This window comes from Prionailurus bengalensis, chromosome A1 (assembly GCF_016509475.1).
Source record: "Prionailurus bengalensis isolate Pbe53 chromosome A1, Fcat_Pben_1.1_paternal_pri, whole genome shotgun sequence".
Classification (NCBI taxonomy): Eukaryota; Metazoa; Chordata; class Mammalia; order Carnivora; family Felidae; genus Prionailurus; species Prionailurus bengalensis.
The window spans coordinates 87,452,862-87,513,809 of NC_057343.1; the positions used below are offsets into that span (position 1 = coordinate 87,452,862).

At 36.3% G+C, this 60,948-nt stretch overlaps 2 protein-coding genes across 2 annotated transcripts; both read right to left on the reverse strand.

Annotated features, from left to right (window-relative positions):
* Positions 1-4,902: 4,902 nt before the first annotated feature.
* LOC122470803 (olfactory receptor 2G2-like) lies at positions 4,903-5,847 on the reverse strand. Its single transcript, XM_043559025.1, is given in 1 exon segment — positions 4,903-5,847. A coding segment is annotated over 1 exon segment (945 nt).
* A 32,123-nt stretch (positions 5,848-37,970) lies between these two features.
* Positions 37,971-38,956, reverse strand: LOC122479137 (olfactory receptor 2G3-like). The gene is given in 2 exon segments (XM_043573190.1): positions 37,971-38,314; positions 38,317-38,956. Coding segments are annotated over 2 exon segments (984 nt in total).
* Between the last annotated feature and the right edge of the window lie 21,992 nt (positions 38,957-60,948).

The following is a 60,948-nucleotide window of genomic DNA, read 5'->3' on the forward strand; positions in this document are numbered from 1 at the left end:
TGCAAAAATATGTGGGTGGGATAATTTTTTTTTTCATTTTAAAGAATATAGAAAGCTCAGAAATGAAAAATTTAAACCCAGTCTTTGCTGCCTTTAAGCAGAGGGGATATTGGGCATCAAAAAGACAGAGAGAGACAGAGAGAGAGAGACAGAAACACAGACAGAGACCAAGACAATTTTATGAGATGTTTTCGGCTTGGTTTTGAAGTAGTCAAAGACAACATGAAAAGACTAGTCTGAAATCCATAGACTTCACAGTTCTGAGTTGCTTTAATTTCACAGTTTGCTCTACATGCAGTAAAACATACAACTTGCCTATAAATGTAAATGTACCTACTTCAGGCCAAGAACATGCATTCTGGCCACAGGAGTTACTTTCTTGTCCACAGTATCTTCAGCTGCCTCTTTCTTTAAAGGAAATAAATAGGTATTCCCAGAGTAAGGTCCCAGAGCCACAGGAGTTGTTCAAGAAAGGACAAGCTAGGAACCAAATGTGAGATTCTGAGAAAAGGAGGCATCCAAGTCATTGTAGAGGCCACCCAAACCAGATGTGAGTATGCCCAAAAAGATGATGTCTAATCTCTCTCCTCTACCTAGAAAAGTATGTAATGATGTTGAAAACACCTTTCAAAGTCTGGTGCACAGGTTAAGTTTGACCCTCAGTCACAATTAACTAGTATCACAATGACTAGAAAGATTTTCCTCTGGGGACTGAATCTCTCTGCAACAGCTCAAAAAATTGGTGCTCCTGGGGTGCCTGGGTGGCTCAGTCGGTTGAGCGTCCGACTTCAGCTCAGGTCATGATCTCACAGTTTGTGAGTTTGAGCCCCGCGTTGGGCTCTGTGCTGACAGCTCAGAGCATGGAGCCTGCTTCGGATTCTGTTCTCCCTCTCTCTCTGTCCCTCCCCTGCTCATGCTCTGTCTCTCTCTGTCTCAAAAATAAATAAAAACATTGTTAAAAATTAAAAAAAAAATGGTGCTCCTGGTCCATGCAGTACAACATAGAAATTCTCATTCCAAATAAGAGGAAAAAATTAAATGGTGTACACTAGGTGTTGGGGCATGCTTGGCAAAGTGTCAGGAGAAAGTGAGCTATCCTCAGTGACTACATTTCTAAGAAATAACTTGGAAGTGAGAAACACCAATGACTTACCTTTGTGATGAGGAAATAGCTTAAGGTAGGAAAGAAAAATAAATGGCCCTGTTGATGTGGCCTAATCACATCCCCAGAGGGTAAGAGAATTAGGATCTTCCCCCTATGGAAAATATGTAACCCATTAAAATGTCCATAACAGAGGATCCTGGGATATGGTCACGCACAAGTGCCCTGAGGTCATAACTTCCCCCATATCATTTAAGGGTTCACTAAGTAAGACATCAAGAGCTCACCTTGACACTTCCTAAAACATTTGCCAATTTAAATATCCTGATTATCCCATTGTGACACAATATGTGACAGAGAAATAATATATTTCAGTAATTACAGAGAATTCAGAGAAACTATAGTAATTTAGAGAAATAACCTCAAAAGGAAATCCCTTGAGTAACTGGCTGACAATATCAATGTGGTTATGGACTGAGTTCCAATGGGACACCAAATGCCAGGCATTATTGTGCTGTGCTATTCTCACTATATAGTAAACTGCCCCTTTACATTTTTTAGCAGAAAAAATAAAATTTCCATTCTTATTTATCTTTTCTACTCTTATAATTGTCCTATAGAAGTAAAAATGAATGTTGCCTTATTGTTATTCAAAATAAGAGAGTCCTCATTTTTCCTTGGTTATCCAAGTCTCTGATCATGCTTATCAACAATTTCTAATTCTGCTTAAAAAATCTATTTTCATTTCCCATATATTTTTCTAGATAATTAAGCCCTGGTTTACTTGGAGTTCACAGATGTTTGTGCCTTCCTCAGCACATAAGAGCACATTCTCTTTACAACCATATCTTGCTATATTCTTTTATATATTCTCTGACACTTCTAATAACTTTAAAGAAAATGTTCTCTCTGTCCTCTAAAATGGATTGTAGCACCAGAAGACTATCTGGCTTCTGTTATAAGCTGTCAGCCACTTTAAAATTCACCCATGGATTCTTTCTTTTCTTAAACACATAATATTTTTTTTAATATATGAAATTTATTGTCAAATTGGTTTCCATACAACACCCAGTGCTCATCCCAAAAGGTGCCCTCCTCAATACCCATCACCCACCCTCTCCTCCCTCCCACACCCCATCAACCCTCAGTTTGTTCTCAGTTTTTAACAGTCTCTTATGCTTTGGCTCTCTCGCACTCTAACCTCTTTTTTTTTTCCTTCCCCTCCCCCATGGGTTCCTGTTAAGTTTCTCAGGATCCACATAAGAGTGAAACCATAGGGTATCTGTCTTTCTCTGTATGGCTTATTTCACTTAGCATAACACTCTCCAGTTCCATCCACGTTGCTACAAAAGGCCATATTTCATTTTTCTCATTGCCACGTAGTATTCCATTGTGTATATAAACCACATTTTCTTTATCCATTCATCAGTTGATGGACATTTAGGCTCTTTCCATCATTTGGCTATTGTTGAGAGTGCTGCTATGAACATTGGGGTACAAGTGGCCCTATGCATCAGTACTCCTGTATCCCTTGGATAAATTCCTAGCAGTGCTATTGCTGGGTCATAGGGTAGGTCTATTTTTAATTTTCTGAGGAACCTCCACACTGCTTTCCAGAGTGGCTGCACCAACGGTTCCCATTTCTCCACATCCTCTCCAGCATCTATAGTCTCCTGATTTGTTCATTTTGGCCACTCTGACTGGCGTGAGGTGATACCTGAGTGTGGTTTTGATTTGTATTTCCCTGATAAGGAGCGACGCTGAACATCTTTTCATGTGCCTGTTGGCCATCCGGATGTCTTCTTTAGAGAAATGTCTATTCATGTTTTCTGCCCATTTCTTCACTGGGTTATTTGTTTTTCGGGTGTGGAGTTTGGTGAGCTCTTTATAGATTTTGGATACTAGCCCTTTGTCCGATATGTCATTTGCGAATATCTTTTCCCATTCCGTTGGTTGCCTTTTAGTTTTGTTGGTTGTTTCCTTTGCTGTGCAGAAGCTTTTTATCTTCATAACTTATCTATAATTTAGCAATAACAATATAAATTATTTTCTCCTTATTCAAGTTTAGATACCACGGTTTAGATAACATTGCTTTGCAACCACATCAATTTAATAAAATTAAAAAAAATAGCCATTAATCTTATGACTTGACTGAGATAGATTCAATTTTTTTTTAATTTTTTTTTCAACGTTTATTTATTTTTGGGACAGAGAGAGACAGAGCATGAACCGGCGAGGGGCAGAGAGAGAGGGAGACACAGCATCGGAAACAGGCTCCAGGCTCTGAGCCATCAGCCCAGAGCCCGACGCGGGGGCTCGAACTCCCGGACCGCGAGATCGTGACCTGGCTGAAGTCGGACGCTTAACCGACTGCACCACCCAGGCGCCCCAGAGATAGATTCAATTTTAAATCAACTTCCTGAAAGTGAGTTTTTTCCCCTAGCATTGACTTATTTTGTTAGATAGTAGACACTATTACATACTGAAAATTTACCAATTAACTGAGTTGGACCATTAGCATATAAACTCTAAAAAGGCCTGGGTACTGTGCCTTTCATATCTGTGCCCTCAATGTTCAATAATTGTTGAACAAATAAATGCATTTCTTAAAGGAGATAAGACAAACATAAGTTCAATGATGTGTCACAAACTGCATGTACCTAGTAATAAGATACAGGATATAATGGAAGAGATCATCAATTAATTAAAAAAAAATCTCTCCATCTAGTAAGCAAGCCATATCAGCAGTGCATAGGTAGCAGAAAATTAATATGGAAAGAAGTGGGTAAACTATGCAGAATTGTGTATAGTTTACATACAGTAGGAAAAGAAAGGACAGGAATTAAAATAATCCCTGTTCCATTTTGTGATATCGAAAAGAGCAAAAAAGAACCAAAAGCAGGGACCTTTTGATTTAGTTCTGATGTGTTCATTTTGAGGCTGTTTTAACACACCCAGGTGGAGAAGTAAAATACATAGCTGAACATGAGATGGGAATAGAAAATGTCTTTGTTGACGTATAAATCTGGGGGCCACCTGTAAATATATTCTACTTTAAATTGTGATTAAGTCAAAACATAGTTGCCATTCTCAAAAACCTACTAAAGAGAGAAATACAAAAAATCAGAAACTTGTTAAACAGGAGGAAAAGTGCAGCAATAGAGATAAACTCGGTGTGTAATGGGACTCACACAGGAGACTTGACCACAATAATCCATGGTCTATTGAAAAAGTAATGCCACTGAGGTTTAGAGTTTGCTATTTCTGTTTTGAGCAAATGGCCAAAATATTTCAATCTCTGCAAAATAAAACTTATAATAATACCATATAGCAGATAATTATGCTTGTACATTGTAAATATGTTGTACATTCCGACATGCTTCATCATGTTCCTACCTTATTTACCCATTCATATTTACCACATATCATCTGGGTAAGCAATGTGTTATGAGAATGCAGAGTAGGGGCAGGCATATAATTATGGCTATTAAATGCAATAAAATTTATGAACCAACTTTATTAAAAGTCAAATGCCTAAGACAGTGATCTAATTTTAATTTGGGTTGCTCAATATTGTACATTTTGGTTTGTACATAGTGCAAAGGTTATGCAAATTGTTCAGGTCACACAGCTATTATGTGATGAAATGAGCATTCAAACTCAAAAATTCAAATGCTATTGAATTTTTCTACCAAAACCCACTATAGGTTTATGAACATAACCAAATAATTTGTTGAGTCATCATCCATTAAATGAATCAGTCTTAATAACTGCCTCCTAAAAAAAAAAATTCTTGATAATCATGTTTCACTGAGCCATAATGTTATACCAAGAATTTTTTTCATTGCTGCCTTTACTTCTTTGTTTCTCAGGGTGTAGATGAGAGGGTTGACTATGGGGGTCACCACAGTGTAGAAAAGGGAAACAAACTTTCCTTGGTCTTTGGATCTGCTCTTGGCTGGCTGCAGGTACATGAAGATGATGGTTCCATAGAAGATTATGACAACCATTAAGTGGGAGGAACAGGTCCCAAATGCCTTGTGTCACCCGATGGCTGACTTGATCTTCAGTACTGCTCTGGCAATGTGCCAGTAGGAGATCAGGATGAGTGATAAAGGCACCACCAGGAATAAAACACTAGCCGCAAATAGCTCCACTTGATTGAAAGTCGTTTCCACACAAGCCAACTTGATGAGCACAGGGACCTCACAGACAAAATGATCCACTTGGTGATGCCCACATAAAGGCAACTGCAGGGTGAGAGTGGACTGTATAAGCGTGGTAGCTACCCCACTGAGCCATGCCACAGATGCCAGGGTATGACAGAGGCTGGGGCGCGTGGCAAAGGCATAATGTAGAGGACAGCAGACAGCGATGTACCGATCATAGGACATCACAGCCAGGAGGACACACTCCGTGGATCCCAGGGCAAGAGAGACATAGAGCTGAACCACACAGCCACCATAAGTGATGGACTTATCTGAACCACCCATGTTGACTAGAAGCTGAGGAATAATGCTGCTGGTGAAACAGAGGTCCAGGAGGGAGAGGTGGGAGAGGAAAAAGTACGTTGGGGTGTGCAGTTTAGAGTCCAAGAGGGAAACTAGGATGATGGTAACATTGCCCAGGAGCATCATCAGGTAAAGACACAAGATTACCCCAAAAAGAACCAGCTCTAGCTGAGGCCGGTCACAAAAGCCTACCAAAATGAACCCAGGGAAGGTGCTGTCATTGGTCAAACACATTACTCTTGCTTTGATTATTAACTTCAGAGTGATAAAGTCACATGAAACAGAAACTGCAGGGATTTTATATCAATTCCTTCACAGTTAAGGTCTAAGTGTTGAAAAATAAGACTTTGGATGTAGGTAAAGATAAAGAGCCAATGTAGAGAATACCATGTGCAATGTCACTTATTATCCCATGAAGTGGCATATGTGGTCTGTGGATCATAGGTTTTCATTCTACCTTGAGGACAAAATAAAAGTCAAAATGCATCAAGGATAAGTCTTCCCCTCAGTGTCTTATCAATAACATTTTTTTAATAATAATAATAAAATTTTGTAGGAAATGTGGGAATTCAAAACACCATACTGCATTCTCAGAATCTATCAAATGGATAGGTAAATAAGGTAGGAACATGATGAAATGTCAGAATGTACAACATGTCATCTGGGTAAGCAATGTGTTATGAGAATGCAGAGTAGGGAAAAGAATCTATAGAGGGAAAATTTAGATTAAGTCAAGGGTAAGATTATATCTTGCTCTTAAAAAAATGAGAAGGAGGGAACGCATGGGTGCCTCAGTCAGTTGAGCATCTGACTCTTGATTTAAGCTCAGGTCAGAATCCCAGGGTCATAGGATCCAGTCTCCACATGGGGTTCCATGCTGAGGGTGTAGCCTGCTTGGGATTCTCTCTCTGTGTCTGCCCCTCTCCCCCGCCTCTCTCTCTCTCTCTCTCTCTCTCTCTCTCTCTCTCTCTCTCAAAACAAAAATGAGGAGAGCAATTAAAAAAAACAGAATTTCACGATGGTAAAAATGAGGACAGAAATGGATAGTACACTATATAATGCCATCAAATAAATGAACTAAACTAAATTTGAGGTGTGATTATTGCATATGCTGGGTATGCCATATAACAGAATATAATATTTACAAGGTAAATTTGAGCCATTTTTTCAAAGACCATAAACATTCGTAAACATTATTTGGATAGAAGAGGTTCTTGTTAGGAGGGTTTTTGTTGGGTTTGAATTTTCATTTTCAAGATAAATATGACTATACAATATAGAAGATTTTTTTTGAGAGTTACCAGAGGAGAGATGGGTGAGGGTGAGGGGCATGAATTAAACAGGGGATGGGGATGAAGTAGTGCACTGTTGTGATGAACACTGGGTAGTTCATGGAATTATTGAATCACTAAATCCTACTCCTGAAACTAATATTTCACTGTATGTTAACTATCTGGAATTTAAATAGAAACTTGGGAGAAAAAAGAAGCAATATAGAAGATTCTTAAGAAGAAGACACTCTAGTCCAGAAACTATATAGGCAGCTAACATAACAGAGAACAAACACAATGTTATGAATTTGGGAGAGAATGAAGGTGATGTAAATAAAATGCAAGAAATGCTGCAGAGAGCTAAGTGAAATCATTAAGATTTAACTATCAGTGGGATATTGGACTGGTGACTAGGAAGAAGTTAAATTGTTGAAGTTGTACATATGATGAAAAAAAGTAGATTGAGTAATTAAGAATAGCCTGTGTCCACTAAGTCTCAAGTTACTTGGTGATGCCAGGAATAATCATACTGATAAATTCTACACAAAGAATAGGATTGGGAACCATTGTTTTGATGTTCTCCTTGGGATAAATACTTGGACCCAAAGTCTCACCTAAGCTGTGACACATTGATACCTGCTACTTATTTAACACCTCCCACAATTTAGACTCTATATAAACATGTAAGTCATATATATATAAAACTTATATGACTATGATTATAGCACAATAATATGATTAGGGAAGCTAAATTAATATAAGCACTATCCCACCTCAAAACCTTAGATGTCTGAAAAACAATATGGAAAATCAATCACTGTGATCTCCAGCCTCTTAAAAAGTAAATGCAGCTGAAAGAGGTAACACATTAAGACCCTAAGTCTTTACTCTGAAGTTGTGTCTCAACAATCCTCTTGAGCTTTTACATTTTTGCTGACTATATTTCTTTATACTATCAAGTTTGTTGTCTTCATCCAAGTTTTACAAATTTCTTTTTTTGTGGTATTAAAATGGACTTAAAACTAGTGTCCTTCCACCAGAACACAATTGAAGCCATATTCACTGTGTTAGATACACATGCAATCATTGTCACTCCAATGATAATGGAAGTCTATAAAGCATGATAAAAAATCAAGGACTTTGGTAACAGAAAAAGCTTAGGTTTTAATTCCTAGTAATCTACAGTTTGGTTGTGCACCTTGAGTAAAGCACTAGGTATCGTTGAGCTTTGGTTTGTCTGTGACATGGAGATGATAAATAGTTCTCATTTACAGGGATAGTGTAAGGACTGTATGAGATGGTAGCTCTATAGTACCATGCTATGGCTGGAAATGAACATGGGTAAATAAACAATGTATTCAATTTTGAGTAGGAATATTCAGTGGTAAAGTCATAAATGCTTCATATTGTTTACAAACCCCTCAATATTTGTCTAAACCTAACTTGCCAGCTTTTGATGCCTCCTTCCAAGCCACAGAAGGAAGTACTTCCAGTTCTCTCAACTGAGAGTGTGGTTTTCCATTCCCAAGTTCTATCACCTGCTGTGATTTTCATAGTATTTGATCACTGCATCTGCCTACATATTTTTACACATCTATTAAGACTTGGTTCAAATAACACTTTCTGTGAATCTTTACAGAAAAGTTGCCTTTTCCAATTCATTTCTACATCACTCTGTATGTATTTCTATGTTTATACATTGTTAGCATTAAAAGATTTGCCACTTATCTTGATGACCTTAACTCCAAAACATGATTGTGAAATCAATATACATGTGTGTATAAATGAATGAAAATAAAAATGAAGACTTTATCACTTATTTCATTATATGTATATTTTATCTGCCATCATTTAATGTATATTAATTATATTTATATAAATTTAATATATAACTTAATACTGATCTTTTATCTTTACTATGGAATACATTATAAATACAATATATAATATGATTAATATAATATACAAAACATATCATAATTGTAGAATATATAATGAAATTCATGATAAAACTATAGAATCTATAAAAATAAGCATATGATATATAGTCATATGCACATTATATTTAAATTTATATAATAAATATTAATATAAGCTAATGTATGTATTATAATAAATATAATGAATATATTATATATTACATATAATTAAAAATTGATAAAAATAGCAGATAATAGATGTAAAGAAATAAAATATTGGAAATAGGTAAAGAGAAAGTGTTAAAACAGAGAATACTAGAGTAAAACAAAAGTTAGAATGTATTCAGGTTAATGTTTTCTCCACTTTTGTCACTATCAAATATATTTACATATAATTTATACATATATGATATGTGTATATAAAATTCAACGTGACTTTCACACACTGTTCAATTCAATTATACACACACTGAAGACATATTTTTCTCTTTTCAGCAACAGGTTTTAAGGTACTTTATCGATATTAGATGTATAACTATTACTTAACTATTTCTCATTGGACATTATATCAATTAATGTATCCACCAGTATTTATTGAATAGATACTGTGTTTCAGACTGTATGCTAGATATCAGGAATATGACAATAAAAACGCATAAATTTTGTTATCATGAACTTTGTTGCCATCATGAGACCAAAAAAATAAGCACAATAAGAAGTTTTAGGTGTGACTGCATGGAAAATCTTAATTCCATTCTACAATGACTAATAAAAATGAGGAAGAAGGATGTTGCACCTGAGTGGCTCAGTCAGATGAGTGTCCAACTCCTGATTTTGGCTCAATGATCCCAGGGTCATGAGATAGAGCCCTGCAGTGGGTTCCATGCTGACCATGGAGCCTGCTTAAGACTCTCTCTCTCTCTCCCTTTCTCTCTCTTTCTCTCTGTCTCTCTGTCCTTCTCCCCTTCTCATGCATTCTCTCTGTTGAAAGAGAGAAAGAAAGAAGAAAGAAAGAAAGAAAGAAAGAAAGAAAGAAAGAAAGAAAGAAAGAAGGAAAAAGAGAATGGAGAGAAAGAAGGAGATGCAAGAAGATTGAGGAAAGCAGATTAGAGTTCTCAAGGTTATAAAATATTCTTGAGTTGAGCAAAGTTGCTCCAGGAAGGAAAAGCAGTCTGATTGTTGATTCAAAGTCTTAAAATAATTGAGCATAAGGGGGCCTGGGTGGCTCAGTAGGTTAAGTATCTGACTTCAGCTCAGGTCATGATTTCACAGTCCATGAGTTCAGGCCCTATATCGGGCTCTGTGCTGACAGCTTGGAGCCTGGAGCCTGCTTCAGATTCTGTGTCTCCCTCTCTCTCTGCCCCTCCCCTGTTCACGCTCTGTCTCTCTCTCTCAAAAATATAATAAACATTAAAAAATTTTAAATAATAATTGAGCATCATCTTCTATCATTGGTGGGGTTGTGTGTGTTGCTGGATGTTGATTATAAGAGTTGGAGAAAAAAGGGGTTATAGAGACTGAAACCAGCAACAGATTAATCTTAGGACATGCTCTTTAGGTACTAGAAGTTCAAATGACATTTTTACAAACTATGAAAACCATGTGGAAAATTTTACAAAAAGGAATGTTAAGAAATGACTTTGAAGACTTCAGTGACTGAGTGAGAGTAACAAAGTCTGAAATGGAGGGATGGAAAGGATATGGGTATAGGGTCCATTGACCTCTGTTTTTTTTTTCCACTGTCTCTGGCCCAATTTATGTCTTTACCTAAAAGTCAATGCATCTTGTTGGTGTTTTTGAATAGGACATTCTGATAAAAGATTTCCAAGTCGGTTTTCTCTTTATCTACAAATGTCGATTATACAACATTTACATTATAACATTATAATATACAAACACCTGGAAGTCCAGCTTTTCCATCCACATGCAAATAAAATATTAACTAAGAATGTAATTCTTCCGAATTTCTAACAGGAGGGTCATTGGTTCTAAAACAGCCATAGGTCATTTCTATGAACAATCCCTTCATAGTAATCATGCCTAGACATGTAAAGAAGTATGCAGGCAGGAGAATAAAATTAGAAGAAAAAAATAGACATGAGACAAGCAATAAAAATGTAACAATGGTTTAATAGGTATCAATAGATAGCAGTGCAGGGGAAAGAACTCATGATGCATTTCAGAGAGATAATTTACAAGGTTGTTGAAAACAGACATAAACTTTTAAGTTCTTAAACTTTTTAAGGTCCTTTGTGATATTATAAATATCAAGTTCAGAATTCCAGTTTCAATAGCTATGTAAATCAATGTTTCTATGTACCCCCTAATTCAAATACCCTGATATGTTTCCCCCTTGCTGGAAGAATGTGTGAGTTCTCCCATGGGGGTGCTACCAACTGGGAACAATCAATATCCAATTGGAAAGTGACCTGAAAGTGAAGGAATAGCCTGGTCTGCATCTGTAGGGAAGTGGTCATCAGAATATCCCTCTAAAGTCTGAGGCACTGAGAGAACTTCCAGGGCAAACATCCAGGTCTGACCTCAAATCAGGTGCTCAGAAAATAAACCCTTTGCTGCCTCTCCCATTGATGAGCTGCTTCCCTCTACATAACCAAATGCACCACCTGGTCTTGATGTTTTGCTACAGAAAGTTTCTTCCTGCTCTTACTTTTTTTTTTTTTTTAAAAGAACAGAAAATGTTTTGTCCTGTTAATGGTGTATTTATCTTGAGAGAATGCTGGGACTGTAATCTGTGCTGCTGCCCAGGAATTCACCAGATGGATGAGAATCCATGCTCAGGATAATCACTGACTCCCTCACTAACCTTGATAAATGATTTCCTGTCCTTAAAACTAACTTTCTCCATATATAAGGTGAAGCTGGTAACATCAGTTTCTCCATGCAATTAAGACCTGTTGCCAAGAGGAATTATAAATATCTGAGTACCTACACTGAGACTTAACAGTCCAACCATGAGCTCATGGTGATCACGGTATAATGCACACTTATGGAGGACTCATCATATACCTCAAATTCTGTTCTGAGGACCTATCTTCTGTGAACCCACTTAATTCTCTTCATGATCAAATAATCAACATGGATGAGAAAACTGAGGCTGAGAGTGAAGAAGTGACATGCCCAGAATCCAAGCACAGGTGTTTGCATTCCCAAGCCCCCCACACTATACTGGACTCCTGGATTTCTGCTGAAATGGGATAAACGGACATTCATGTAACTGCTACGTAACTACAATTACCTTCTAAGTCATCTCTTTATTGGTTATTCATAGTGCTTTGCTTTCTTGTAAGCTATTTGTTTCAGTGAAAAATAACTCTGCTTTGAATTACAGCTTTCAGCTTCCAAGGTTGTGTTGATCACTTAGAAAACTCTCAGATATTTAATGCTTTAACACTTGGTATTTACACTGCAAGATGCAGTGTGGACACAGTGTCTTCTTTTTTTTTTATAAAAATTTTTTTTTAATTTATTTTTGGGACAGAGAGAGACAGAGCATGAACGGGGGAGGGGCAGAGAGAGAGGGAGACACAGAATCGGAAACAGGCTCCAGGCTCTGAGCCATCAGCCCAGAGCCCAACGCGGGGCTCGAACTCCCCGACCGCGAGATCGTGACCTGGCTGAAGTTGGACGCTTAACTGACTGCGCCACCCAGGCGCCCCTGGACACAATGTCTTCTTGTGACATATCAATTCCCATTTCAAATATGCATATCTGAATGTGCTGTTTTGGGTTACAGAGAGAAAGAATGATTGAAAAATAATATGTAGATAAGGCCAATGACAGGTGAAGTTCTGATAAATATTGGGAGCTGATAGTGGAAAGGAAGTGAAGGGCATAAGAAATACAATCTTCAGATAACTGGCAGATATGATACAGCTTTGCAGCTTCTGGAGCTGAAGATATTAATTAAATTAGTTGAGTAAACTCTGGCACGAATGAGGCTGATGTTTAGAGCTTAATCTCAAGGTGATGTTTTTTAGGTTCAGAAGTGTACATCACGAAACAATGTGTGAAGATGAATGGCAGTCTAGAAAATGTTACTAGTGTTGAACACAATGGACGCTAAACCACTATGTCTAAGTATATTTTACTCCAATTAATGTATAATGGGGTTATTTGGTTAGATTTTATGAAACAAATGTTACTTATGGGAGAAAAAAATATTGGAAAAATCTTACCAAAATTCCCCTTGAAACCTTATGATAAAAGCCTTTATGTGTAATTGTTACTCTGAGCTGCCCAGTGTGAATTACATAGCTGACCCTTGCTTTCATAGGGGACTCACACCATTCCTGCAAGAAACATTTGATTTGATCTTAGTTTTCTTTTCTTTTTCTTTTTTTGACAAATTCCCACCTTTTTCCTGAAATAGAATAAAATAATAGAGAAGAAAATTGAACTGTGAGCCGATTGGGTTATAAAAATGTAATTATTTAAACTGATGGTTACCAGAGGGGGTGTGGGTGGGAGGATGGGTTAAAAAGGTGGTGGGAACTAAGGAGGGCACTTGCTGTGATGAGCACCAGGTGTTGTATGGAAGTGTTGAATCACTAAATTCTACACCTGAAACTAATATTACACTATATGTCAACTAGCTGGAATCTGATAAAAACTTAAAAAAAATTTTTAAATAAAAATTAATTAATTAAAATTTAATTCTTCTCATAACCAAATTTAAGCATTGTCTAAGGTAGAAGCAATATTTTCTACTATCTCATCTAAATGGTATGTATTACTATAAAGGAAATATAATTTAAAATATACTATTTTAATTCCACAAACAGTAAGAAGAGGACCTTGTGTCTTCATGAATTTACCAAAGGAATGGGACTTTTGAAGCCATTCAGCAGGCAATCTCTCACAAGCCTACTGGCATTTGTCCATTGGAATTGTATTACCCACTTACCTTTGCTCCATCAGTCCAATACAACCTGCAACCAACTCATTGTAGATTCTAAAACTCCTAGTTTCATCTCTACATGCTTCTATTTTCACCTCTGGAAAAAGGAAATTAAAATTAAAATGACTCTGGATATGCTCTAAAGAAAAACTTTTTTTTTTTAATTTTAAAGTTATTTTAAGCCTGGGCACCTGGGTGGCTCAGTCGGTTGTGTCTGACTTCGATTCAAGTCATGATCTCATGGTTCATGAGTTTGAGCCCCATGTCAGGCTCTGTGCTGACAGCCGGAGCCTGGATCCTGCTTTTGGATTCTGTGTCTCCTTTTCTTTTTGCTCCTCCCCTGTTCACACTTTGTCTCTCTCTCAAAAATAAATAAACATTAAAAATAAAATAAATAAAAGGGCACCTGGGTGGCTCAGTCGGTTGAGCATCTGACTTCGGCTCAGGTCATGATCTCCTGGTTTGTGAGTTCGAGCCCCACGTCGGGCTCTGTGCTGACAGCTCAGAGCCCAGAGCCTGCTTCAGATTCTGTGTCTCCTTCGCTCTCTGCCCCTCCCCCACTTGTGCTCTGTCTCTCTCTATCAAAAATAAATAATTCTAAAAAAAAATTTTTACATAAATAAATAAAATAAAATAAAGTTGTTTTAAGCCAACAAACTATGCATTATATCTAAATTTATGGCTCACAAATGGAGCTTACGCAAATGCTTTAGAAATCTTTCTCTGATGCAATAGTTATTATCATAATTTGGCTGCAATTTAATCAACTCCCTTTATCCAACTCTAAAACATGAGCATTTCCCTTTGGCCAGAACAGCAGTCCAACCAGAAGAATTGTAAGTCACATTTAAAACTTCCTTCCAGATGACATAACACCTAATTTTGAAGAATTTTTTAAAATTCTACTTTTAGAATAATCCATACTTGGAGCAGCACATTTGTAGTAGATGATTTTCTTTCTCCCTTGATGTCCAGAGGGTAGGCACAATTTATTCTGAAGTTGCCAGTTTCCCTGAAGGGTGGATGCTTGCATACTCTAAAGAGTAGTCATGGGTTGGTCTTCTGGGATATCAAGCACCATAAGGAAACACTTATTAAACACAAGATGGCCAAGGAGAACAATGCATTATAATCCCTAAAGTCAAAATTTTTATCATTTGAAGCATTATTTTATAGCCTATGAAATTTCAATAGTATTTCTGGAAGCACTCAAGACAATTTTGAGCACATGTACTCTTGCATGTGCCCAGCCAGCAAGCCAGCCAGTCAATGCCCTCTATCCATCCTGTCATGTTAACATTTAATTTAATGATTTGTCATTATATTTTAAAATATCCCAAAGTTCTTAACACATTACAGGGCCCAGCATGATTTGTCTCAGCTTGCTTCTTCAACTGTATCTAATAGTCTTATTGGTGTTTTGTTTTGCTTTACATTTCTCAGATTTTAATTTCTCCCTTATATTGAGGCACTTAAACTGTCCTTCATTAACATAAAAATGTTTTTCTCATAGCCTATCTATTCTTTATACTTCATTCTTTACATACCTTTTCCATACTGCCAATCTGAAACAAATCTCTCATTTATCATACCTTTATTTTTCTATAGAAAATCTAAAACCAATTAGAAAGTTATACAACTTGTTTTTAATGTCTGAATATTACCCTAGATCTGAAATTTGTGATGATATCTTTTTCTTTAAAGAGAGAGAGGGTTCAAGTGAGTGAGGGGTAGAGAGAGGTGAGAGAGAGAGAGAGAAAATTCCACGAGGGGCAGAGAGAGAGAGAGGGAGAGAGAGAAGCAAGGCTCACCCTGAGTGGGGCTTGTGCTCAAACCCACAAACCTTGAGATCATGAGCTGAACCAAAGTCCAATACTTAATGGACTGAGCCACCCAAGTGCCCCTGAACTTTGTGATAATATCTTAACAATTGTGTCACTAGCTCTTGAATGTCTGACACATAGCAGTTGAGCAATATATACTTTTAAATGGGATAGTTATCTTAATCTACTTTCCATATTTACAGTTTCTACAAAAATTTCACATTTGAAATGTATTTATATAAGCGTGTAATACTTAATAATAATATGTACTGTATGTTACTAAAGTCAGGTATCATGTCTTACTAGTCTTTTAAACTTTCTTACAGTAATAAATGCATACTGAATTAAATTGAGTAGTAAATGAATAAAACTTATTTGGGAATTTTTAAGCAGGGTTTTATTCCATGGTCATTTCTTGTGTATTTATCTTCTTCTAGTCTCTGTACCACCTCCCCCACACACAAAAAAAAAAAAAAAAACAAGAAAAAAAATGGAGATGTGGCAATGAACTTGCCCTCGGGCAGACCATCTGATAGCAGAAGAATCTAGAATACATTGAATCTATTGTATAAAGCCAATACAATGCCATGCTATCATGTAAGAAAAAAGAACAAAACTTTAATCTAGATTTTAAAAAGATAAAAAAGCTACCTGAAACTCAATCTGAGCTTGAAAAAAAGAAGTAATCCAAAGATATGATAAAAGAAAGTAAAGAAACTGTTCAAGAAAAATAAACAGAATAGAAAAAAAATCTCAGAAAGAAAGAAAGAAACAAACCAGCTGACAAATGGAGATCAGTAAGGAATGTTCTTTTTCTTTTAAATGACTAGGTCTAGGCTCAATGGATACATAAATAAAAAGAAAATTGCTGATAGGGCACCTGGGTGGCTCAGTTGGTTAAGCATCTGACTTTGACACAGGTCATGATCTCATGGCTTGTGAGTTCGAGCCTTGTGTCAGGCTCTGTGCTGACATCTTGGAGCCTGGAGCCTATTTCATATTCTGTGTTTCCCTCTCTCTCTCTCCCTCCCCTTCTCACACTCTGTCTGTCTGTCTCTCTCAAAAATAAATAAACATTAAAAATTATAAATAAATAAATAAAATAAAATTGCTGAAAAGTTTCTGATCAGAATGATGAAAAAGTCTGGAAATTGATACAGATAATGTTTGCACAGCATTGTGACCATTTATTTCAACTAAATTGTATACTTATAATTTTGGGCACCTGGGTGGCTCAGTCAGTTAAGCATCTGACTTCAGCTCAGGTCGTGATCGAGCCCTGGTTTGTGAATTCGAGCCCCACATCAGGCTCTGTGCTGACAGCTCAGAGCCTGCAGCCTGTTCTAGATTCTGTCTCCCTTTCTCTCTGCTCCGCCCTGCTCACACTCTCTCTGTCTCTCAAAAATAAAAAAAAAACATTCAAAAAAATAAGTGTACATTTTTTTATTTATGTATATTTTATCTCAAAAATTTTGGGATGTACATTTTACAATAGCAAAAAATAAAATTGCAGCTTTTTGGGGAGAAGCCAAAATGGCAGAACAGCATGGAAGGGTTTTTTTGCATCTTCCATCCATGAAATACAGCCAGATCAACACTAAACCATCCTGCACACTTAGAAAACTGATTTGGGAATAACACAACAATATGCACAATCTGGACCATAGAACTCAGCAGACAAAGGTGCCAGAAGATGCCAGAGAACAACCACATTTGCTGGTGCTGGAACAAGGTTATTAAGGGTAAAGCCTGGTGCCAGATGTGTGTTGTGATTTTCCATAATCCCTGAAACGATGTTGCTACACAATCGTGTGGACATTTTCTGGAGTGGGCTGGCATCCAGCCACAGTCTCTGGGCATTGGCAGCAGCATGGTCCAGCAGACTTTCCTGGGTGTGGCCAGCACCCAGCCATTGCTGGTGAGACCCTCCCGCAGAAGGTCTGAACAGGACAAAGCCATAGTCTCTGAGAAGTGAGGGGTTGTGAAACATAGCTCCATCTGAGATAAAACTCAGGAGGGAGGTGCCATCTGGCAACCTGATGGCTTGGTCAAGGACAGTGTAAAAGTGGAGAGTGGACAGAAGCCAGAGACAAAGGATGCACGCACGATTGCTGACTGGGGACAACAGAGTTCTGATACTAGAGACTGGGTGACGCCATTTTCACTTCTCCCGCACATGCACATCCAAACCTACAAATGTAACAGCAATCCACCCCAGTAATCCAAGCAGTGCCATCTAATGGAGAACAGAGCCTTTACTAAGTCCCACCCAACTGGGCCAACCTCACTCTTCAGGAATATCACAAGTCTCTCTGCCTGCTTAGTTTACGGACTATAAGTTACTTCATAATTTGACTTCTAGGGAAAAATTATATAATTTCAATTGTATGTCAGTCTGTTCACTGGTCCATCTATTCAATTTTCTTTTTTTTCCTTTCTTTTTCTCATATGCAGAAAGAGAAAGAATTTATTTTTATTTTCAATTTTTATTAAAATATTTATCTTTAATTTTTTCTACTATATTTTTTACTTTCTTGTAAAATTTTCAAATTCTATTTTAATTCCATCATTTTATTTTATTGTGTTTCATTGTGTTCTTTTTTTTTCAAATTTTCAAACATTTTCCTTTTCTTTTCTTTTTCTTCTTTTTCTTTTTTCTCCCCCCCCCCCATTTCCAGATGGAGGAATTCCAAAAAGAAAGGCCAAGAAAATCACAGCTCAGAGACTTGCTCAAAACAGATATAAGCAATATATCAAAAAAAAATATTTAGAACAATAGTCATAAGACTACTAGCTGGGCTTGAAAAAAAGATAGACGACACAGAGAAACCCCTGCTGCAGAGATAAAAGATGTAAAAACTAGTCAGGTTGAAATAAAAAATGTTATAAGTGAGATGCAAAACTGACTGGATGTACTCACAGCATGACTGAAGAAGCAGAGGAGAGAATAGATGATATAGAAGATAAAAATCATGGAACATAATGAAGCTGAAAAGAAAGAGGAAAGAAAACTTATATCAAAATGTTAGACTTACAGAACTAAGAAACAAAATAACATCATAGGTGTCCCAGAAGAAGAGGAGCGAGAAAAAGGAGCAGGTTGATTTCAACAAATTATAGCTGAGAACTTCCCTAATCTAGGGAAGGAAATGGGAATTCACGTCAAAAAGGCACAGAAACTCACCTCAAAATCAATAAAAACAGGTCAACACCACAACATATCAGAATAAAACTTGTAAAATACAAATATAAAGAGAGAATTCTCAAGGCAGCTAAGGACAAAAGGTTTTTAACCTACAAAGATAGATGCATAAAGATAGTAGCAGACCTGTCCACTGAAATTTGGCAGACCAGAAGAGAGTGACAGGAGATGTTCAGTGAGCTTAATGGGAAAAATATATATATATATATGCAGCCAAAAATTATTTATCCAGTAACGCTGTCATTCAGAATAGAATGAGAGATAAAGAATTCCCCTAACAAAAAATCTAAAGGAGTTTATGTCCACTAAACTAGCCCTGCAACAAATTTTAAGAGAGACTCTTTGAGTGAAGAACAAAAAGAAGACCAAAGTAACAAAGAATACAAAGGAAGAGAGAACACCAGAAACATCAACTCTATGGGTAACACAATGGCACTAAATTCATATCTTTCAAAAATCACTCTTAATTTAAATGGACTAAATATTCCAATTAGAGACATAGGGTATCAGAATGGATAGAAAAAACAAGATCCATCTCTATGCTGCCTACAAGAGACTCATTTTAGACCTAAAGACACCTGCAGATTGAAAATGAGGGGATGGAGAAATATCTATCACACAAAAAATAAGTCAAGAGAAAACTGGCATAGCCATACTTATATCAGACAAACTAGATTTTAAAACAAAGACTGTAACAAATGATGAAGAAGGGCAATATATCATAATTAAGGGGGTTGTCCAGAAAGATCTGTTAATTGTAAGTATTTATGCCCCCAACTTAGAACACTCAAATATATAAATCAACTAATCACAAACATACAGAAACTAATTGGCAATAATACCATAATAGTAGGAGACTTTAACACTCCACTTATAGCAATGGACAGATCATCTAAGCAGGAAATCAACAAGGAAACAATAGCTTTGAATGACACACTGGACCAGATGGACTTAGCAGATATATTCAGAACATTTCATGCTAAAGCAGCAGAATACACATTCTTCTAGAGTGCATATGGAATATTCTCCAGAATATATCACATACTTGGTAAAAAAAAATCAACCCTCAACTAGTTCAAAAATACAGAGATCACACCATGGATATTTTCAGACCACAACACTATGAAACTTGAAATCAACCACAAGAAAAAATTGGAAAAGCTTCACATATGTGGTGATTAAATAATATTCAACTAAAGAATGAGTATGTCAACCAGGAAATTAAAGAAGAAATAAAATAATACATGGAAACAAATGAAAATGAAAACATGATAGTCCAAACCCTTTGGGAGGCAGCAAAGGCAGTCCTAAGAGGAAAATACATGGCAATTCAGGCCTAGCTCAAGGAGCAAGAAAGATCCCAAATACACAGTCTAACAGGAAAGGAGCATCAAATACAGCCTAGAGCCAGCAGAAGAAGCTAAATAATACAGGTTAGACCATGAAGAGACAATATATAACCAACAACAACAATAGCAACAACAACAGCAGCAACAACAGTAATAGAACAGATCAATGAAAATAAATGATGACTTTCTGAAAGAATAAACAAAATTGATAACACTCTAGCCAAACTTCTCAAAAAGGAAAAGAGGACCCAAAGATATAAAATCACAAATAAAATAAGAGAGATCACAACCGACACAATAGAAATACAAACAATTAAAAGAAAATAATATGAAAAATATATGCCAGAAAACTGGGCAATCTGGAAGAACTGGATACATTCCTAGAAACTTTCACACTACCTAATCTGAAACAGGAAGACATAGAAAATTTGGACAAGCCCATTGCCAGTAGGGAAATTAAATCAGTTATCAAAATCTCCTCCAAAAATTACAGTGCTGGGCCAGATGGTTTTCCAGGGGAATTCTCCCAAACATTTAAGAAAAGTTAGTACCTATTGTTCTCAAACTGTTCCAACAAATAGAAATGGAAAGAAAGCTTCCAAACTCATTCTATGAAGCCAAAATTACCTTGATTCCAAAACAAGACAATGATCCCACTCAAAAGGAGAATTACAGGCCAATATCTCTGATGAGTCTGGATGCAAATATCTGAACAAGATTTTATGAAAATTGAATTCTGCAGTACATTAAAAGAATTATTCACCATAATCAAGTGGTATTTCCTCCTGGGCTGCAGGGATATTTTAATATTTGCAAATCAATTGTGATACACCACATTAATACAAGAAAGGATAACAATCATAAGATTCTCTCAATAGATGCAGAAAAAGCATTTCACAAAGTACAGCATCTTTTCTTGATAAAAACCCTTAAGCAAGTAGGGATAGAAAGAAGATTCCTCAATATCATAAAGGCCATATAAGAAAGACCTAGAGAAAATATCATTCTCAATGAGGAAGAAGTTAGAGCTTTCCCCCTAATATCAGGGGATGCCCATGTCCATGTCCCCCTAACATCAGGGGATGTCCATGTCCATCAGGGGTTGGACATGACAGGTATGTCCACTGTCACCACTGTTGTTCAACATAGTGTTGGAAGTCCTAGACTGAGCAATCAGAGAACAAAAGAAATAAAAGGCATAAAAATTGGCTAAGAAGTCAAACTTTCAGTCTTCATAGATGACATAATAGTCTACATGGCAACCCTCAAAGACTTCACCAAAAAACTACTAGAACTGATATGTGAATTCAGTAAAGTTACTGGAAATAAAATTGTAAATCCAGTAAAGTTACTGGATATACATTGGTACAGAAGTCAGTTGTATTTCTATACACCAATACTGAAGCAGCAGATATAGAAATCAAGGAATCAATTCTGTTTACAATTGCACTAGAAATAAGAATATACCTAGGAATAAACGTAACCAAAGTACGCTGAAAACTATGGAAAGCTAATGAAGGAAATCAAGGAAGACACAAAGAAATGGAAAAACATTCCATGCTCAAGGAGTGGAAGAACAAATATTGTTACAATGTTGATACTACCCAAAGAAATATACACATTCAAACAATCCTTATCAAAATAACACCAGCATTCTTCACAGAGCTAGAACAAACACTAATAAAATTTGTATGGAACCAGAAAAGTACCTGAATAGCCAAAATAATTTTTGAAAAAGGAAACCAAAGCTGGAGCCATCACAATTCCAGACTTCAAGTTGTATTACAAAGCTGTAATCATGAAGACAGTATGATACTGGAACAAAAAAAAACAGACATATAGATCAATGGAACAGAATAGACAACCCAGAAATGGACCCGCAAATGTATGGCCAACTAATCTTTGACAAAGCAGGAGAGAGTATCCAATGGAAAAAAAAACAGTTTTTTCAGCAAATGGTGTTGGGAAAACTGGACAGTGACATGTAGAAGAATAAAAATGGACTGCTTTCTTACACCATACACAAAAATACATTTAAAGATGAAAGAACTAAATGTAAGACAGAAAACCATCAAAATCCTACAAGAGAAATTAGGCAGCAATCTCTTTGAGTTTGGCTGCAGCAACTTTTTACTAGACATATCTCTGGAAGCATGGGAAATGAAAGCAAAAATGAAGTATTGGGACCTCATCAAGAGAAAATCTTCTGCCCAAAGAAGGAAACAATCAACAAAACTAAAAGGCAACCAACGGAATGGGATAAGATACTTGTAAATGACATATCAGATAAAGGGTTAGTATCCAAAATCCATAAAGAACTTATCAGACTCAACAACCAAAAAACAAATAACCCAGTTAAGAGATGGGAAGAAGACATAAATAGGCACTTTTCCAAAGAAGACATCCAGATGGCTAACAGATACATAAAAGATGCTCAACATCACTCATCATCAGAGAAATACAAATGAAAACCTCATTGAGATACCACTGCATACCTGTCAGATTGGCTAAAATTAACAACATAAGAAACAGGTTTTGGTGAGTATGTGGAAAAAGGGGAACTCCTTTCACTTTTGGTGGGAATGCAAACTGATGTAGCCTTTCTTGAGAACAGTATGGAGATTCCTCAAAAAGTTAAAGATAGAACTACCTTACAATCTGGCAATTCCACTACTACATATATATCCATAGTATACAGAAATAGATTTGAAATAGTACATGTTCCTTGATGTCTATTAGCAGCATTATAAACAATAGCTAAACTATGGAGAGAGCCTGAATGTCCATGGGCTGATGAATTGATAAAGATGTGGTATATATACATACATATATATATATATATATATATATATATAGGCACAATGGGGTATTGCTCAGCCATCCAAAAGAATGAAATCTCCTTTGTGATGCAGTATGTAATCTATTGTGGAGAATATTCCATGTGTACTCAAGAAGAATGTGTATTCTGATGCTTTAAGGTGAAATGCTCTGAATATCTGTTAAGACCATCTCATCAGGTGTGTCATTCAAAGCTATTGATTACTTGTTTACCTGGGTGGGTGGCAGTGCTCCTGGAAATGAGAGGAAGTCTGGGAGCGTACAGCAGCTAGCAAGGTGTGGGGATCCCCTGAGATGCACAATATATTATTCATATATATTATTAATCACTGTGGGAGCACCTGGGTGGCTCAGTTGGTTAAGTGTACAACTCTTGGTTTCAGCTCAGGTAATAATCTCAGTTTGTGAGTTCAAGCCCCACATCAGGCTCTGTGCTGGCAGCATGGAGCCTGCTTGAGAGTCTGTCACTCTCTCTCTCTCTCTTCCCCACTCCTCTCGCCCCACTCTGTCTCAAAATAAATCAATGAACAATTTAAAAAAATAATCACTCTGAATGTAAACAGACTAAATTCTCTAATCAAAAGACATAGGGTATCAGCATGGATTAAAAAAAAAGATGCATCTATATACTGCCTACAAGAGACTCACTTTACACCTTAAGATATCTGAAGATTGAAAGCGAAGGGATGCAGAACAATCTACTTTGCTAATGTATGTCAAAAGAAAGCTGAAGTAGCCATACTTATATGAGACAAACTAGATTTTAAAACAAAGTGTAACAAGAGATGATGAAGGGCACTATATCATAATTAAGGGGTCTGCCCAAAAAGAAGATCTAACAATTGTAAATATTTATGCTCCAGATTTGATAAACCTAAATATTAAATCAATTAAAGACAAACATAAATAAACTCATTGATAATAACACAATAATAGTAGGGGACTTTACCACCTCACTTACATCAATGAACAGATCATCTTAACAGAAAACCAACAAGGAAACGGTGACTTTGAATTACTCACTGGACCTGATGGACTTCACAGATATAGTCAGAACATTTCATCCTAAAGCAGCAGAATACACATTCTTTTTTAGGAAATCAATGAATAAATTAAAAAAAATACATGGAAATAAATGAAAATGAAAACACAATAGTCCAATACTTTGGGGACATAGTAATAGCGTCCTAAGAGGAAGTACATTGTAATACAAGCCTACCTTAAGAAGCAAGAAAAACCTCAAAGAAATAATCTAACATTACACCTAAAAGAGCTAGAAAGAACAGAAAACAATGCTTAAAGCCAGCAGAAAGCAGAAAATCATAAAGATTATAGCAGATATATATATAGTATATACATATATACTATATATATATAATAAATGTGATATATGCTCTGAGCTGACACCAAGAGCCTGCCTGGGATTCTTTGTCTCTCTGTCTCTGCCCCACTTGTGCTCTCTCTTTCTCAAAATAAATAAATAAACTTAAAAAAATAAAAAATAAATAAAAATCTTCTGCACAATGAAGGAAATAATCAAGAAAATGAAAAGGCAACCTATAGAATGGGAGAAAATATTTGCAAATGACATATTTCATAAAAGGCTAGTATCCAAAATAAAAAAAAGAATTTATATAACTCAAAATCCCCCAAATTTATAATGCAATTAGTAAAATTGACAGAAGAGCTGAATGGACATTTTTCCAAAGAAAACATCAAACGAGACACATGAAAAGATGGTCAATATCACTCATCATCAGGGAAATACAAATCAAATTCCAATGAGATATCATCTAACACCTGTCAGATTGGCTAAAATCAACAACACAAGAAACAACAAGTTTTGGTGATGTTGTGGAAAAGGGGAATCCTCTTGAACTGTTGGTGGGAATGCAAATTTGTGCAGGCACTCTGGAAAACAGTATGAACATTCTTCAAAAAGTTACAAGTAGGGGCACCTGAGTGCCTCAGTCAGGTAAGCATCTGACTCTTGATTTCAGCTCAGGTCATGGTCTCATGGTTTGTGAGTTTGAGCCTGTATCAGCTCTGTGATGACAGTGTGGAGTCTGCTTGGGACACTCTGTCTCTGTCTCTCTTTCTCTCTCTCTCTCTCATCTCTCTCTCTCTGAATCTCTCTCTAAAAATAAATAAATGACCTTAACAAAAAGAAAAAAAATGGTCACTAATTTTTTTCTTGGTGTTTGCTTTTTTTTTTTAGTTTGCATACAATGTTTTATTAGTTTCAGGTACACAATATAGATAGTCATTCAACAATTTCAAATAAAGCAAAACAACAAACAACAATTTCATACATTACCCAGTGGTCAACTACATGCAAAAGAAAGAAATCAGGCCACTTTCTTACAACACACACAACAATGATCTTTTAATTCTTTGGGAAACCTCCATATTGTTTTCCACTATGACTATACCAATTAACATTCCAATCAACAATGCATAAGGGCTACTTTTTTCTCCATATCCTTATCAAAACTTCTTATCGTCTTCTTGCTCTAGCCAGTCTGACTAGTGTAAGGTGATATCTCATTGTGGTTTGATTTGCATTTCCATAATGATTAGTAATGTTGAGCATCATTTCATGTGTCTCTTGACCATCTGCATATCTGTATTAGAAAAATGGCTATTTAGGTACTCTGTCCAGTTTTTAATTGGATTATTTATTTAGGTGTGTGTGTTGAGTTGTATAAGCTCTTTATATATTTTGGATATTAACCCCTTATCAGATATATCATTTACAAATATATTTTCCTATTTAATAAGCTGCCTTGTCATTATGTTGATTACTTTCTTCACTGTACAAATTTTTTTTTATTTTGGCGTTGTCCCAATTGTTAATTTTTGCTTTTATTCCTCTTACCTGAAGAGACATAACTCAAAAAATGTTTCCATGGCTGATGTCAAGGAAATTACTATGCTTTCCTATAGGATTTTTTTATAGTGTCAGGTCTCCCATTTGTCTTTAATCCATTTTGCAATTATTTTTGTGTGTGGTGTAAAAATTGATCCAGTTTCATTCTTTTATGTGTAACTATCCAGTTTTTCTAGCACCATTTATTGAAGAGAAAGTCCTAATCCATTGTATATCCTTTTTTCATTTGTCATATATTAATTGAATATATAAGTGTGGGTTTATTTCTGGACTCTCTATTCTGTTCCTTTGATCCATGAGTCTATTTCTTTGCACTATGATACTATTTTGATTACCACAGTTTCATAGTATATCTGAAAACCCATGATTGTGATACCTCCAGCTATGTTCTTTATTAAGATTGTTCTGGTTATTTGGGAACTTTTTAGTTATTTACAAATTTTAGTATTTTTTTTTAGTTCTGTAAAAAATGCTATTGGCATTTTGAGAAGTGTTGCATTGAATCTGGCAATTTGGTAGTGTGGACATTTTGACAATATTAATTCATCCAATCCATGAGTATGGTATGTCTTTTCATTCACTTCTGTTATCTTCAATTTCTTTTATCAATGTCGTAAGGTATTCATAGTACAAATCTTTCATCTCCTTGTTAAGTTTATTCCTAGATATTTTGTTACTTTTGGTGCAATAGTGAATGGAATTGTTTTCTCAATTTCTCTTTTTGCTACTTCATTATTAGTGCATAGAAACACAGTCAATTTCTGTGTATTTCTTTTGTATCCTGAGACTTTACTGAATTCATTTGTTAATTCTAATCATTTTTGGTGGGATTCTTTAGAATTTGATATGTATAGTATCATGTCATCTACCAATACTGAAAGTTTAAATTCTTCTTATGGTTTGGATGCCTTTTATTTATTTTTTTCTTGTCTGATTGCTGCAGAAAGGACTTCTAGTACTTTGTTGAATATTGGTGAGAGTGGATGTCCTTGTCTTGTTCCTGATCCTAAAGAAAAACTCAGTTTTTACCTTTGAGAATGATGCTAGCTGTGGATTTTTCATATATGGCCTTTATTATGTTGAGGTATGTTCTCTCTAAACCCACTTTCTTGAGAGTTTTTATTATAAAAGTATGTTGAATTTTGCCACATGCTTTCCCTTCATCAATTGAAGTGATTGTATTACTTTTTCCCTTATTTTTTCAATGTAGTGTATCATGTTGATTCATCTGCAAATATTGAGCCACCCTTGCAACCTAGTTACTTGATCATGGTGAATAATCATTTTAATGTATGGTTGAATTCTATTTACTAATACTTTGCTCAGTATTTTTGCATCTATGGCCATACTGGGACCAATATGGCCTGTATATACAGGGATATTGGCCTATAGCTTTCTTTTTCTCTAGTGTCTCTGTGGTTTTGATATGAGGCTAATTACTGGACTTGTAGAATATACTTGGAAGCTTTTATAAGTCTTCTAGATTTTTTTATAGTTTAAATAGAATACATATTAACTGTTCTCTAAATGTTTGGTAAAATTCACCAGTGAAAGCATCTGGTCCTAGACTTTTTTGTTGGGTATTATAATTATTATTATTATTACTATTACTGATTCAATTCATTACTATAATTGGTCTGTTCAGAATTTCTAATTCTCTTTGATTAAGTTTTGGAAAATTATACATTTCTAGAAACTTATTCTCCTGAGTTGTCTAATTTTTTTGCATATAATTTTCCATACTAGTCTTGTAATCTGTATTTCATTGGTGTCAATTGTTACTTCTTTTCTTTTGTTTCTGATTTTACTTATTGAGTACTCTATGTTTTGTTTTGTTTTGTTTTTCCTTCATGACTCTGGCTAAAGGTTTATCAACTTTGTTTATCTTTTCAAAGAAAAAGCTCTTGATTTCAGTGATCTTTTCCATTAAAAAATTATTATTTTTTAGAAAGAGAGACAGAGAGACAGCACATGAGTTGGGTAGGGACACAGAGAGAGGAAGACACAGAATTCAAAGCAGGATCCAGGCTCTGAGCTGTCAGCACAGAGCCTGGCACAGGACTCAAAACCATGAACTGTGAGATCATGATCTGAGCCAAAGTAGAACACTTAGCCTACTGAGCCACCCAGGTGCCCCTTCTATTGTTTTTTAGTCTCTATTTCATTTATTTCTTCTTTCATCTTTATTACATCCTTCTACAAACCTTGGCTTTGTTTGTTCTTTTTTTAGTCTTTTAGGTGTAAGGTGTAATATTTTTCTTGTTTATTGAGGTAAGCCTGCGTTGTTATAAATTTCCCTCATAGGACTGCTTTTGTTGAGTCCCCAAAATTTAGGACCCTTGTCTTCTCATGGTCATTTTTTGCATGTATTTTTTAAAATTTTCTCTTTGGTTTCTTTATTAACTCATTTGTTGTTTATTTGCATGATGTTTCCTCTTCACATATTTGGAGTTTCTTTTCCATTTTTTTTCTTTTGATTGATTAGTTTTATAGTGTTGTGATTGGAAAAGATACACGAAATGATTTCAGTCTTCTTGAACTTACTGAGACATGTTTTGTGGCCTAACATGTGATCTATGAGAATATTCAATATGTTCTAAAAAAGAATGTGTATTTTATTGGTTTTGGATGGAATATTCTGTATATATCTGTCATGTCCATCTGGTCTGATGTGTCATTCAAAGGTAGTTTATTGATATTCTGCCAAGGTGATATATCCATTACTATAAGTGGGGTACTGAAGCCCCTTACTTTACTATATTACTGTCAAATTTTCCTTTTATGCCTGTGAATATTTTTTAAATATATTTATGTGTGCCATTGTCGGGTACATAGATATTTACAATTATTATATCCTCTTCTTGGATTTATTCCTTATTGTTATGTAGTGTTCTGTTTTTGAGAGACAGCAAGCAGGTGAGGGGCAGAGGGACAGGGAGAGAGAGAATATCTTAAGCATTTGCTACCTATTCTTCTAGCACTGTGTCACACCCACAAGTTATTCTAGGGACTCAACCACTCCAAGCCAGATACTTTGGGCACTGGGCTGAGGACAAATTTTGTTAAATCCATGCACATAACCCAGCATCCAGGTGCACAGACATCAACACATGCCACTCCCAGACTCATGCACCAGGTAATCTAGTGTTCAGCCTCCAGCCACTGCAGCACAGCAGGAGATCCAGGAGAGGACTAGTGGCCCAATGCAAGCTTTGCTAACACTGATGACTTTCTCCAAAGTTCCCCAGCAGGCACACCTTTAGGCACACCCTAAGAGTTGGCATGCCTGGGTCCCACTAATATCACAAAGAGAAAACAGAACCTGAAACAGGGGAAAAGTAAGTGCAGATGACTGCGCTGAAAGGAAAAGTGACTCAGACACAACAGTAGGGCATAAGGAACACACGTAGGATACCTCCTGAATTTCCAGTTTCTGGTGACAGGACACATGGTAGTGGAGGGCATTCCAGAACCCCTTCTTCCTAAAATCACTATTTTCAAGAGCAGAAGACATAGCTGACTTTATTAACACAAACAGATATAGAGAGATAGACAAAATGAGTAGAGAGAGAAAATTATCCTAAATTAAAGAACAGGACAAGGCCCTGGTCAGAGATCTAAGCAAAACAGATATAAGTAACAAGCTTGACAGAGAATTTAAAGCAATGATCATCAGGATACTCAATGGACTTGAGAAGAGTAGAAGACATGAGTGAGATACTTAACACAGAGATAGAGGGCTCACAAAACAAAATGAAAGACACGCTTGATGAAATGAACACTAGGTTGAAATAATTTAGTGGCCTAGAAGATAGAGTACTGGATAGTAATCAAGCTGAAAAAAAGAGAGAGAAAAGAACTATTCAAAACTTAGGGAATTAAGTGACTCCACCAAATGTAATAACATTCATATTATAGGAGTCCCAGAAGAAGAGCGAGAAAAGGAGGAAGAAAATTTATTTGAGTAAATAATATGTGAAAACTTCCATAATCTGAGGAAGGAAACATATATCCAGATCCAAGGGGCACAGAGAACTCCCATCAAAATCAACAAAAGCATACCTATACCAAGATATATTAAATTGCCAAAATATAGAGATAAATCAAAATTTAAAAGAAGCAAGACAAAAGAAAATAGGAGCTTATAAGAGAAAACCATTAAGGCTAGCTGGAGATTTCTCAACACAAGATTTGTAAGTCAGAAGGGAATGACATGATGTATTCAAAGTGCTGAATGCGAAAAAATTTGCAGCCAAGAAAACTCTATCCAGCAAGCCTATTATTCAGAATAGGAGAGATAAAGAGTTTCCCAGATAAAGAAAAACTAAAGAAGTTCATGACCACTAAACCAGCCTTGCAAGAAATATTAAAGGCGACTCTGAGTGGAAAAGAGAGGACAAAAGTGACAGTATAAAGTTAGGAAACAAAAAAACAGTCAAAATAAATACTTCTGTGGGGTACCTGGGTGGTTCTGTCGGTTAAGCATCCGACTTTGGCTCAGGTCATGATCTCAGGTTTTGTGAGTTCGAGCCCCACGTTGGGCTCTGTGCTGACAGCTCAGAGCCTGGAGCCTGCTTTGGATTCTGTGTCTCCCCATCTCTCAGCCCCCCCTCTGCTCATGCTCTGTCTCTCTCTGTCTCTCAATAACAAACAAATGTTAAAAAAAATTTTAAATACTTCTGTAAAAAATAAGTGAAAAACTGACAAAATAAAATGATATAAAATAAATAAAAATAAAAATACAAGGATATAAAATATAGTAATACATAAAATGTGGGAAGAGGAAGAGTAAAGAATGGGTTCCACTTAAATTACCATCAATTTAACGTAGACTGATATAGGCAGAAGAGTTTATATGCAAACCTAATGATAACCATATATTGAAAAACACCAAATAATATGCAAAGAATAAAGAGAAACAAATCAAAATATATCACCAAAGACAATCAGCAAAATATGAAAGAGAGAAAAACAAGAAAGGATCTGGAAAATCTTCAGAAAAAAAACACAAAACAAATAATAAAATGACAATAATTACATATCTGTCAATAATTACTTTGAATGTAAAAGGACTAAACACTCCAAACAAAAGACATAAGGTGATAAAATGAATTTTAAAAAGAAAGCAAGACCCATCTGCATGCTGCCCACAAGAGACTCATTTTAGACCTAAACACACATGCAGATTGGAAATGATGGAATGGGGAAACACTTATCATAAAAATACATGTAAAAAGTAAGTCAGAGTAGCAATACTTATATTGGACAAAATTAGACTTTAAAACAAAGACTGTAACAAGATACAAAGAAGGGGAGTATAAAATTAAAAAAAAAAGGTAATCCAACAAGAAGATTATTGTAAATACTACAACATAGAACTAACATAGAAGCACCCAAATACACAAGACAGTTAATAACAAACTTAAAGGAATGAATCAGTAATAAAGCAATAACAGTAAGGGACTTTAACACCCCACTTACATCAATGGATAGATCATCTACACATAAAGTTAACAAGGAAACAATGGGTTTGAGTGACAAACTGGACTAGAGGACTTAACAGATATATTCAGAAAATTCCATCCCAAAGCAGCAGAATACACATTTTTTTCAAGTGTACACAGAACATTCTCCAGAATAGATCACATATTACCCCAAAAAACCCCGCTTCAACTAATACCAGAAGATTGAAGTCATACCATGCATCTTTTATGATCACAATGCTATCAAGCTAGAAAATAACCACAAGAAAAAATCTGGAAGGACAACAAATAAATGAAGGTTAAATAGCATGCTACTGAACAATTAATGAGTCGATCTAAAGAAAAAAAATTAAAAGTACATGGAAAGAAATGAAAATAAAATGGTCCCAAACCATTGGAATGCAGCAAAAGCTGTTCTAAGAGGGAAGCATATAGCACTACAGGTCTACCTCAAGAAGAAAGAAAAATCACAAATAAATAACCTACCCTTGGAATGCCTGGGTGGCTCAATTCGTTAAGCATCTGACTCTTGGTTTCAGCTCAGGTCATGATCTCATGAGTTTGTGAGTTTGATCCCTGCATCAGACTCCATGCTGACAGTGTGGAGCCTATTTGGTGTTCTCTCTCTCTCCCTAACTCTCTCTCTCTCTCTCTCTCTCTCTCTCTCTGTTACTCCTCCCTCTCCCCCTCTCTCTCTTAGAATAAATAAATAAACTTAAAAAAAATAATAATCTACCCTTGCACCTATAGCAGCTAGAAAAAGAACAAACAAAACCTCAAACCAGCATAAAAAGGGAAATAACAAAGACTAGAGCAGAAATAAATGATACAGAAAACAACAACAACAACAACAACAGCAACAAAAAAAAAAAAACAAGAAAAGGATGTCCACTCACACTACTTTTATTTAACATAGTAGTGGAAGTCTTAACTGCAGTAATCAAATAAATAAATAAATAAATAAATAAATGCCATCTAAACTGGTAAAGAAGTAGAACTTTCACTATTTTCATATGACATACTCTATATAGAAAACCTGAAAGACTCCACCAAAAATAAAACTACTAGAACAGATAAACAAATTCAGTACAGTTGCAGGATTCAAAATCAATGTACAGAAATCTATTGCATTCCTATACATCAATAATGAAGCAGCAGAAAGAGAAATTAAGAAAACAATCCCATTTAGAATGACATGCAAAATAACAAGATACCTAAGAATAAACATAACCAAAGAGGTGAAACACCTGTACTCGGAAAAGTATGAAATGCTGAAGAAAGAAACTGAAGATGACATAAAGAAATGGAAAGATTTCTATGCTTACAGATTGGAAGAACAAATATTCATAAAATGTCTATAATACCCAAAACAGTCTACACATTTAATGCAATCCCTATCAAAATACCACCAGAATTTTTCACAGAACTAGAATAAACAATTCTCAAATTTGCATGGAGCCACAAAAGACCCTCAATAACCAATAGAAAAGCTGGTGACATGACAATTCCAGACTTGAAGGTATATTCTATAGCTGTATAATCCAAACGGTATGGTACTGGCACAAAAATAGACACATAGATCAATAGAACAGAATAGAAAACCCAGAAATAGACCCACAATTATATGGGCAATTTAATATCCAATGGGAAAAAGATACTCTCTTTAACAAATGGTGCTGGGAAAACTAGACAGCAACATGCAAAAGAAGGCAACTGGACCACTTTCTTTCACCATACACAAAAATAAATTCAAAATGGATGAGGGGCACCTAGATGGCTCAGTCAGTTGAGCATCTGACTTCAGCTCAGGTCATGATCTCACGGCTCGTGGGTTCAAGCCCCGCATCAGGCTCTAAAGCCTGTTTCACATTCTGTATTATCCTCTCTCTCTCTGCCCCTCCCCCACTTGTGCTCTCCTTCTCTCTCAAAAATAAATAAATAAACATTAAAATTTTTTTAAATTCAAAGTGTATGAAAGACCTAAATGTGAGACCTGAAACCATGAAAACCTTGAAGAGAATAGAGGAAGTAACTTCTTTGATACTGTTGATAGTGACTTCTCTCTAGATATGTCTCCTGAGGCAAGGGAAACAAAAGCAAAAATGAACTATTAGTACTTCATCAAAATAATAAGCTTCTGCAGAGTGAAGAAAATAACAAAATTAAAAGGCAAGATATGGATTGGGAGAAGATATCTGCATCTGCATATGACATATAGGAAAGGGTGAGTATCCAAAACATATAAAGAGCTTATACAACTCAACACCCAAAAAAGCAAATAATCAAATTTAAAAATGAACAGAAATATGAAGAAATATTTCTCCAAAGACATACAGACACATGAAACGATGTTCACCATCACTTCCTCTCTGGGAAATGCAAATGAAACCACCGTTAGATATCACTTTACAACTGTCAGAATTGGTAGAATAAAAAAGACAGGAAATAACAAGTATTTATGAGAATGTGGAGAAAAAGGAATCTTCATGCATTGTTGGTGGGAATGTCAAATCGTGCAGCCACTGTGGAAATTTTTTTCCATTTGGCCTCATATCAATTACCTACCCTTCTCTGATCTCTGCTCTCTGCCAGGGAAAGCTGATCCTTATGGACTATAGCTCAGATTATTTGCTTGCTGAATTCTAATTGGAGTTCCTGAGTCTAGGCAATTCAAGACACCAGAAAGACATGGAAAAAAATTGGAATGAAAGCCATCAGGATAATTTCTCCCTACTTTGTCCCTGTTTAATTACATCTCTGAGAGTAGCTACTTCCTTACAGCATGTGAAAAGCATCTCCATCTACAACTGTCAGTCTTCCTGTACATGGATGACACTTTCTCCTTCCATTTGTCTTTGAGGCAGTGAGGAACATGCTCCCCCATGAGGCTAACTTCTGGATGCTTCACTATCCCTTCTGTATTTCTAGATTCCCATTCAAAATGGTAGGTATATGAAATCTATAGGGGCACCTGGCTGGCTCAGTCGGTTAAGCGTCTTCATTAGACTCACTTTATCTAAACCATCTAGGATGATTTCTCTTACATGTAAAGTCCCTCCTCACTCCATACTTAAATGGTTTCTAATGGTATCATTGAACCACCAAGCTGCCAGACTACTTTTTGCCTAAAAAACATAGCCCAACTATATTTAAACAATTATTGCACAGGTTTCCTGTTCCTTGCACCAAAACTCATTCCACTCTCCTATATAGGCTTTATATATTTTTAGTTTTTTAACATTTATTCATTTTGGAGAGTGAGAGAGACAGAGAATGAGTGGGGGAGGGGCAGATAGAAAGAGGGATACACATAATCTGAAGCAGGCTCCAGGATCTGAGCTGTCAGCACAGAGCCTGATGCAGGGCTTGAACTCATGGACTGCGTGATCATGACCTGAGCTGAAGTCAGATGCTTAACCGACTGAGCCAGCAAGGTGCCCCTATAGATTTCATATTAAATGCAACTTCCTCTGGGAATAAGTCCCTCCCAGTACTGTCAGTTTTGCATTGCCTGTAAACCCCCATTGCATTCACTATCTCTCTCTATCTCTCTTGCTATTTTCTACTTTTTAATTATCTTCAGAAGTTCTGTTCAGTTCAGAAGTACTGTTCTATGGTATTCTTCATTGATCATCAGAATTGTATTTCTATTTTGTTTTGTTTGATAAACATGGACTTTAATCTTATTTTTTTTATTTAAACTTTAGTTGTTAACAGTGCAATATTGATTTCAGGAGTAGAATTCAGTGATTTATTACTTATATACAACACTCAGGGTTCATTACAAGTGCCCTCCTTAGTACCCATCACCCATCTAGCTCATCTCTCACCTCTTCCCTCCATAAACCCTCAGTTTGTTCTCTATCATTAAGAGTCCCTTGTTTGTTTCCCTCTCTCCTATCCTCCCCTTCCCATATATTCATCTGTTTTGTTTCTTAAATTCCACATATGAGTGAAATCATATGGTAATTGTCTTTTTCTGACTGACTTATTTCGCTTAGCATAACACATTCTAGCTCTATCCATGGGGAAAAAAAAGAATTGTAATTTTAGAAAAGCACTAGTTCAAAAGAATTATAAGCACTTATTAACATTGACTGAAAATACATAAATGAAACAATTATGAAATCCAAGTAAACATTTTAAAATTATTAAGACTTTATACCAGTTTTGCAAAGATAAGTCAATTTCTGTAAATATAATAATACTATTCATTAGAATAATAGCCTTAATTAAAATTTTTCATATAATTTTTAAATTAAATGCAGAAAAAAACATTTGGTACAATTCACCAGGAATTTGTGATTTTTTTTAAATCTCAGAAAATCAGAAATGAAATGGATATCCTTGTATCTATTGAGAATTATATACCAAAACCAATTTTAATAATATATTTAGTGAAAAAAACTGGAAGACATTCTTTTTAAGACTACAAAAAAAAGAAAAGAAAAGACTGCCTGCCATTACTGATTCTACTAAAGACTCTTTGAATGGCCCTGGTCAATATAAGCTAGGAGAAAACACAGTTAATGACCAATTCAAAATTATGAAATATTTAACTGAATTTTACACCTTACTTGTTATTGCTGGTATATAAGGAATCTGCTTAATGTAGCACTGTTATATAAATATTTATGCTTAATATGGGATTGTTACCTAACCAATTTACTGAACCTAACCTAATCATTATTTATTTGATTGATTCAATTATCCAACAAGTATTTATGCAGCCTATTGTAAGCAAATGACATTCTCTTTTAAGTTAGAATAGAAATGATGGAAAACTAATTTGAGGGGCATTAAGGAGACATATCCATGGATATAATGACTAATTTGATATAGAAAGTGAGAAAGGAGAGGATTCACAGATGTCTCTTTTGTTTCTGGTCGAGGCAGTCAAGCAGAAACATATTTTTTCTTGTTTTATTGTATTTTACAGAGACATAATATAATGATTCCTATAGTGAGAAAAAATACTTGGTGGAAAAGTGAGAAAAGGACTTCAGTAAGATGTGTAGGCTTCTGAGCTATAAATAGTCCTGAAAGTACTACACCTGTGGAGTAAGGATGTAATTCATAATTCCCACTACTTATGTCTTAGTAGATGTGGCAGCCTATTGCCTTCAGTGATATTATAGCCATTTTCCTTTTTACAAAGAGTGAGAGGAATCCCTGCAGGAATTAACTAGAAGGTAACCTCCCAATTTTTAAATCAGGTTGGCTTTTAGCAAAATATATTTATGGAATGTGAAATACAAATTCAGCCCACCTTACTATATCCATATAAATCAACTTGATCAACAAAGTTGATTTGTTGAAGCAGATTTTTAAAAATCTTTAATTAAAATTTTTTTATTTAAAAAATAAGTACCACTATTGTGAAGAGAGCTGGCATCATGGTACCAAAGAAATAGTTGAAATAATTATGCATTCATTCAAAGAAGCTGTACACCACACAAAGGCAGTCTTTGACTTACAATGATTTGATTTACAATTGTTTGACATTACAATGGTGCAAAAATGATATGCATTCAGGAGAAATCACACTTTTAAGTTTTGATCTTTTGTTAGGATAGCAATATGTGGTGCAATACTCTCATGATGCTGGGCAGCAAGAACAAGCCAAGGTGCAGCTCCCAGTCAGCCATGTGATCACAAAGGTAAATAACTGATACACTTACAACCATTCTGTACCCATGCAACCATTCTGTTTTTCACATTCAGTGTATTATTCAATAAACTGCATGAGATAATTAATACTTTATTATAAAATGGGCTTTGTTCTAGATGATTTTTCCCAACTGTATGCTATTATAAGTATTCTGAGTTTGCTTAAGGTAGGTTAGGCTAAGCTATGATGTCTGATAAATTAGACGTATAAAGTATATTTTTTGCTTAAAATATTTTAAATTTATGGTGGATTTATTATGGTATAATACCGCTGTAAATTGAGGAAAACTTGTGGTCTATTCCACATGTTGAAAATATTTAGGTGAAGGGAAGATTATATTGTCAAAGGATTTTTTTTTCTGGGTCTATAGGCCAAATCCCAAATCAATAAGGTTGAATTAGTAGAAAGGCAAATTTCTAGCTTCATCTAATTTAAACAACAATATAATGAGTATATATTTCAAAATGTGGAGTATTACCTTGGGATAAAACACATTTTGTGGGAATATTGAAACAATTTTGAATGACCACTACTCAAAAGTACTTGATAGGGATTTGTATACTAGATAAATGAGGCCAGATGCCCTATAAGATACCTATGAACTTGGATTTTGTACATTCTAAATAAACAGTCTGAAACTAAGAGTAATCCCCAAATTATATTCAGAAATTCTTTTTTCACATTTTCAGGCTATAAAACATTACTTTATCTAACTCCATTTTCACAATAGCCCCTCAACTCTATAGGATGGGTAATTTTCATACCCACTGAAAACAATCATGACAGTAAGAGAAACTGCATGAGTTAACCATTGTCATGTAGCTAGTCATTGGTAGAGTGAAGACAGATGATCAGTAGCTAAACTTCTCATTTACCTAATCCTTGTAAGTAAGCTATAAAAATATAATAACATGATAAAATGCATACTGACACAGGAGTTTGGCTACTCAGAAATAAAATAAACTTTACCATTTCTTCAGAATTAAAAGCATATCATGGTTTGCTTCCATTAAGCAATTCTCCAGTTTCCATCATCTCTTCAAATTCCTTTTTCTTTAATCTTTCCCTATCATCTTCCTCAGTGCCCCTTTTCATGTCTTTATTATGTAATGTGTAGATGAAAGGATTTAGAGTTGGAGTGACAATTCCATAGAGCAAGGCCATGAACTTGTCCTGGTCCTGGGAGGTGGCTGCAGTGGGCTGCAGATAAGTGGCCATAGCAGTGCCATACAAGAGAAACACCACCACCAGATGTGAAGAGCAAGTCCCAAGGGCCTTTTGGCGGCCTTCATGCGACTGGATCTTCCACATAGCCTGAGCAATGCAGATGTAGGAAATAAGAATGAGAGAGGCACCAGCAGTAAAAATGCGCTAACCAGGAAGAGTTCCATCTGATTAAATGTGGTATCCACACAAGCAAGTTTGAGGAGAACTGGTACTTCACAGAAGATATGGTCTGTAACATTCCTTCCACAAAGAGGAACCTGTGTGATGAGCACAGTCTGCACCAGTGAGCTAACCAAGCCGGTTAGCCAGGTTATGGCCACCATTTGCCAACTGATGCATGGATGCATGAGAACGGTGTAGTGCAAAGGCCAGCATACTGCCACATAGCGGTCAACAGCCATGACTGCAAGGAGAATGCATTCTGTGGAACCCATTGCCAAGGACACATACAGCTGACCAACACAGCCTCCATAGGTTATTGTCTTTTCTGGACCCTGCAGGTTAAACAGCAGCTGGGGAACTGTGCTGGTAGTGTAGGAGAGGTCCATTAAAGACAAGTGAGTGAAGAAAAAATACATTGGGGTGTGGAGCCGGGGATCCAGATGAGCCAATATAATGATGGCAATATTGCCAAGCAGAGTCAACAAGTAGAAAAACAAGATGATAACAAAAAGGGTCATCTTTAACAGAGGTTGCTCAGAGAAGCCCAACAGGAAAAATCCATCAAAGGAGCTGACATTAGGAATAACCATTACTTTTCATTACATTTAGACAGAATAGAAATCTATATATACTCTCATCATCTTTCCTAGGTTCCAACCTAAAAGACGCAAAGAGAGCACATCCCTCTCTGAACCATAAATGATCACTGAAAATTTAAACTCTTAACTCTCTCTTATGCTTATATTAATATCTTCTTCATGCCTTCCTTAGAATTTTTTTTTTCATTTGCTCATTTTATGTATCTACACTATCTGGAAACTTGTCTTCTCCATTTCTTTACTTTGCCTTCAAATATGCACATATTTCCCCTAGTTTGAAAATTGAAAACAGAGATTTTCATTCTGAATCTAGCTAAGGACCTCAGATATGTTGCAGTTTACTTGGAGCTTTATCAGAAGTTTCCATATGCCAGTTCCTATTGTCAAAGAAATTCTTTAAAAAGGGTCTTAAAATAGAAATGGCAGGAAAATAAAAATACATTTGGCCACTTTAAAATGGATTATGTTTGTAGGGGTGCCTAGGTGGCACAGTCGGTTAAGCGTCCGACTTCAGCCAGGTCACGATCTCGCAATCCGTAGTTCGAGCCCCGCGTCAGGCTCTGGGCTGATGGCTCAGAGCTTGGAGCCTGTTTCCGATTCTGTGTCTCCCTCTCTCTCTGCCCCTCCCCCGTTCAGGCTCTGTCTCTCTCTATCCCAAAAATAAATACACGTTGAAAAAAAATTTTTTTAATGGATTATGTTTGTATACACCATCCCTATTTTACTTTCTTAATATTTTTTAAACTTTGGTTTATACTTTCTGAAAAATTCAATCAAATTATAGAGTGTTCTATGATACTTTATCTATATAATAACATTCATGTAATGGAAAAGGACAGAATTCTTTATTAATGTCAAATCCAAATATTGTTTTCAAGTTAGCACTTCCTCCATGACAGAGTGAATAGATTGGCAGTTTTGGATCTATGTGCAAATAATTCATTCAGTCGATTCACACCAAAGAAACATATATCTGTCTGGTAAAATACTGAAAAACAATCTTATTAACTTCCCTTAAATCAAATTAATAACAGAAAACTTTATTCAATTATGTATTTGTTATTAAAAAAAATCAATGAACAGTTGCTTTACTTTCCATAGAGCTTCTTATCTAAGATCTATGGACACATACACATGAAGAGAAAAAGAGCGATTAATACTGACATTTTTTTACCTGAGGAGAAAAGGCAGACATCAGAAAAGACAAAATAAATCTACTCCTGAAAGGATTATACTCTCCTTTGTCTCTAAAATGAGAGTATAAGGAAGTAACAAAGAGGAATATGGAGTATGTTTACTTGGCCAAGGTCACTGGGGCAAAGAACCCTAAGGAAGCAATTAAGACTTGTGTTCACTAGTGTATAGTTAGTCAGGAATCACTTAGGGAAAAGGATGGCTATAAGGCAGATATTTCTGTCAGTCAAATCTTGCTACTTAGCAAGGAATTACGTGCAGTTTTCAGAATCCAAATAAGAGGACTAAATGGTATGAGGCATTACCTACATTTGGAATCTCTAACATTTTCCAAACCTCTGTTCAAAATGCATCTTCTACAGACACAGTTTTAACTGCTATAATAACCCCATCCCTCTAAATAAAATGAGAAATGTAAAATGTCTTACTGGAATGTCTGGTGTAGGTAACATCATTGAAATAGGCTTACAAAAGTATTTAAGTTCGGTATGAACTATTATGCAAGCTTAATCACAACACTCAGACTAACAAGCATAAATAATCCCAAACAACATGAGTATATAACTTTGGGGAAAAAACCAAGTTGGAAGATGATGAGAGTGTCACACATGATTCCCTGTCTGTGAAAAAAGCATCAATTTAGAAGAAAAACATATGAGCAATTCTAGGAATGCACATGTGCATGCACATACATATGTATACATGAGGCTGGGCTCCATGTCACTTTCTGACAAGATCTTCACAGACATTTTCCACTTGTTCAAAGACATACCACCTTGAAAGTCCCTGTTTTCTAAAACTTTTCATGCTCAGACTCCTGGAAGTACTCACTGACTGCAGATTATTTTATCTATGTAGTCACAAACTCTCTCAGAGCCAAGGATTGGCATGTGTTTTTTCTTTCCCAAGTTTAGAACTTGTTTAGAATTATTTTCTTTTTCGTTTTAAATTTTGTTGCATTGTGACCAGATAACTGTTGTGGGGTAAGTGCTTGTGTTTTAAAAGGTGTTATTATCAGGACGCCTGGGTAGTTCAGTCAGTTAAGCATCTGACTCTTGGTTTCAGCTCTGGTCATGACCTCACGATTTGTAATTTGAGCCTAGGATTGGGCTCTGCTCTGACAGCACAGAGCCTACTTGGGAGTTTCTTTCTCTCTCTGCTCCTTCCCTGCTTGTGCTCTTTCTCTCTCTCAAAATAATTAATCATTTTATAAAATTTTTATTATCAATTATTATCATCATTATTATTTTAGTATTTATTTTTATCAACATTATTATATATAAGGCTAATGCCAGTTTATTTAAACCTAAAAACCAGATAATTGTGTCCCTTCCAAGAAGGTTATGTTGGAAGACACTGAATTGAATTCCTACACACACCAAACCTACACCTACATGGAAAGCAATTCCTCTTGAAGAAAAATTGAGGACTAACTGAACAGCTTCTGTACAACAAAAGAAAGAGAGACCACACAGAGAATAACAAGAAAGATCAAGACACAATAATACAAGGAACCCTCACTCCTGATGCTGCAAACTTTAAATCTTTTTTTTTAATGTTTCTTTATTTTTGAGAGAGAGTGAGAGTGTGAGCAAGGGAGGGGCAGAGAGAGGGAGACACAGGATCTGAAGCAGGTTACAGGCTCTGGGCTGTCAGCACAGAGCCCAATTCGGGGCTCGAACTCACAAACCATGAGGTCATGCCCTGAGGTCATACGTTTAACTGCCTGAGCCACCCAGGTGCCCCTGATGCTGCAAATTTTATAGGGAAGGATGGTACTGAGGGACTATGAGCCAATTCATCTTCTCTGGGGTACATAAAAAAGTGCCACAGTTTAAAACAGCAACTAGTATATAAAAGATCTAGCCTTAGAACTCCACCAAATAGCAAAGGAGCTGCTGGAACTCTCCATATTGAAGGGCTAATGAGCATCATGGTTTGTTTTCCTCATTCACCTTGATACTGGAGAAAATACAGGGTTCTAGGTGTTATGACTCATCTGTCACCTCAGCAAGGTCCATGCCCCTGGCCCATACTAGTCCCAGATGCTCTGAGGCACATTAAAAAAAAAAAGCTGTACTTTAAAGTGCAACTAGAATAAAAATAAATCAGCCCTAGAACTTTACTAAGTGGTGAAGTTGCTGCTGGAACTCTTCTGTTGGTCAGAGGGCCTGAAAGCACCACAGTTTCCATTCCTCATCCACCTTAATAGTGCAGATGGATACTGGGTTCCAGGCACCAGATCCAGCCGGCTGCCTCAACAAGCCCTGGGCACCTCACCCAGGATGAACCCCAGACACCATGGGGCACACAGAAAAAACTGTAAAAGAACAGTTGTACAAGAACAACTAGACTATAAAAGAGCCAGCCCTAGAATTCCTCCAAACAGTGGAGGAACTACTGGGATACCCTCTGTGTTGAAGGTTTGGTGAATAATATGGTTTACCTTCCCCCTCCAACCTCAGAGCCTGGATAAAGCAAGTTTGGATGCCACAGCTGGCCCGCTGCCCAGTAAGCTCCTACCCGTAGCCCACACCAACACTACCCATCCTACCAAGGTGTCCCTAGCACTGCGCACACTGGGTTGCCTCTGGTCAGCACTCACTACAGCTTCAGCCAAGGCGATGATGTGGCCCTGGGGCAAAGCACCCTGGAACACTCCAGGCCCACACCATTTTGGCTCCAGACAGTTTGCTAGGGCATTTCCTGAAGCAGAGTGCTTCAGATCTCACTGGCCCAACAAGGCAACCCATAGGTGGAGTGATCTATGAGCCCTCAGTTCGTACTTGCCTTAGTTCCAGCCTCCCCACCAGGCCACTCCCTGCTCTAAGCACCCTAGACCATCTGCCCACACCCTGCTTCAGCCCCAGCCACCCCAGGAGGGCACCCTTTATATGGAGTGACCTAGGACACTGAGGAGCCCATCCATCCTCAGCCCCAATAATCCCACCAGGACACACCCTGCACTGAGCACCTCGGGACACCGCAGCTTGCAACCACTTCATCTATAGCTGTACTCCCATAGCACCCTCTGCACAGAGAGGGCCGGGACCACCCCAACCCATGCTCACTTCAGCTATAGCTGTCCTGCCAGTGTGCACCCTATGCAGAGTGATAGGGTGGAATCACTGGCCTGAGCCCTATCTCAGCTACAGCCCCACAACCAGGGGGCCATCTGCACAGAGAGCCCCAGGTCACCCTAGTTTACCCCCACATTGGCTTCAGCAGTCTTGCCAGGTGACTTCTGTGCAGAGAATACAGGGGCTGCCCCAGCCTGCACCCACTCAGACTACATCCTACCAATGCATACTGTGCACAGAAAGCCTCAAGATGCCCTGGCTTATCCCCACACCAGTTTCAACTGTCCTGCAAGGGTGTCATCTGCAAGGAGAGCCCCAGGATCTACCCCAGCCCGTGCTCACTTCAGCTTTGGCTATTCCACCATGGCCACCCCAGCACAGAGTGCCCCAGGATCCCTACCCGTGCCAGACACAGATCCAGATAATCAGCTAGTCATTAGACTCGCACTGTATATACAGATAAAATCCTACAAAAGACTATTTTTTTCGACTGTAGGAGAAATAGCTGTTCCATATAATTCATAGAAACAAACCCAAAAGTTAAGCAAAATAAGGATATGGGAGTATAAGCTCCAAACAAAAGAATAAGACAAAACCCAGAAAAATAATTGAATGAAACAGAGAAAAGCAATATGCCTGATAGTTTAAAGTAATGATCCTAAAAATGCTCACTGGACTAGAGAGAAAAGTGGGGCAACTCAGTGAGAACTTCAAAAAGATAGAAAAAAAATTTAAATCAAAGTTGAAGAATATAATAACTGAAATTAAAAAAATATACTAGAAGGAGTCAACAGTAGATTAGTGAATACATAAAAACAGATCAGTGATCTGGAAGATAGGATAATGGAAAACACCTAAGCAGAACGAAAAGCAGAACAAAGAATTTTTAAAAATGAGAATAGGTTAAGGTATCTTTTGGACAACATCAAGCAAAGAAGCAGTCACATTGTAAGTGCTCCACAAAAATAAGAGAGAGAGAAAGAGGCAGAAAATTTATTTAAAGAAATAATAGCTGAAAACAACTAAATGGGGCAAGGGAACAGAAATCCAGGTCCAGGAATCACAGAATTCAAACTAAGATGAACCCAGAAGTTTCTCACCATAGCACATAATAATAGTCAAAAATTAAAGGTTAAGAAAGAATTTTAAAAGCAGGATGAGAGAAGCAACTGGTATCAAGGAAACACCATAAGACTATCAGTTCATTTTCATCAGAAAGTTTATAGACCAGAAGGGAGGGAATGGCCATAATATATTCAAAATTCTGTAAGGAAAAACCTACAACTAAGAATACTTTACCCTATAGATTATTATTCTGATATTTATTTATCTTGAGAGAGAGAGAGAAAGATCGTGAGCTGGGGAGGGGCAGAGAAAGAGGGAAAGAAAGAACTGTGAGAAGGCTCTGTGCCATCAGAGCAGAGCCCAATGCAAGACTCAGTCTCACAAACCATGATATCATGACCTGAGCATGATTTTCTGCTTAGAAGATCTGTCCATTGATGTAAGGGGTGTGTTAATATCCCTACTAGTATTGTTTACCATTAATTCCTCTATTTACATTAATACTTGCTTTATATATTTAGGTGCCTCAATGTTGGGTGCATAGATATTTACAATTTTTATACCCTTTTCTTGGATTGATCCCTTTATCATTATATAATGTCCTTCTTTGTGTCTTGTCACAGTCTTTGTTTTCAGGTCTATTTTGTCTAAGTATTCCCACCCCAGGTTTTTTGTTTTTTTTTTTTTTTTTAATCACTTCTATTTATGAAGCATATGTATTTTTTCTCCTTTCACTTTCAGGCTATCTTAGTCTGGTTTGTCTATTATAGGTGGCATATAGTTGAGTTCCACCACCTTATATCTTTTTTTTTAACTTTTTTTAATGTTTATTTATTTTTGAGAGACAGAGACAGAGTGTGAGTGGGGAAGGGTCAGAGAGAGAGAGAAAGACACAGAATCTGAAGAGGCTCCAGGCTCTGAGCTGTCAGCACAGGGCTCAATGCCAGGCTCAAACTCACAAGCCCTGAGATCATGCCCTGAGCTGAAGTCGGACCCTTAACCAAGTGAGCCACCCAGACACCCCACTATATCTTTTGATTGGAGAATTTAGATCATTTACATTTAAAATAATTATTGATAGTTGTGTATGTATTGCCATTTTATTAATTGTTTTCTGATTGTCTTTGTAGTTCTTTCCTGCTCCTTTCTTCCCTTGCTCTCTTTTTTTTGGTGATTAGTGAGTTTTTCAGCTGTTGTGCTTAGGTTTATTTCTTCTTATTTTTTGTATATCTATTATAGGGTTTGAGTCTGTGGTTACTATGAATTCCATATGCAGGATCCTAAGTATATAACAGTTTACATTATTCATGGTCATTTAAATTTGAACACATTCTAAAATAACTTCTTTTTTACTCCCCTTTTCATGTTTATAAATATGTTGTTAAATTCTACATTTTTATTTTTAAAAACCCGGCCGGGCTGCCCTGCCCCCATCCATGTTAACCCAAGTCCGCGTGCAGACCCCAGCTCCGTGGCTGCCCCTGGAAGCCTCCTGATAGCACAGCCTCATCTGCACCCTTCACTGAGGCCCTGGAGACAGCAGCTCCTGGAGCGCGGCCCTGCACAGGATCCCTGGGGGCGCCCCCGGATCTGGCGTTGGGGTACTGGGGTTCTCCCCTGAGACTTGCCCCAGGCACCCTAGGGACGGTGAGCAGGAGGAGCAGACGTGTCCCCTCTGCAGCTCGGGGCCCCCGCCTGTGCTGTAACTGACCAGTGTCTAGAACGAGTTGGAGGAGAGAGAAACAACTTAAGAGACCAGAGGCTCCGCGTCTGGATATTCACACTGTTTACTTACTGCGATCTCTGCCTGGACTCCGCCATCCTTCTCAGAAAGGCAGCTGGAGAGCGCATAACCACAGGACATTGACAGGGCAGCCACGCCACCTAGAGGGCACTGTGCGGGCTTCCAACATGTTGAGAAAACCTCACAAGTTGGTGCGCGCTGTTAAGAGGTTAATCACAGAAACAGCGAAGCATAGGAGTAGCTGGGGAACAAATTAGAGCAATGGAACATGGTTTCTCCTACCACACTGGGAAACCCTATAAAAATAGGTAACACCTGTCATAAACTACGGGACGGGAACTTAAAAATGAGATGCTCTCCCTGGGAGCCTTTTGGAACAAGGAATCAAATGGCTTTCTTAAAGGTGCCTCCACTTTGATCTAGCTATTCCTTTTTTGTGTGTTAATCCTTAAGTTTCTGACAATCAAGAAGAGGAGTAGTAAATTAAAGGATTACACAGAAGCATTGGTTATCATAGCAAAATTAAGAAAAATATTCAATTGTTTAAACACACTAATAACATCCATATAATGGACTACTATGCAATTATTACAAATGATACTGTGAAAGAATACAACCAATGGATCAATAGACAAATCACAAAGGGTACTAAAAAAATACATGGAGGGGTGCCTGGGTGGGTACTTCAGTGGGTTGAGCATCTGTCTGAATCTTGATTGCAGCTCAGGTCACGATCTCATGATTTGTGGGATGGAGCCCATCCAGCTGGCTGGCTCTGTGCTGACAGTGTGCAGCCTGCTTGGGATTCTCTCTCTCTCTCTCTCTCTCTCTCTCTCTCTCTCTCTGCCCCTCCCCGGCTTGTGTGCACACGTGCTTGTGTTCTATCTCAAAATAAATAAATAAACTTTAAAATATACATAAAGACAAATGAAAATGAAAACACAAAATCCAAAATTTGGGAGAGGCAATAAAAGAAATTCTAAGATAAAAGTACATAGCTACACAGGCACACCTTAAACAAACAAAACACTCTTAAGCATTTAACTTCACACCTAAAGGAACTAGAAAAAGAATAACACACAAAGCCCAAGGTTATATTAGTTCCAGGAGTACAATACAATGATTCGACAATTCTACACATTACTGAGGGATCCTCAAGGTAAGTGCACTCTTAATCCCCTTCACCTATTTCACACATTTCCCGCCCCCTCTTCCCCACTGGCAACTGCCAGTTTGTTCTCTATATGTAAGAGTCTGGTTTATTTGTTTGTTTGTTTCATTTTTCTTTGTTCATTTGTTTGTTTAAGTTCCAAATATGTTTGAGATCATATGGAAAATTCTAATGTTATAACAAATCATGAAGAATCAACAGTCACTGTCTTCCTGCAACTGAAGTCAAGCTTATTCTGTACACCATAGGACAGGCCAATAAGTCAAGAGGCACAATGTTGGGGTGAGAAAATGACTTTATTAGGAAGTCCAGCAAACTAGGAAGATGGCATACTATTTTCCTAAAGAACCATTTTCCTGTGGCATGAAATTTGAGCTTTTGTGTTAGCAAAAGGGGTATGCAGGAGGGGGCTCAAATCAAAAGATGACTGACATTTGTAAACATCCAAGGAAAGATATGTAACTTCTCAGTCCATGGTCAGTTGATCTTTGCATGCAGTAATCTTGTCATGTCATTTCTGCAAATCTTAAACATAATATACTCATTTCTGTACATACTTGCTTTTTTCCTCAGATGAAGTAGTTTTCAGGTAAAAGCAGTTTTTGCAAATCTTAGCTGTAAGCAAAATTTCTTTAATTATTAACATGCCAACATGCAGGGCTAAGCAGAAGTTTCTAAGCTATAGCTCACAACTGTAAGGGAAATAGAAGCAACATGGTGTCAGACATGCTGTTTTTTTTTTCTGTTACAATCCCATTATATAAGCTGCTTTATAACAATATATTACTGACCTTCATTCTATGTTTTAATTTGAGTGATCCTGGCTTGCCGATCTCAAAGGGCCATGGACCTGGGGCGGCGAAGGAACTGAGAAAAAGAGAGGACAGTATAGCGAGGCACAGGGGACCCCGAGCTAACAGCCCGAGGTACCGAAGTTTATTGTACATCTTCTTATATACGTTTTCAGGAAAAACAGATCAGCAATGATTAACAACAGAAGCTTAGGAAAGCATGTAAACAATGTACATCTGATTCAGCTATCCTACTTATCTTGAGTACCAGAGCAGTCTTGCAGATACATATGATCCGATAAGAATCTTTATGATAGAAGCAAAGACAAAGAAGGGAGTGAATGTTCTGTACTATATACAGTTGGCTTCCTTTGAGCAGAACATCCCTATCTGTCTACTAAAGAACAGACTGCATTTTCCAAGGGCAATTCACTCAAGTCCTTTCAGGTTATTTCTAACCTCATGATCTCGAGTTTTCTCAGAGATCTCAGAGGCTGAATGAATATGCACCTATGGTCATTGTGATGTTCTGTTTCCCACACTGGCATGTGAAATTTTTGATGTGTTCACAATAAAATTTTACTAATTACTATTTTTTTATTCATTGGTTTTACTTCAGCTATTCCTGAACTTTTGACAATTTCATCGAACTACATTTCACATCAAAAGAAAAATTATAAGAAAATATTTAACTATAGTCATGGTATGCATGGAGAAGTAATTAATATTGGAATATCCTAATGTCTGTGACTTAATTTTAAATGCTTCAAAAAACTAAAGTTAATTGATGAATAACTTTTCAGTCTCCAAAGAACCAGAACCAATAAGCTCAACAGATCTTTATCTATCTATCTATCATCTATCATATTTATCTATCATCGATAATCTATTCTCCATTTATCTATCTATAGAGACAGATTAAGGAATTGGCTCACACAATTGTAGGAACTGGTGTGTCTGAAATCCCTAAGATAGGTCTGCAGGCTGGAGATTCAGGTAAAAGCTAAAGGTGAAGTCTTGACCCTAAATTCTACAAGATAGCAGTCTGAGGGTTTGGTGGGGTTTCCATGTTGCAGTTTTAGAGAAAATTCCTTCTTTTTTGGGTGATATCACTTTTTATTCTATTAAGACTTTTAACTGAATGGGTGAGCCCCACCTTCATTATAAACCATTATCTGCTTTACTCAAAGTCTACTTATTTAAATGTTAATCAGATATAAAATTATTTAGTAGCAAGATCCATACTGCTGTTTTGCCAAACATCTAGGCACCATAGCCTAGAGAAATAAACACATAAAATCAACCATCACAACCCACCTCCTGTCTATGTGGAATTCATACACATCTCCCTAACCAAACTAAATATCTAAATAAAGAAACTAATAGGCAAAATGGGTGAGGGTGGTCAAAAGCTAAAAATTTCCACTTGTATAGTAGGCATTTACCCAAATGATGCAAAAATATAATTCAAAGAGATACATACACTCCAATGTTTATAGCAGCATTATCAAAAATAGCCAAATTATGGAAAGAGTCCACATGTCCATCCACTGATGCATGGATAAAGAAGATGTGGTTATATACCTACAATGGAATATTACTCAGTCATAAGTGCCATTTGCAATGACATGGATGGAGCTAGAGAGTATTATGTTAAGCAAAATAAGTCAGAGAAAGACAAATACCAGATGATTTCACTCATGTGTGGAATTTAAGAAACAAACAACAACAACAAAAAAGGAACACAGAGGAGGGGAAGGGGAAGAGAGGAAAACCAAGAAACAGACTCAACTATAGAAAACAAACTGATGGTTACCAGAAGAGAGGTGAATGGGAGAATGAGTTAATTAGATGATGGGGATTAAGGAGGGAAAACCACACAGTGTTGTATGCAAGTGTTGACTCACTAAATTGTACACCTGAAATTGATGTTATGCTGCATATTCACTAACTGGAATTTAAATAAAAACTTGAAAAGAAAAAAAAATCCAGTTATGAGATTTAAAAAATTTCTTAGGGATGTAATATAAAGCATGACTTTGGTTAGTGAGACTTTATTGCATATTTGAAAGTTACTAAGAGAGTAAATCTTTGTTTTTAATGTTTGTTTAAAAAACAGTGTGGGGGGCGGGGATCAGAGAGAGAGGGAGACAGAGAATCCCAATAAGGCTCCTCCACTCTGTCAGTGTAGGGCCTGATGTGGGGCCTGAACTCATGAACAATGAGATCTTGACTGGAGCCAAAATCAAGAGTTGCATGTTTAACCGACTCACTCATCCAGGTGCCTTTAACAAAGTAAATCTTAAAAGTTTTCATCACAAGACAAAAAAAAAATTAACTATCCTTGGTAATTTAACTATCTATGATGGATGTTAACTATATTTACTGTGATAATTGTTTTTCAGTATATACATATATCAAATTATGTTGTACATCTAAAGCTAATACAATGCAATATGTAAACTATATCTCAAATTAAAAAAAAAACTTAAAACTAAAGAGTAAAAAACTCTCAGAGATTATCAGACTGGATTAGAAAAAAAAAAGAATCTAGGGGTGCCTGTGTGGCTCAGTGGGTTAAGCATCTGACTTCAACTGTAGTCATGATCTCACAGTCCATGAGTTCGTGCCCCAGGTTAGGCTGTGTGCTGACAGCTCAGATCCTGGAGCCTGCTTTGGATTCTGTGTGTGTGTGTGTCTCTCTCTCTCTTCCCCTCCCCTACTCTCATTCTGTCTCTCTCTCCCCCTCTCAAAACTAAATATTTTTTAAAAATTAAGAAAAATGAAAAATGAAAACAATAATCTAACTATATGTTTTTTGAAAGAGATGTCTAAAACATAAGGACACATAAAAATTGAGAGGAAGGGGCACCCAGGTGGCTCAGTCAGGTAAACATCTGACTTCAGCTCAGGTCATGATATCATGGTCCGTGAGTTCGAGCCCCATGTTGGGATATGTGCTGACAGTTCAGCCCGGAGACTGCTTCAGATTCTGTGCCTCCCTCTCTCTCTCTCTGCCCCTCCCCTGCTCTCTGTCTCTCTCTGTCTCTCACTTTCTCTTTAAAAAATAAACATTTTTTTTAATTGAGAGGAAAATATTAGAAAGAGATAGGGGCACCTGCGTGGCTCAGTCGGTTAAGCGTCCGACATTGGCTCAGGTCCTGATCCCACAGTTTGTGGGTTCGAGCCCCACATCCGGCTCTGTGCTGACAGCTCAGAGCCTGGGGCCTGCTTCGGGTTCTATCTCCTTCTCTCTCTGACCCTCCCCTGCTTGCACTCTGTCTCTGTCTCTGTCTCTCTTTCTCTGTCTCTCTCAAAAATAAATAAACATTGGGGCGCCTGGGTGGCGCAGTCGGTTAAGCGTCCGACTTCAGCCAGGTCACGATCCCGCGGTCCGTGAGTTCGAGCCCCCGCGAGTTCGAGCCCCGCGTCAGGCTCTGGGCTGATGGCTCAGAGCCCCGCGTCAGGCTCTGGGCTGATGGCTCAGAGCCTGGAGCCTGTTTCCGATTCTGTGTCTCCCTCTCTCTCTGCCCCTCCCCCGTTCATGCTCTGTCTCTCTCTGTCCCAAAAATAAATTTAAAAACGTTGAAAAAAAAATTTAAAAAGAAATAATAAATAAACATTAAATTTTTTTAAAGAAAAAGACAAATATGGCAAATATTAACCAAAATCAAACTGATGTGACTTTATTAATGGTATAAAAATAGACTTTAAGGGATTCCTCAATTAAAGAGGGTTACAATGATATACAATAACTCTAAAATTTTCATCCAGCTAAATAACATATTTCAAAATATATAACTAAATTTGGTATAGTACAAGTGGAAATTGACAAGCTTATCGTCATAATGAGAGATTATGAACACATTTCTCAGTAATTGGCAAATATAAAGAAAAAACAATAAATGTATAGAAGATTTGAACAACATAGCTAACCATATTTACTTAGTGGAAATATAGAGAACAAAACTAAAGCACTTTATTTTTAGTTCAATATGGAATAATTTTTAAAATTGTCCACTATTACACCATAAAACAAATCCCAACAAATTTCAAAGAACTAGACATCTTTATCCAACAATGATTAATTAGAAATTAACAATAAAAAATTAAAATAGTAAAAAATATAAAAGAAAAGTTTTTGTTAGAAATTGAAAATGTGCTATTAGAGAACTCAGTCAAAAAGAGATTATAATGAAAAATAGAAAATATTGAAAACTGAACAATAATAGACATTCTGTATCTTAAAATGCATGCAAAACAGGTTAAACCTCACTTTAAAATTTTTAACTTTAAATATTAGAATTATAAAAGAAGAAAAAAATAATTTATGAATAATGAATATTAGGAAATTAGTAAAAGAACAATTAAACAAAATTATACATTTGCTTATTCTGTGTACAACCAAAACTGCACTATTTTTTTTTCCTGAAATTCACTCTCAGTTCACATGGCTGCAGCTGATATTTAGAATTACCTTATTTTACTACACATTACATATTCCCTTTGCCTTCAGCAAGTACCTCAGCTGGTTGAGGTTCTTTACTTTCATTCCTGAAATTTGTGGGCCATTTGTAGTTCTACCTAAATCGGGTTGTTGTAGTTTTCCATTGACTTTAATCGTATGGCATGTTAGTATTAAGGAGACACCTAAGGAATCTCCTGGATTCTAGACATATTTTTCCTTACCTCCACTCTGGAGTAGCAGACCAATTTCCCGTTGGTAGTCAGGGTAACTACCCCAGCCAGCACCAGTAATTCCCTTCTCTGCCTGTTGATCCAGAGATATGAGACTAAAGTGGTTAGATGGTAATCTTACCTACCAGTTCATTGAAAATATTGTTGTTTCTCCTGGTCAAAGCATTCCTTCTTTTGGAATCTCTGACCCAGCAGAGCATAAGTTTTTGAGGATAGGAAGCAAAAATGTTGCCAGTGGGTCACTGGGGGTAATAGTGAGTGGTGTCACCTCCATTTACACTTTTGTGTATGGAACTGTGGGATCTGGGACTGTGAATCCTGGTGATGCAAGAAACAATACCATATACTAGACACTGATTTAAAGCATGTACAATCTCCTGGAGAACCTTTCCTCAAAACTGAAAGGTACTGCCACATAACTGGCACTGTAATCGAGTCTTCAAAAGACATTCTCAATTTTTTATCAATCCAACTACTTCAGGAAAGTAGGGAACATGGCTAGTGAATTCCATTATCATGGGCCCACCGCTACACTTCTTTCTCTATGCAGTAAGTTTCTTGATTAGAGGCAATGCTGTGTAGAATATCATGATGGTGGATAAGGCATACTATAAGTCCACAGAAGAATCGCATGCAAGAAAAATTGATATCCGAAGTGTGAATTCCAGTAATGACAAAACACTTTCCCTTCCATGATGGAAATGGTCCAATGTAATCAACCTGCCACCAGATAGCTGGATGATTACCTTTGAAATTATACCATATTAGACTCTCACGATTGGTCTGTTGCTGGCAGACTGCACTCTGCAGTGACCATAAAGCGGTAGACCTTCATAACTGGAAGTCTGTGTTGATGAGTACATGCATAACCTCCATCCTTTCCATCATGGCCACTTTGCATGAGCCCCTAGGGCAATGGCAGGGTGGTCGGGAAAATAGGCTGAATGGTGTCCACAGAACAGGTTATCCTATCCACTTGGTAATTAAAATCCTCCTCTGCTGAGGTCACACTTTGCTGAGCACTCATTTGGAACATAAATATCTTCACATTTTTAGGCTTTTCACATAGGTCTATCCATATACCTTTTCCCTGACCTCTTTGTCACCAATTTTCCAATCATGTCCTTTCAAAGTCCCTAACAATGCAGGCAAACCATTGGCCACAGCCCATAAATTGTAATACAATAGCACATCTGAACATTTGTCTTTCCAAGCAAAGTGCACTACTCAAAGTTCTGCCCACAGGAAGGATTTCTCTTCACTGTTGTCCTTCAGGGATATTCCAGACAGGGGCTATAGTCCTGGAGCTGTCCACTTTGGGGTAATACCCGCATATTATGCATAACTATCTGTAAACTAGTCTAAGTTCTTTCCTTCTCTGTCACCTGGTTATAATGAAGTCCCCATGATGCAATAGGTACAGGTTGAGAGAGAGAAGAGCCTATGGCATGAGTGGGGACCATGGGCATGTGAGCTACTTCATGTAATCTACTTTGGCCTTCAGGGCATGCTTGGCTCAAACTCATATATACCACTTCCATTTGATGATTGAGTGCTGTTACATATGAGTAAATTAATGGCTTGGTGGGTCAGATTACACCCAGTTCATAATGCACAGCTCAGTTTGCAAGAGAACTTGGTGACCCATGGTTAAGTCTTCAGTCTCTACCAAGGCTCATAACAGTCAAAGAGGGCTGTTTCTGAAAAAAAGAATAGCTATCCACAAAGAATGGGATTTGTTCCAAAATTCTACAGGTTTGCACTATGATTCACCACTGGGTCTGCTGAATCATATTGTCCAAGTGGCAAAGAAGTTTGTGCAGTAGCCTGGACCTATTTCACATATTTCTTTTATTCTGGGTCCCACTCAAAATCAGCAGGTTTTTAGGTTACTCTTTACTTTTTTAAGTTTTTATTTAAATTCCAGTTAAGTAGCATAGAATGTAATATTAGTTTCAGGTGTACAATATAGTGATTCAACACTTACATACATCACCCTGTGCACATCACAAGTGCACTCCTTAATCCCCATCATCCATTTAGCCCATTCCACCCACCTCCCCTCTGGGAACCATCAGTTTGTCCTCTATAGTTAAGAGTCTATTTCTTGGTTTCCCTCTCTCTCTTTTTTTTTCCTTTTGCTCATTTTTTTCTGTTTCTTAAATTCCACGTATGAGTGAAATCATATATGTGTCTTTCTCTGAATGACTTATTTCACTTATACACTCATTTCCATCCACATTGGTGCAAATGGTAAGGTTTCATTCTTTTTGATAGCAGAGTAATATTCCACTGTGTGTGTGTGTGTGTGTGTGTGTGTGTGTGTGTGTGTAGCCACTCTTCTTTATCCATTCATCAGTTGTCAGGTTACTCTTTATATGGGTCAGAGCATCACACGCAAATAAGTAATATGTTGTCTGAAAAATCCAAAAAGGCCCCCAAGTATTGTGAATCATTTTTTTGCTTAAAAGAGGGTCACATGCAGTTATTTATCCTTTACCTTACAAGGGATATCTCAACATGTCCCACACTACTGGACCCCTAGAAATTTCACTGGGTTAAATGATCTCTGAATTTTAGTTGGATTTATTCTCACCCTACTGCTCAGCACATAAATGACTTAACAATAAGTCTAAAAATAACAATAAGTCTGTAAAATCATCAGAACCCAGAAGAGAGGCATGAAACAGACTTCCCCTTATCAGCCCAAGAAAAATCCAACTCTCTGACACTTTGATCTCACACTTTAATCTCAGACTTTCCAGCCTTTAGAATTGTGAGAAAATTAATTTCTGTTGTTTAGGTCATCTAGTCTGTGGAACTAGCAAACAAATACACCTGATTATCCAAGTATATTTATAATAGCTTTATTCATACTGTCAAATATCCATCAGCAAGTGATTATATTAATAAATCATGGTATAATCATCGAGTAATATACTACTGGAAAAATATATTGACTATTAATGTAAAATTAAAAAATGGATGAATCTCAAAAGCATGATGAATGCAAGATGCCTTACGCATTAAAAAAAATACTGAAAGGGACAATTTCTATGAATCTCCAGCACAAACAAATATAATGTATAGTTATACTATGCAGATCATAGGTTGCCAGGACTGGAAAAATTGACTGAAAAAAGAGCACGATAGAGTACAAATGCTCTATCTCCTGATAGGAAAGTGATTACTGGGTGAATACATTTGGAAAAATTCTTATAACTCTGTCCTTAGGGTGGTTACATTTTGTTGTATACAATTATAGTTCAGGAAATTTTACTTAAAATATAAATTATAAAGTTCCAAATATTTAGATGCATAAAAAATTAACAATGAGAAAACAGCTTATGGATTAAGAAACACTTTTACAACAATAGTTCTTTGCTTTTGCAGCTGCATAAAATAGGAATTTTTTTTTAATTCTGCTTTGATGAGAAACTGAATCTCAGAAAGATTAATTGGTTTATCCATGACTTATGATTAAGGAACAGGTCATATTTAAGCATTTCAATTTTAATGTTCTTTCTACTAAACAAGACTATTCATTAATCGATTACCTGACCCTTCTGTAATACCACACCTTTTTGTTTTATTGATGGTTTCCTTTTCTGTGCATAACATATTTATTTGGATACAGTCTCAAAGAGTAAAAATTTGTATAAAACATCTAAGTTAGTGATGTCTATCAATTGATGTTTGTCAATGACCAAAAGGTCAATATGTCATAATTGTATAGAAAACGAATCCTAAATGTTTTGTCAGTTTTAAAAAGTTGACATTTTATTTGTTTATATTTATTTATTTATTTTTAATAATTTATTGTCACATTACCTAACATTCAGTGTATACAGTGTAATCTTGACATCGGGAGTAGATTCCCATGATTCATTACTTACATACAAAAGTAGCCTTAGTAATAAAGGTAAAAATAGAGGGATTATTTACCAATTTGCATGAATTTTATTTATTTTTATTATTGAAGTAAATTAATATACAGTGTTTTATTAGTTTCAGGTGCACAGTATAATGATTCAACAATTCTATATATTTCTCAGTATTCATCAAGGTAAGTGTACTCATAATTCCCTTTATCTTTTTCACCCATCCACCCCACCCACCTCCTCTCTAGTAACCACCAGTCTGTTCTCTGCATTTAAGAGTCCATTTTCCTTTGCTTCTTTTTTCTTGGTTTGCTCATTTGATTTATTTCTTAAATTCTGAATGAGTGAGACTACATGGTACTTGTCTTTCCCTCTCTAACTTATTTCACTTAGCATTATATCCTCTTTTCTGTTGTTGAAATGGCAAGATCTCATTCATTATTATGGCTGAGTAATCTCCCATTGTTTATATTTAACATGACTTTTCTATCCATTATCTACTCTCCAGTATCTATGCGTGGACAGTTAGGTTGCTTCCATATCTTGATCATATATCATATATATGCTACCGTAAATATACAGATGTATATAATCATACATACATATATATATAATCATATATAATGCTACAGTAAATATACAGATGTATATATCTCTGTGAATTAGTGTTTTTTTTTTTTATCCTTTGGATAAATACCCAGTCATGGAATTACTGGATCATATCATAATCTTATTTTGAATGTTTTCAGGAAACTCCATAGTGTTTTTCCAAGGTGGCTGCAGCAGTTTGCACTTAAATCAACAGTCCATGAAAGTTCTTCTTTCTCCATATTCTTGCCAGCACCACTTATTGTCTTTTTGATTTAGTCATTTTTACAAGTGTGAGGTAGTATCTCATTGTGGTTTTGATTTTCATTCCCTGGATGATTAGGGATGTCAGGCATCTTTTTATGTATCTGTTGACCATATTTATGTCTTCTTTGGAAAAATATCTTTTCAAGTCATCTGCCTATTTTAATTGGATTATTTGGGTTTTTTAGGTTTTAAGTTGTATAAGTTCTTTATATATTTCTGATATTAACCCCTTATTGAAAATATCATTTGCAAAAATGTTTCTCTTATTCTGTATGCTGCCTTTTTGTTTTGTTGATGGTTTCCTTTACTGTGCATAAGATATTTATTTTGATAGAGTCCCAAAGTTTAACTCAGCTTTTATTTCCCTTGTCTAAAGAGGCATATCTAGATAAATAGTTCTACAGCTTATGTCAAAGAAATTACTGCCAACAATTTCTTCTAAGATTCTTATGGTTTTCAGGTCTCTGAATGTATGTATGTAGGTCTTTAATCTATCTGAGGTTTATTTTTTATGTATGGTATAAGAATGTAGCTTTTAAGTTTTCCCACACCACTTATTGAAGAGACTATATTATCTGCATTACAAATTGTTGCCTCCTTTGCCCTAGATTCATTGACCATATATATGTAGGTTTATGTCTGGACTCTGTATTCTGCACCATGGATCCATGTGTCTATTTTTGTGCCAGTACTCTACTGTTTTTATTACTACTGCTTTGAAGTATATTTTGAAATCTGGGATTGCAGTACCTCCAGCTCTATTCTTCTTTGTCAAGAATGCTTTGGCTATTCAGGTTCTTTTGTGGTCCCATACAAATTTTAGATATTTGTCCTAGCTCTGTGAAAAATGCTATTGGTATCTGGATAGAGATTCCCTTACATCTGTAGACTGCTTTGGGTAGTATACACATTCTAACAATATTGGTTCTTCCAATCCATAAGCATGGTGTATCTTTCCATTTGCTTGTGTTGTCTTCAATTTCTTTCAGCAGTGTTTTATAGTTTTGAGAGCATAAGTCTTTCACCTGCTGGGTAAGTTTATTCCTAGGTGTTTTATTCTTTTTGGTGCAATTGTAAATGAGAGTGTTTTCTTAATTTCTCTGCTATTTCACTATTAGTATATAGAAATGCAACCTATTTCTTTATGTTAATTTTTATCTTGTGGATTTGCTGAATTCATTTATCAGTTCTAATATTTTTTGGTGGAGTCTTTAGGATTTTCTATGTATAGTAGCATGTCATCTACAAAAAAGTGACAGTTTTAGTTATTCCTTATCAATTTAGATGGGTTTTATTTTTTTGTCTTGTCTGATAACTGGGGCTAGGACTTCCAATAATATGTTAAATAAAAATGGGGAGAGTGGACATTCTTTTCTTGTCTCTGATCCTAAAGTATCTTAGCTCTCAGTTTTCCACCACTGAATATAATGTTAGCTATGGGTTTTTCACATATAGCCTTTATCACATTGAGTTATGTTCCCTCTAAACCTACCCTTTTGAGAGTTTTTTTAATCACGAATGGAGGCTCAATTTTGACAAATGCTTTTTCTGTGTCTATTGAAATAATCATATTGGTTTTATCTTTTCTCTTGTTAATGTTATGTGTCACATTGATTGATTTGCAAATATTGAACCACCAAATATTGAACCAGTTTCATCCCTAAAAAAATCCCACTTGATCATGGTGAATGATTTTTTTAATGCATTGTTGGATTCTTTTTGGTAATATTTTGGGCAGTTTTGCATCTATGTTCATCAGGGATTTTGGCCTGAAATTTGGCCTGATGTTTTCTTTGTTTGCAGTGTCTTCATCTGGTTTTGATATCAGGGTGATGTTAGCTTCATAGAATGAAGTTGGAATCTCTCCTTCTATTTTTTTAAATAGTTTGAGAAGCATATTTATTCATTCTTCTTTAAAAGTTTGGTAGAATTAACTTGTGAAGTCAACTATTCTTGAACTTCTCTTTGTTGGGAGTTTTTTTTTTTTTAATGTTTATTTGTTTTTGAGAGAGAGAGACAGAGACAGAATGTGAGGGGGGGAGGGCAGAGAGAGAAGGAGACACAGAATCTGAAACAAGCTCCAGGCTCTGTTTCTGTCAGCACAGAACCCGACACAGGGCTTGAACTCATGAACCACAAGATCATGACCTAAGCTGAAGTCAGACACTTAACCGACTGAGCCACCCAGGGATCCCTGTTTTTTGGGAGTTTTTATTATTATTACTGACTCAACTTTATTTCTAGTAACAAGTCTGTTCAAATATTCTATTTATTCCTGAATCAGTTTTGAAAGATGACATATTTCTTGGAATTTATCTATTTCTTTAGGTTGTCCAACTTGTTGGCAACACTTTTTCATAATATTCTCCTATAATCCTTTGTATTTCTGTTATTTTTTTGTTTTTATAATGTTTATTCAAATTTCAGTTAGTTAACATACAGTGTGATGTTAGTTTCAGTTTATGTTGGTTTTTATTTCTGCACTTTTATTTCTGATTTTATTTATTTGACTCACTTCTTTTTTTTTTGTTGATGAGTGTGATTAAAAGTTTATCAATTTTGTTTTTTTGTTGTTGATCTTTTCAAAGAACCAGCTCCTGGTTTCATTCTTGTGTTCTATTTTTGTTCTCTATTTTATACATTTCTGATTTAATTTTTATTATTTAATTTTTTTTTCTGCTGGCTTTGGATTTTGTTCTTCTTTTTCTAGGTCCCTTATCTGTCAGATTAAGTTGTTTAGTTCATGTTTTTCTTGCTTCTTGAGGTAGGTCTATATTGCTAAAAAATATCCCTTTTAGAACAGCTGTTGCTACATCCTAAAGATTTTGAACCATTGTATTTTCAATTTCATTTGTCTCCATGGCATTTTTTTCATTCCCTTTTGATTTCTTGGTTGACTCATTTATTGTTTAGTAGCATGTAATTTAGCCTAAAGGTATTTTGTAATTTTCCCAGATATATTTCTAGGATTGATTTCTAGTTCCATACCATTCTAGTCAGAAAAGGTGTATGATATGATTTCTATCTTTTTTAATGTATTAAGACTTGTTTTGTGGCCTAAGATATGATCTATTCTGAAGAATGTTCTATGTGTACTTGAAAGTAATGTGTAACCCACTGTTCTAAATGCAGTGTTTTGAATATATGTTAGATCCATCTGGTCCAATGTGTCATTCAAAGCCAGTTTCATTGTTTTTCTGTCTGGATAATCTATCCATTGATGTAAGTGTGTTTTTTAAAAGTCCTTTGCTATTATTGTATTTCTGTCATTTTGCCCTTTATTTCTGTTTTACATATTTAGGTGTTTTCCATGTTTGGTGCATATATATTTATAATTTTTATATCCTTAGGTTACTTCTTTTATCATTATATAGAGTTATTCTGAGTCTCTTATTCCATTCTGTTTTCAAGTATATTTTGTCCAATATAAGTATTGCTACCCCAGGTTTCCTTTTGCTTCCATTTACATTAGTAAATATTTCTCTATCCCCTCACTTTCAATCT